This window comes from Archocentrus centrarchus, chromosome 6 (genome assembly GCF_007364275.1).
Source record: "Archocentrus centrarchus isolate MPI-CPG fArcCen1 chromosome 6, fArcCen1, whole genome shotgun sequence".
NCBI lineage: Eukaryota > Metazoa > Chordata > Actinopteri > Cichliformes > Cichlidae > Archocentrus > Archocentrus centrarchus.
Genome location: NC_044351.1, coordinates 26,949,415 through 27,021,503, shown reverse-complemented (window position 1 = coordinate 27,021,503; position 72,089 = coordinate 26,949,415). Strand labels below are relative to the sequence as shown.

The following is a 72,089-nucleotide window of genomic DNA, read 5'->3' as shown; positions in this document are numbered from 1 at the left end:
ACACAACATGATGTCAGCTTCTGACTCCATACCTCTTTTTTGGTGCCAGTGAGCCCACTAATCACAAAACACTGATGGATCCAAGCAAAAGGATTTCATTGTACGGGGCTCCGATCACAACATATATGCCTCAGTACAGTACAGAACTGATGTCTCACGGCAGTTTTTACTAAAGCTAGATGCTGAAGGAAAGGGGTATCTTTGCAATGGCTGTCATGGAATAAACCAAGAGTAATCAAGAAGATTACTTGGCTCTATATTATCTTGGCCGTGCCAGAAGTGTGGCTTTTGTGCTGGTAAATATTTGCTGTGAGTTGAGTAGCATGGCATCGGCACATCAGAGGGACATTTTGTGTTTCCCAAACATCAGGCTGGTGACGTCAGGAGGCCCTAATGATGTTTAACAAGCCCACCCAGTCCAGCATCACCCCATAAACAACCCTGATATACCCTTAGTCCCCTGTCCAACTACTTTGGAGCACAATAGGATCCAACACCCACTTAACCTGGCTAGCCTCCATGTTTTTTAGGGTAACAAAAACTGATGCATGGCTCTTTGCAGCCCCATTTAGACATTCGCACCTTCATCAGTTTGCTAAAGAAAGGCTATTTGGTGTTGATCCATTGAAGGACATGACTTAAGTGTTTTGATGTGGAGAAACCCTGTGTGATAATTAGAAAAGAAAAAAAAATGCCAGACTGGAAAACCCACAACATCACCACTTCAAAGTGAGAAAAAGAGAAAGTGGACACACCTTCAAGAGAGAACCAAGCAGAGAAAAATAGGAAGAAGACGATGAGGATGGAAAAGTGACAGTAAAAAGTCATAATTTGTGACTGATTTGCAACCGTTTCCGATTAAAACAGCAAAGGACAGGAAAACCAGAGGGAGGGAGGGACGAGGTCAGTGGGGTTCATTTCCATCCGGCAAACCTCAAACAGACACATGTGCACAAACACACACACACACACACACACACACACACACACACACACACACACACACACACACACACACACACACACACACACACACACACACACAAACAAGAACTCATATGGAGCAGAGTTTTCCAGCAGGAGCCCAATTTGTGTTTGGGCTCACTTACACTATTATATTGGTCCAGTATGATCTCAGCTCAGACTGAGGCTAAATGTCTCTGTCTGCCTGTTTGTAGGTGGGATTGTGTGTGTGTGTCTGTGTGTAAGTGACTACGCTTTAATTTTTGTGCTTGCAAGCAAAACGTACATTTGCAATATTCGTGTTAACATGCATATATGTTAAGTTGCGTGTGTGTGTGTGTGTGTGTGTGTGTGTTTGTGTGTGTGTGTGTGTGTGTGTGTGTGTGTGTGTGTGTGTGTGTGTGTGTGAGTAAGTGTGTGGGGTTGCCAATACGTCTGACAGGAGAGCAGAGGTCATGCTAAGGTTGGGATGAAGTCAGAATGTAATTATGCTTCAGTGAACCAAAGGGGAAGTAATAAAGACCAGCTGCATGTTGTGCGACTGTAAAGTTCCACTTAAAGCAAGCTGCACATTCTCTCTACTCTCCCGCACTGCACTGAGAAGGGGATATGCAGTATGGGATACAAGGAGAGATTAGAAAAATACACGCGCACACTCACACTCACACACATATTAAAAAGCAGGGTCAGCAGCAAATAAGGAGATAATTTAAAAAAAAAGGGTAAAATATTTCCTTACACATTTTAATGAGGTGGAGTTGCCAAGGTGATCTGGCTTGCAGCCATGAAGATGGTCACTGAGTGCAAATATGGGAGGAAAGGGGTAGAAAGGGAGAGTGACGCACCAGGTGGTTTCACTCAGGTGAGCCAGTCTCGACTACCTGTGTCAAAAAAAGAAAGAGGGGAAAGAAAAAAAAAAACACGAAAACTGGCCTGTGAAAAACAAGAGGGAAAATAAGGGGGAACTTTATCTTCCCCTAAATGAGCCTCCCTCTTTTCTCTCTTCCTCCTATGAGTTTTCCCTCTCTTTTTTCTCCCTGTCTGTTTCACCTCTCTTTCATTCCTGTGAGTTTATTTTTTTCTCCTCTGTCTCATCATCCTATCCTCATCTGTCTCACTTAGATATGTTTTCCAAAGCCTGCCATCCATAGATACGGTATCCACCAACAGTAGCCCACCAGTGCCTAGGGGCAAGCCCCTGGGGATGGTAAAGAGCTGAGGGAAAGCCTGCTGGGTACGAGGTGATATGGTTGATAAAAGGGAAAGGTACTGAGCCCTCTTACAGGATAACCACTGCAGCTCTATCTAAAAATCCATGGAAGGAGAGACACACTGGGCTACGACCAGTATAACAATAGGTTGAATTCATGCGGACGGTATTCAGTTCATCCTGCAATTTTCTCACCTCTCATTCACTGAACTGAGCAAAACACAAGACAAAAATTGAGATTAAAACATAATATAATGATATGTAAGCTATAGAGTTAGCTTTTTTTTATGTAGCTAGTTTATGTATAAGAATTGCCGAATGCACTTTATATTCATTGTGCCTGGTAAATAGCGCTTTTTTTTTATTTCATTGCATAAAATCACTTGACAACAGCTGAACAAAAGCCATTATGTGTGCTAATTTATCTTGAACCCAAAACTCTATAAAGAGTGAAACAGTGGCTTTTAAATTCCCACAAGTTTATGCACATGTTTACGCTGTTGTGTAAAATCTACTTGTAATGTGTGGCTTATGGGATCCCATGAAAGTATTTATGAGTATTGGGAACTTATATGAAGAGAAGTGAGAGGTACAGCTTGGCTCTCACAACTGAGCTTCCTGGGGAAAAAAAAAAAAGCCTGGATTCCTTGAGCTTCCTGGGAAAAACAAGCAGGACTTTATCAGGGAAAGGGTTCTGATGTGGAACTGGAGGCTGCTGTCAGAAGGGAGCTATGTTAACAGATACTCAGCAGTCACTATTCAACCCCAAAACATGTGGTTCCTGTAAAAACAACCCACCAACCCCCCCCACCCCACCCCCACCCTCAGGAACCCCTGCTACCATCCAGTCACACTCTCCAATTGACAGGAATAGAGATATGTTTTTTCCTGAGGGTGTCCCTCTTGGGTATGATGTATGCGTGAGTGTGGCTGTGTAAAACAAGGGGTGTTAAACATTTTGGTGCAAATGTCAGCACTATAGTACAGCAACTGGCACTGATTTATATGAGAGTTAGACAGTGAGTGGTCCTGTTTTACAGATTCTGTATTACTGTGATCACATGGAAAAGCGTAATCATTTTCATTATGGTTTTGCTTTTTGCAGACGTGCTTGTATTGTTCTAGATCCTATATGGAAACAAAGGGATGACTGGAAGTTGGGGAGGGGGGGGGGCAGCACGCATCAAAGGTCCTGCACAACAGACACTTTGCTATAAGATCACGCAGGATGATCACTTAATAAACATTTTTATCTTTGTCTTTTTACTGGTGCTCTAATAAAACAGGGATTTAACTTCATTGAAACTATTGCGAGCAGCATTCTGTACCCCAGTTTGTACCTCACATTTTTTCAACTTACACAGCTGGAAAAATAAATAAATAAATACTGTACCTCAGTATCTTTGAAAAACCACTCAAGGTATTAACAACAACATTTAGCTGTTCTGGTGATACGAATCATTTTGATTAAAACTGTTAAAGTCTGTTACATGATTTAAAAAAAAAAAACTCTAATTTGCTGGCCACAAATTTGATAGAAATTGCATGAATACACATAAAAACAACTAAATATTTTATGAAATCTGACCACAGTCATATTCCTTCTTTTCAGTTTAGGATGACGTTCAAAAAGCCATCCAGAAATATTATGAAAGGACTTCAGTTAAGAGAAGTCAGTGACTGTTATACCGCTTATATTTAGTCACTGAGATGCTGTTCTTAAATGAGCTGTAAGAATTATACATGAGCGCTGTTATTAAGGTTAAATGTTATAATTTTATAGAAAATCACCCCCACTTGCCTAATATTATGTAGGTCTGCCTCAAGCTGCCAAAACAGCACTAATCTGTCAGACACAGATCCCTTGGGTTGTGCAGTGGTTCTGGCACGAGATCATTTGACTCCTGTGATTTGAAATGGTGAGACCTCCGTGGATGTGTTCCAGCACATCTAGTAAAGGGTTCATCAAAATCTGAGTTATGGGGAATATGGAGGCCAGTAACACCTTGGGCTCTGCGTCATGATCCTCGAGATGTTCCTGAGCAGCTTTTGTGGGGAAGACCAGATCATCAGGGAGTGCTATTGTCCTGGTGATGATGGTGCTGGGAGGCGAGGGCTGTTTGGTCTGTTTGAGTAATATGTACATATCTACATGAATACCAAGATTCAGGGTTCAGAGATGGGTGATACTGACTTGACCTATTGGTGTTGTCACTGACCCGTGTACATACAGTACACTGTATATTCTCTTAATACTTCACCTGCTAAAATTGTATTAATTTTAATCTAAAATCTTACTAGATAAACTGTCAAATGACTAGAGATAGGTAATATCCATCCCCCCCAAAAAAACTGGAATGCTGCTGGCATTCTGCATTACTGAGATAAGGATGACGTTTCAGTTTTTGCTTAAAGGCAAGGTGTGACACTAGCACTGCAAACATGTTAAAGGACATTTTATGTGTTAGGGACTCAGGAAGGAGAATATGTCAAGGCTGGGGAAATATGAGCAGGCTGCAGCAAGGAAGAGGACAACAATACCTAAGAGCAGCAATCTTAACTGAGCAACTTTCATGCCTATGATGTTTCCACTGAATCTATGGCACGGTGACATGTCATAAAGTCACACAAATAAATGCCACATACTTGGAAGGGGTGTTTCATTTCATAGCTTTCACTCCATATGTGACAGGCTGGAGTCTTGAACTAGTAATTTTTTTTTTTAAAGGTAAACACCTGTCTTCACTGTAGAGCTTTATTAAAATTTGGATTAAAAGCCAAAATACATAATCCTGATAAATGAATAAAAACAAAAATCCGAAAAAGACATTTCTGAAAAACACATCAAGCTTGTAATAAGGCAGTGGACAAAAATACTTCCTGCCTCATAGTTAAACCTCACTGACCCAGCGGGTGATAAAAGTATATTCCAAATAACAGGCAGGTTTGTGTCAGGGCTGGCATCCTGCAGAGCATGCCCAGGGAGAGAGAAAGGGAGAGAGCGGACACAGCTGGGTTCAAGGTGGGCCTCTAACCCCTGGGCTACATTAAACCAAAGAGATGTCAGCAAAGCGGAAATCCTCTTTAATAAAGTGCATGCAGAAAGAACTCTTTCAGACTGACAAACCCAAAAAAAAGCCCCATGCTTCCTCATTTATTTCAAAGAGACAACTGCATTGGCGTGCCACAGGCAAAAAACACAGTGAAGCAAGGAAACTCATCCTGCTCACCTTTTGACCCATGTAACATCATCAGGTAACATCCTGAATTAGTAAACCAGAAACAAACTGGCAGTGCATGCCTTGTGATAACTTGTAAAAGGCAATTACAAAAATACAAGTGAACACATACTGTACATATGAATCAGGTATATTAAAGGCACCACTGACACATGGCATTCGCAGGGCAAACAGAGCCAAATTCATGAATTTGTAAAAATCTTTATGAACCTAGATGCAAAATGACAAATAAACTAACTATTTTTTATATATCACACAAAGACATTCACTCTCATGCAAATATACAAAAACATATGCTAATAATCCTGCTCCTCACCTAATGGGATACATTAATAAGGATTATCATCTGTGTAAAAGATTCTACCAAATGTTTTTGTCAACTTCTCAATTTATTGCAACCTTGCAACTGAAATGTGCTTTGCTGTGTAGATTAAAAATGCTCTCTGTATAATTTGTTAGTATTCAACTTGATAAATGGAAGCCACAGAGTGGTAGAACACAGCACAATTGAGTGAAGATGAGGATAGAGAGCAACCAAGGTCTAACACCAAACACTAAAACACCCTGAGAGTCCCCCAACTCCACCATAAAACCTGTCAGAGATCTGCGTACATGTTTGTGTGGATGCACATTTTGGAAAAATCTACCAAACACAAATCCATGTAAGGTCAGTGGCCTGCATCGGATGTCTCTGCTTTGTGTCCTAATGGCAACTTCCTAAATACTCAGCTCTTCTCTGTCAGGGCTTCCCAGAACACACACAAACATACTCCGTCTCATGTAGACACACACACACACTAACCATAACTACCAGTTGCCCAAACCTAGCCATACCCAAACTTTATAACATCTTAACCTAAAAATGTAATAGTTTACAGTACAGAGCTTTGCTTGTATCCCAACAGTGAAGACATGCTCCTCTTATGTGACTGTGTAAATAGATTTAGGTCCTAGCCGTCATCAGTAAAACCACAGATTCAAGTTCAAACAGAATACAATCTGGTGCCGTGGTGTGAGAGCCCCAGAGGAGTAGACCTCCAACTGTCATTACTTATGCTACAGTAGCCAGTGTTTCATCATGATTATTTAAGTATTTAAGTTCAGTATTCCATTTGTAGCTACTGAATCAAATGAGCATGTTTATTTTTAAAATCGTCTTTCAACTTGTGAGTCTGTTGTTAACATCAGTGGTACTTTCAGTAGCAATTAATTCAATATCCTGATATAGGACATGGGAGAACAACATAGCTGGTTCTTCAACCAAACTTAATGGTAAATGGACTAGTTCTTATATAGCGCTTTTCTACTAAGTATGAGCACTCAAATATTGGTTGTACAAGCTTTAAAAAGTTTACTTACAGAACTTAAAGATGGTGGGCAGGTGGAATGTGGAACTGGCAATGGTTCTGTCAGGAAAACTCAATCTTACTTGTGAGGATGGACTTGTGAGGATGTGTTCCTGAACTCCTTACAGGAACATGGGAAATAGCTCAGAGGAACTGGCAACAAACTTCAGGCAGGTAACTGGGAAACAGGCAAACAGGAGAGAGGATTACATGCCGGAAAATGCGAGCACAAAGACTAAACTGGGCGAGCCCATTTACCACCATTATGAACAGGATGATCTGGCAAAGACTAGCAGCGCTGCAGGTGCGTGGCTGCCGAGCCCAGGAAAGGATAGCGCCGCCTGTGGGCAGAGGTACGGATGGGACCACCTCTACACCTGAGAATACAGAGAAAGAAGAGAAGAGAAAGGAAAGAGAAAAATGGAAAAACCTCAGACCCTGACAATAATCTGTTTCCTTACACAATATAAAATTTAAAAGTCTATGTGTCTGTCACTTTAAATCTATGAAGCACAATTGATTTATTTTCCATTTATTGTTTGACACAAAATGACTTTATTTGTTTGTTTCTTATACCTACATTTGAGGCTTTGAGACGTACTTCCCTTTGATGTCTACTTGATGCACTGTGTTTGGTATTCAGATGCATTTTCAGCAATAAAGTGACTGATGTTGAGCTTATTCATCTCACCTGTCTCCCAGCATTCCTGAAAACACAGAGGAGACTTTAAAAAAGAAAAAAGAAAAAATACAAGTGTTCGCGCAGTTTTGTTGCTTAAGACAAGAAACTGCTGTTACTAAAACTCAATGTTCACACCTCGGGCTTTTGTCAACTTCAGAGGATTTTTACTGATATAACTCAAACCAGATAACATTTGCATGTACTAAACTTCAGAGGCTGTTTTGGTTTAAAGTATTATTAAGATTTGAACTATACAAGGTCCCTGAGAGGGCGATTATCCTTGATATAGAAAGTCTTCCAGTTAATCCACCGGTCTTAACAGCATACCTATGCAGTGAAACCAAATGGCAAAGTTGTTTTCAAGTGTTGCTGTTTTAAAGCCAGTTCTCCACTCGTCACCTGCAGTGAATTTATTAGACCCCTCCGTGGATGAGGTCAGTGTGTTTAAGGCGAGGGATATGCTGGGTATTTTAGTAATTGAAAAAAGCACACACACACACACACACACACACACACACACACACACACACCGACATTTCTATCTTTGATAGAATCTGATTGATCTGTTGCATTCATCTGCCTCTCTAACCTCAAACCTAAAACAAAGTGTTAAACCTCAAACTCTCCTTTGAAATGTCCCCACTTTCCACACATACCTAAGACTCACATGGGCCCCCACAAAGATAGAACTACACAGTGCACACACAGTATGACTAAGGCCAGCCAAATGTGTTTGCTGCCTGCTCAGCTCTCATCTGGAAACTCCAGACATGAGATAACGTGGATCCTATGCTGACTGTCTGTCTGACCAAAGGAAAACGACCCCCTGGGCCGAGTCCTGTTTCCTACTCCACTGTGCACACACATGTGCGCACATGCATCTGACACAAAAACAGATGCACACAAACAAACCCCAGCCAGCTCCATGGCATACTCCAATGCCTAATCCCCAACCATTACATGAGGCGGTGTGCGGGTGATCTGTTGCATATGGTAGACAGGAAATTTACACACTCTATCCATTCATTTACTTAGCTGTTTATCTATGATTAATCAGGATACTACATCCTGTCACCCGCCTGCAAAACAAGTCATATATCTGCAGGCTAATGGTCTAGCACAGTGTTCTGCAATGTTTAATGTCTACTCTAATGGATGCATAGATAGAGGTTTTAAAACTGAAAGGCAGAAGATACAGATCCCACGAAGTGCACAGGAACCTTAAGCTATGCGTGCAGGAAAATAAAGCAAAGAACAAAAAACTTCTAAATCTACAACACTTAATAAAAAGCTATTTTTTATTAATGTACGAGAGAGCTAGCATGTATGTATGCATAAAGAACTGCTGTAATTGTTCATGGCATAGATTCAGCAAGGTGCTGAAAGTATTCCTCAGAGATTTTGGTCCATATTGACATGATAGTATCACACAGTTGTTGCAGATGTCAGCTACACATCCATGATGCAAATCTCCTATTGCACCACATCCCAAAGGTGCTCCACCAGATTGAGATCTGGTGACTGTGGAGGCCATTTGAGTGCAGTGAACTCATTATCATGTTCCAGAAACCAGTTTAAAATGTTGAGCTTTGTGGAATGGCATGTCATCCTGCTGGAAACAGCCATAAGAAGATGGGTACACTGTGGTCATAAAGTGACAGACAGTTAACAGCAATACTGGGTAAACAATACTCAGTTGGTACTAAGTCTTCAAAAAGGTGCCAAGAATATCTCCAACATTACACCACCACCAGACCGAATCATTGATATGAGGCAGGATGGATCCATGCTTTCATGTCATTTATGTCAAATTCTGATGCTATCATCTGAATGTCACAACAGAAATTGACACTCATCAAATTAGGCAATATTTTTCAAATCTGTCATTATCCAGTTTTGGTGAGCATGTGTGAATTGTAGCTTCAGTTTCCTGTTCTTAGCTGTTTGTTTCTTTGTTTGTTTGTTTGTTTGTATTGCTTAATTGTTTAACTTCTGCAGCGTGTTTTTGTATCTTTTACCCTCTGGCCTGTGTTTGTCTTTTATGTTTGGTGTTATTGTACAGCACTTTGGTCAGCCCTGTTGTTTTTAAAAGTGCTTTATAAATAAAGTAGTATGGTATGGTATGATATGGTACAGTATGGTATGGTACGGCATGGTACGGCATGGTATGGTATGGTACGGTACGGTATGGTTATGTGCTTCAGAGATACTGTTCTGCATACCTTTGTTGTAATCAGTGGTTATTTGAGTCACTGTTGCCTTCAAATCAGCTAGAAGCAGTCTGGTGATTCTCTTTTGACCTCTGATATCAACAAGACATTTATGCTCAGAGAACTGACGCGCACTAGATATTTTTGTTCTGCTTTGTTTTTTGTTTTTGTTTTTGTTTTTGCCCTTGAGATGGCTTTGTGGGAAAATTCACAAACAGCTACAGTACCTTTGATTGGTATTATATGTAATGTTTATTAAATAACCTTTTGTCCCCATTCTGATGCTGGTTGGATGTCCCTTACCAGCCCACATGAGGTCAATGGGAAATTAGGACACAAACATAAATGAGTACACATCATGCAGTTTGTCCCATTTCAGGTACCAAGCTCTACCTCAGAGAATGGCTTCCTGATTTTTGCAATTTTATAGGAAATCACAACACAATCTTTTTGCTTTTATTTTGAACATGACTGCTATTGGTTTATAAGTTGTAAGGAATGCAGCTTCACTGTAAATGCATTGGAACAGACATTTAAGAGGGATGTGAGTTTGCTAGTACCAAAAGATTCATGCAGAATGTAGACTTAGCCATGGACTTCTAAGTATCTATTTCCTGAAGTTAGAGGGAAAGCCGTGTGCTTAGTTAGTGGAGAGCAGATTACAGTTTGAATAACCATTATAAGATTAAACACGCAGAGAAATGCAAGGACTTGACTGATGCAGGGCGGGAATGGACCTGAACCTTTGCTAGGAAAGCTGCGAAAGCAACAAGGGCTTTTTGTTTTTTTTTTTTTTGTTTTTTTTTACCAAGCTTTGCACATCCAGGGATGAAGCAGTCAAGACAAGCTTTGTGATTTCCCACCACACTAATGTGCACTTAAAAAAAGGACCATTTGAGACTGCATCACTCTGCCAGTGAACCGTAACAAGATGGATTGAGGACATTACAGGAAATCTGGTTGAAAAACAAAGTGGACAATTTTGACTTTTTTCTCATTGGCTCTGGAAGAGACCTGTGATGTTCTCGACACAGTCCAGTTACTCATCTTTGCACGTGGGATACAGAAAGAATTTGAGATTACAGAAAATCTGGCAGCAATGTGCTGAATGAAAGGGACTGTGACAGGGAGTGATTTGTTCATAGCGGTAACTGCTTGCTTGGATAATTGTCTCATCTACTCTTACCATCAGCAGTATATATTATATATATATATATATATATATATTATATATATATATATATATATATATATATATATATATATATATATATATATATATATATATATATATATATATATATATATATATATATATATATATATATATATATATATATATATATAGTATAAATAAGTTCAGCTTATTGGTGGGGCCCTCCACAACAGTCCCATTTTCTCATGTGGCCCCTTAGGAAATTTAATTGCCCACCCCTGATATAATGCAAGGCTCATGTATTCCAAAATCATGCACTTATTGTATAAATCCTACCTACCTAGTAAGTATTCCATAACAGATATACTGTATTCATGTTATTTTACCCCCATGCCTCTTTCCAAATACAACACAGTTTGGAAAATCAACATGGATCATTTCCCATCATTGCCATAGTTGCCATTTTCATAGCATTACATTTTTCCAGAGTGGAGAACTTCTGTTTGTTTTTACTGCTACTGTCACACACGCAGCTGCCCTGCAACCTGATTCATACTGCTGAAGCTGACAGAGCTCTTTGTATCATAAAACTGGCACACACACTGTACATAGCATATACGTCTCACACACACATGCGCACGCGCACACACACACACACACCTGCCCCTATGAAAACATACATTGCCATGCAATAATGACAGATAGCAAACACATCTACTCATAGACACATGCATGCACACACACACACACACACACGCGAACACGCACAACTAAAGCGCACACACAGCTGACAGTAAGTAGGTAAGTACGTTCCTTTACATCAGAGTTTCCCCCAGCCTGCCTTGTTGGGAAATAATAAGTAGCATTTAACAGTAAAAGAGAAACAGAGAGAAAGAGAGAGTGAAAGGGAGAAGGAGAGAGGGATAGCAGCCACCGTGTCCACTCACACAAAGAGTGTGTTTGACTGCCAGCGTTGCAGATGGAGAAAGTGAGTGCGCAATAACAAGGCTGATGACTGATATTTCTTTAACACTGGAGCCTAGTCCTCCACATGGAAAAGAGCAGAAGAAGAGGAGGGGTGGTTGGTGGGTGGCTGGAGAGAAAGAAAAAAAACACAACAAAAAACGTTGTATTCACCTGATGCCAGACCATAACATTATGACCCAATCCCTGTTATGTTTACTGGTGGGGAACACTCAGTGGTGCAGGAAGCAGTTATAACATTGTTTTTCCCTCCTGTTAAAAAGTCTGTGTTCTAGTAAAACTTTGGGGGGTTCAAACCCACAGCTCCCCTCATTCTGCTTCCAGGGGGAAAGCTGAGTCACCTGAGCCCTCCTCTGCCCTTTAAATCTCTCAATCTATCTCTTCATCTTTCGTTTTTTTCCTCCATTCTCCCCATCTCTTCTTTTTGCCTTTGGACTTACCATAAAGTAGAAGAAAGTCATCCAAAAAAAAGGAATGAGAACATTTTACTCCAAATGTACTAACTGTAAGAATCTGATTTCACGCACTGCACTGCATTAAGTGGGGATGAGATGTGTACAGTGGATATATATTTATTGAAATACAATCCAGCTCCTAATGTAATTTTGCCTATTTAGTGGTATATGGTAGATGTTTTAAAGGCTTGGAGACTGATGGACAGCGGGTGAAGAAAATAAACACAATAAAGTCCCTCTTTTGTGACTCATTTAGTGGGTCATGGGTTGCCTTCTCAAGATGTCACCAACACAACAGAGAGATCTTTCACAGATACACACAGGGATAAACAAATATTATGTTACAGGAACAACAACTGAGAACAGAAGGGGAAAGGAGGGAAAAAAACAGGCCACGATCATAACAAGGCCAAAGCAAGATGAATATGTTGTTGTCTGGGTGAGGACATCACAGAGCAAACTTTTTAATTACAAATAGATTAAACCACTGTGATGTTGTTGTGTGGTCTTTCTGTAAACTCTCTACTATTTGGATATGGATTCCTTCTCTTCTGTTTGTCTTCAGGAGACCCTGGAATCTCTCTCTATACCAGTGTGTTTGTGCAGGAAAGAGAAAAGGGGGTGGGCTAGCAGTAAGGCCTGAGCACATATGCATTCTAAACTGCTCCACGTTTGAGCAAAACTTGCCAGGATGTTTCACTTACTGTACATTTGAGGCGCCAACAGCAGTTCCAGTCACTCCAGAACTGCATTATGTGTTGGATGGTATCAGCGAAGCACAACATTAACAGCACATCAGTTCTCCCCGGGCCTGCCTCTGACTTGGGTCCAGCTCTCAGAGTTGTGTGCTGATGTTGTTATTGTTGTTTTTCGTGCTGAGAATAGGAATCCCAGCCAAAACATACTCCTGTTACAATAACAAGACCTAGAGGGCCCCTTCTCCGCTCTACACTAGGCTTTGTTGGTACAGGGGAGCACCATCAACAATGTCTGGGCACAATCAACAACCAATTTGCTGAGGGGTGGGATGAGAGATCAGCCAGAGAGTTTTCTTTTTCTTTGTCTTTCCTCAGATGCTGAATTTCTGCAACTGACAGCTAACTTTGTTCACTTCCTTTTGTGTGTCATCTACAACCGCAAGAGGTCATCTGAAGATGTATGTGATTGTCTAACATGAACACAAGAACACTGTGGAGTTCCTCAGTTGCAAAAATAAAAATCTGTATGTGGTGACACAAAGAACAGTCTAAACAGACAAGATACGCACAAAAACTCAACGTGCATACTTAAAGTACCCATGTATTGTACTTTGTACCTGAGAGGTATTTTTTTACTTTTTGCCATCTCAAGCTAGACAGGTGGCATTAACCTCACGTGATTTTCAATGGCAGCTCCCAGAAAAAACCTCGAACTTCTATGAAGAGAGCATACAAACTCAGTTTTTGTTATAAATGGTTCCGCAGTGTGGTGGTTTACACATTTGCCTAAAAAGCTCCCGAGTTCAATTCCGAGAGAAGACTCGGAGGTTGCATCGGGAAGTGCAAAACAATCTAATCTGTGGAGCTGTGGTGAGCAACCGTGAATACGGGAGCATCTGAAAGTAGCTTCATTAGTGTAAATATTTTATATGTATAAAACTTAAAGTAGGTGTACATACAAGCGCATATGACTGCTACCATTTTTCTGTTCTTGTATATGATAACAGCAACACCAGTGGGATCTCTTAACTGTATTGAAGAATTAATAACAAAATACTTTTCCATATTTTTAACTCTGGGTATCCAAACTATACTGTGCCTACGAGTCCTCAGCATGACGTGATGCACTTTAAATGATGCAACGATACATGTATTTTGCACTTATTTAGTAGCTAAGCAGTTAGTAGACCTCCACCAAATGCTTTGACAGATGTCCACCTACACCTCTAAAAGAAGCAAAGATATCAAGCATGTAATTGTTGGTTGTGTACAGCAAAATGGCATTATGTAAACAGATGAGTCCTAGGATAACTAGAATAATACAACTGGCATACTGAAGCAGAGGGTTGGGACTGGGATGGCAGTGGAACCCCACAGTCACTAGGCTCCCACATACTGGGGAAAGCCCATTCATTCTATCAAAACTATTTTCATAACTCCATGGAGAAAATTGGCCTTTAGAAGTTAGCTTTTCCATGCACACCACACAGTAGAAACTCTGTTACAGTAATTGTCCTCTTACACGCGCGGAGTGCATATACAGTACAATATTTAGAGAAAGAAAATAAAGACTGGTGGGATGGTGAGCAGGAGAGAGGAAAAAGGTAGAGAGAGGGAAAGTGAAAGAGAGAGGCGAGAGAAAGAAAACTGCTGATCAGGAAAGAAAGTGGGGTTCCACGGATATTCCCCCAACACAAACACATTCAGTGTTGATTTCTGGCATTTTCTTGGCTCTGTGAAGTACAGTAGTTGGCAGAACAGTAAGCTCGCTGATGGTTTGTACGACTGGCTGTTAGGTCTTAGAGGTGGATTCCTGCTGCCACAGTGTAAGCCCCTTCCATCCCTTACCTCTCTTCTACCTATGGAGTCTACTTTCCGTACCTTGCCTCATTCATTTGTCTATATTTTGTTATGTTCTCTCTCTTCCAAGCTAGTTTTAAAAGAATCAACCTGGATCCATTTGTACTGCCTGCACCTACTGCCCAGCTGGCATCCATTGTTTGCAATTAGTTCCAAGGCATGTGTTTGACAGCTTGCGCAGTTTACGTGCAAACTTGCTTGTACATTTTTTGCAGTCATGGATTTGTGTGTCAAGGTGCAAATGTGCCCACACATCTAAATAAAACACATTTTTTGCTGACAAATTTTATGATCAGCAGAAAATCAGGCAGCCTGAGAAAACCAGGTCTGAGCAGGTCCAATTATTAAGAAAAATCCATCAATATGCAGGCTAAGTCCTGAAGCAGGCTCAGCAAAAAACATGGCAAAAAAAAAAAAGTGAAAGCAGAAAAATGTGGTTCGTACGAAGAGGGAGAGAAAAATCCGTCTTTACAATCCCCCTGTTTCAGCTTGCCAACTTTCTGCTGGCTGTTGGTAGTGCGGAAATGAGAGCGTGCTAGATTCTCCCCTCCCGAGAATAACACAAACCCCTCAAAGCTCAAATCAAACACACAATCCACGTCACAGGAAACCATTTTGAAGCGTAAAACCTCCCAATGGGAGCTCCATTTGAATGCTGCGGGTATGCGCTGCCTTGCTCGCCCCCTGCGCCTCCCACTCTCTCCCCTCCCGCTCTCTCAAGGCTTCAACCACAACCTAACCCGAACCACACAGCCTCTCAGACGACAAGTCTCCCTTTCTCTCACTCCCTGTCCATTTCCCTTTATTCCTTCCTTTTACTTTTGTTGTTCTTCACTGCTTCTCTCAATGGATTGTCAATTGTAACATCATTATCTATCACAACCATAAGCTGATAGATAGATAGATAGATAGATAGATAGATAGATAGATAGATAGATAGATAGATAGATAGATAGATAGATAGATAGATAGATAGATAGATAGATAGATAGATAGATAGATAGATAGATAGATAGATAGATAGATAGATAGATAGATAGATAGATAGAAAAAAGAAAGGGGTCAGAGAAAGTGAGAGAAGGAAATCAGAGATTGTACTTGATGCCTACTTTACCTACTTAACAACATTAATTTTGCATACAAAAATTAATATAGTTTATAGATCTAGATTAAGGGTCCTGAACCAGAATTCTGCTGAATACCCATGTGACCTCTCCCACTACCAACAGCCACCTCAGCTCAAACCTCAATAACAACCTCTCATGTCTCTCTAAACCATCTCTTCCCTTTCCCCTCACCCTTTTCCTTTTCTTTGCCTGGCAATTGAAACACTGAGGTCAGGAGGGCATATGGGAGGCAATCACAGTAGTTTGTTTTGGCTCCCTCTGCCCCACACCAAGTCCTCAGCTGTGCAGAAGCAATGCCGCCACCTTGCCTGCTTGCTGCCTGGGAAACAAACACATCCTCAATCACTCAGAGGCTCTGTATCCACCAAGGCCACACCAGTTGAGCCCTGTCTGACAATTTCAGGCCAGAAAAGTTGGACTCCATCTGATGAACTCAGGCCATACAAGTCAAGCTCTGTCTACTGAACCCAGACCACATTAGTGGCAGCCAGACAGTCAAATCCAGGTCGCTCTAGTTGAGTACCCTTTTTTGAAACAGTGCCAGTGAGGACATCAAACTCATTGGCTACTGAGCCCAAGCAACTGTAATCAGCTCCTGGTGGGCAAACCTGGTAAGTCATACCCTGTTCAGCAAATCCAGGCAAAAAAAAAAAAAATCCACCCCATGCTGGCTGAAATCATGCCATAAGTCACTGATCTATCTTTGGCTGGGTGAGCAGTTCTGTCATTATGTTGTCTAATGTAATGGCTAACAGCGGCATTTTCTGACGTAAGAGCAACGCAGCTGAGAGCTAGAAGTGGAACTATAGTGTAAGAAAGTGAGTGAAGATGTTGTAAATAAGATCAAGTAGCCAACAGTTATTTAGACCAGAGATGTATTACACAAAATGTCTTATGCTATGCATCCCTTCTAATCCCCAAAACCAAGACCAAGAGCTTCTAAACCTCACTCTGTTTTCCTCCTTGTCCATCTGTCTCTCAACAGTTCACCTTCAAAAATATTTTCCTAACCACTCGTTGTAACCACACTTTCACCCTTCTCTCATGTCTCGTGTTTCCCTTGTACATTGTCATGAACAAACTCAAAGTGAATGACCAGGATCAACAAGTAAGTTAACATATTCCTGTCTGAGAATGTGTTTGTGTAACTCTGGTGGTGTGTAAATAATAGGGGTACTAAAATCCAGGTAGTTTTCATGTTGGTCTCCCACCAATGTTGTTTATGAAAGCAATGACAGGGCCTTAAATATTTAAATGGCGTTATACTGTAAAGTAATCGTTCCCAGACCTATAGGTGCTGTAAGAGGATTTTTGACCCCAGTGTGATTGTGAGTCATGGGAAGAGACTCCCGTTAAAGTACATTGGATCTTATTGTCAGTGGAAACAAATTAATCCAATCTCCGTGGCTCATTGTTCCCATGGTTTGTCCTCTCCTCTCCTCGCCTCTAAACTGTGTTTGAGAATCACCTCCAGGCAGGCGCAAAGGAGTGATAGACTCCCTGATCTCCATTCAGCCCACTTGTGCAGCCAGGCAGCAGCTGGAGTCCTGAGCAGTTACATGTAGTGCTGAGACCAGTCAGGACTTCTAGGAAGTTCAGCATCAGGGATCAGGCTATGTTATTGACTTGGCAAAGCCTCCAGCCAATATGATTCCACCAGCTAGGGGGTTCACTGACCAGTGCACATGTGGGTATGTGAGCAGACCAAAGCTCTGTGCTCTGTAGTCCAGATGGGTGGCCAGACCCCAGTTGATTTCTGTTGAACTGAACCTATTTAAACTCTTCTTTTTCTCACTGTTATGATTTTTTGAAACACACATATACCATGTTCATCAAACCAACTCCCTTAACTTCTGTGGCTCTTCTTATGTAGGCATCACTATTATTGAGAAGTTTAAAATCAAAATAAATGTGTTAAACAGCTGGCAGGAACATGGACCACCCAGTCCGTAGAGAAGCAGCAGATAAACTAAAATGGATTATCAGGAGACAGACTTATATAAACTTAGCACAGAAAGAAAGGAAATTTGTGTTTGGTCAATTATTTCTTTGCTGTAACAATGCTTCTTGGCAACAAATCTTATAAAATTGGAAAGCCTGTTCATTTCCCCTTTAATGGTGCCACATTTAAAAGGGAAATGCATTTGTAGGTTGAGCAGCAGAGTTGAGTATGTGAGCTCCGCTCTGGAGAAACTTGCCAGATCTTCTCTGCCGATGTCAAGCACCTTATTCTGCTATTGACTCTTGTTTGGTGTTGTTTATTGGATTGGATGATTGAAGTCTGACGAAACAAGACATATTGGCAATTTAACAATTTATTCATTTAACAAACAAGGGCCTCAGTAGCACGTGGAAGAACCATACACAGCCGCAACAGCCTGGCAGCTCCTCCACCAGCTTGGTCACACACTGCTGTGGAACGGCATCCTATTCTTCAACCAGCAAGTCAGCCAATGCGGTTGCATTGGTCACTCCGGCAAAAACAGCACGCCCAAGCTGATTCCAGTGTTCAATGGAGTTGAGGTCAGGACTGCAGATGGGCCATTCCATCTTCTCCACTCCCAGAATTCTGGAGGTAGTCCCTGATAAAACCCGCTTTGCAGGAGCAAACGTTGTCATCTTGGAGGATAGAGTTCAGTCTCAGACTATGGAGATATAGGCTCGCTACTGACTGCAGAATCTCATCCTTATATCTCTCTGCACTGAGATTGCCTCCAGTGATGACAAGCCTGACTGTCAGCATCTGGGATACCAGGAGCTCCAAACAAGAGTCAGTAGCAGAATAAGCTGTTTGATATTGGCAGAGAAGATCTGGCATGTTTTTCTAAAAGTATGGCAACAAATAAAAAATTCTTATGCAAGTGATACAAAAAAAGAAAAATCTCACATCAGAGATGCTTCTAGGCTAGCAATATCCAGTAAGCAAATAAGTCTAATTACTGATAGACTAGCTAATGCACTCACATTAAATTGCAACTGCATTTCAGTTGAAATAACTACCTCATCTTGTGTTGTAACTTTAATATGACTCTTTTCAAAGTGGCAGGAAAAAAACTATGGAGAAGGCTTTTAACAACTCTGGAGCATACCGCATCACTTGTAAAACACAGTGGAGGCAGTGTGATGCATATTCATGGTTTCCAGTGGTAATGGATCACTCTTGTTTACTGGTGATTTGACAGAAGACAGAAGCAGCCTGATGAACTCTGAAGCTATATTTTCTGCTCAGATTCAGCCAAATGCAGTGTGGTTCATTGGATAGCGCCTCACATTAGCAATAGATAATAACCTGTGAAAGCAAACCAGGAGTTTTTGAAGGTAAAGAAGTAGAATATTCTGCAATGCAAGAGTCAGTGAGTCATATGATCTCAACCTCATCAGACTAAAGTAAAGGTAGGTAGAGAGACCCACAAGCAACTAAAGACAGCTACACTAAAGACCCAGCTTATGGCTTTGGTGATGTCCAGATTTCAAGCAATCATAACTAACTTCATCTTCATTTTATTCATGTCTATGTTAATTATCCAATTACATTTACATGTGGGTAGGAACAGTATTCAACTGCTTCTCATTTATATGACAAACTTAGATTGTGCATTCAAAAGGTATTAAGCAATAAACTTTATGAAATTACATTACAAATAACTCCATGTATTTTTGTGATATTATCAATATTTTTTAAAGTGTGGTATTTTCTTTTTTTAATTAGGAAAAATATCTGAACATTTCCACAACTGTACTTAAGTACCTCAAAAGTCAAAGTTCATCCATCCATAAAATATGGATGGATGAATGAATGAATGAAGATGATTATAGTTTAAAGACTTATTGTTCATAAAACACTGAAAATTGGGCAAAATTCAGTGTGAGCTAAAGAAGCTCATCTGCCAAAACCTCTTAATATGAGAAAATCCGTGTTTAATTCATACTTACTGAATACAATCTAAACAGCAATAAAGAGCCCGTCCATGTTTTCATTTTTTTTTTCTCCTGTGTACTCCTTAAGTTGTTACTTCTGTCTGATGATGTATGTATACACTGAGGGTATATATCAGGGTACATCTTCTGCATGTGAGTGGTTCACAAGGAGCCATGAACACAAGCATCAGGCGCCTACATTGGCTGAGTGTGTCAACGTTCAAACTTTTTTTTTTTTTTTTTAATGTAAGGGTCATATGGTACATTAACTCGCACTGAAACAGATGCGCGCACACACACATAAGCCCACACTAATGGGGTGACAGAGTACACTGGCTGAGCTCAGATGAACCAATGGCAACCTGGGGAAGGAGGAATGTGTATGGCGCTAGTCCAAGAGAGGCCGTCAGAATCCTCAGCAGGCAACCCCGGTTGTCTTAGCGAACACAAGTGTGAGTGTGTGAAAGTCTGTGCATCTGCACAAGAGGGTGGTAGGTGTAGTAATTGTATAACTATATGAGTGTGTGCAATTTTACAGGCAGTTTGCAAGGGATTGTATTTACATATGTGTGAGAAAAAGCTTTCACTGTAAATCATTTATTGTTCTTAGTTTAGACATATTACAGTTCATGTGGAGCTCTTACTCAGCCTCAATCAGTGCATGCAGTCAGGCACAGCCATCTCTTCACAGGACAGCCCCAGTGACAACACACTGACGAGATAAAGTTATCTGCAGTGTTATTGTGGGACGCTTCATCCAAATTCCTTAACAGCTGCAGGATGCAGTGAAGCATCTGCAGGCAAAGATTTCACTTGCAAATGGGCAGTTACTACAACCAGCAAGAAGGAGATCTGCCCCCTAGAGAGGCTACAGAGTCAGGGAAGACACTCACTATACCACCACTCATGCCAAAAATACAACATGATGTCATGCAGATTCCAAATGTGGACTGCAGTAGAAGAAACAGGGTCATGTGTGCACTTGACTAATGCACAACCAAGCAAGAAAAAAGGGAGAGAGGGGTAAGGAGGGAAAGGAGGAGAGCGGTGTGCTGCTTAAAATATTAAATCCCCTGTCCATTAACTAACCACGTAGAGATGGCAATACGACCTGCACTGTACATCTTTTTTTTTTTTTTTTGGAGGGGGGTGGGGGCACCTCTTTTATCCAGTAGCTTTTAAATCCAGCTCAGCATTTTCTTGGTGATGTCATCTCTTTTTCACTCTCACTTCACTTTCTCCTTCACCTCCATCTGCTCTCTCTCACTCCACTGTTACTGAACTTTCTGCGTCTTGCGCACACATGTTCACCTTCCCTTCCTCTGCAATTACACAACGTGAGGTGCATTACAATACATGAAGCACCATGTTCAGCACACAAAAATCCTTATAAATCTGGAGCTGCCAATGGTCATTCTGAGTTCAGATGAACCCAAGTGCAGACATTGCTTGCTCGTTTTTACTGCATGCTTCCATCTTCCCCTTTATAGCCACCTTGCATCATCTGACAGACAAGGAGAACTCCGCCTGACCAAAAAGGTATAACACAGACCGAGCCAGATGGGGCAATGCACGCAGCATTTTATTGGATATGAAGAGAAGAGCAAGGGAGTGGACGAACATGGAAGGAGGGAGGTGGCGGTGGGGTTATACATACGCTGTATCTCAGCAATTTTTTTGTCTGTAATGCAGCAATGTGGGTGTCATGTAGATATTTTATTTCACTTTTTTAATATCTCAAGTTATAGCCTACATGTATCAAATATATTACTAAATACATTACCAACCTATGGGCCAGATTTACTCAGCAAGGGAAAATTGCAATAAGGTTGCAATCAAATAGACATGTGCCAGTGAGACAGGGTAAGCAAAGGTTTTACAAACATGTTTCTCTCCTTAAACAGCATGAATGAGAATCTATGTTTCTGATGTGGAAGAAAACTCTTAAAGTCTTGTTAGAAATTGCTGGGGACTGCGTGGGCAAACGTTTGCGATCTCTGTATGAGTCTGACAGCTCAGGGAGGAGTGCAGGATTCATGCAAAAGAAGGCTGCTTTTTATCAAACTATTCAACCCAAGAAATCTGTCTAACAGCTGACCTGTAAGACGCAGAAGAACATGAAACATTATTTATCGTCAAATCCTGATCCAGCCATGTGTTAGAGGACTTGCTGTGCTTAAATGTGCTCATCGCTTTTACTGTATATAGTATACGTACAGTAAGATCCAGACAATCTAACACAAGTTAGAGATACTAAAGAGACGTTTAAAAAACAAAACAAAGAAAGACCCAGGAAAATACAATAAAGTCACTGTGTGAGCACCACAGAGAAAAGATGCTTTTATATTATGGACCAAACTCTGTGTAGAAAACCCTGAAACACTATAACCCTTTTGTTCACTGCAAAAAATTAAATTGGCTGCTGGTCGGAAATCTTCTTCTTCCTCCGATGCGCCACCTCAAATTCAGTTGTGCTCTGTCTCATCAAAGCATTACTGAGGACCAGAAATATGTGGAACTCACCTCTAAACATGCAGGGTGAGTACTCGGTGATGAGCCAAACTTTGGTGCCTGGCTTATAGCTTTAAGCTATCCATGCACACTAGTTATGCACTTGCTCCAAATAAATGAATACTCCTAGCATCACAGAAAGTTATCAAAAAATACATGCTTTTTTTCAGTGATTAATTTAACGCAATCTGCATTAAACTGCCTACAGAAAATCTTTGTAAATCATATTTTCATGATTCATTTAAATAATCTACTCCCTAAAATTTGCGCTCTGAAATTTAAACCTCAAATAGGTTTACATATGCAGTAAGACCAGCCGGAAAAACAACTGTCAGTAGTTTCAGTGGCAAAATTGACACACCTCTTTAGTAAAAAATTTGTACTGACCCAGAGTACTGGCACTAAAAACATCACTGTGGAATGAGTCTGTTCAGAGAACGTTACATCAGTTACAGCTCCGCTCCTTCCACCTTGTTTTTCCCATCTTTTTCTGTTTATCATTTAATGAGTTGTTCCTGTTTGTCTTTTATAAAGAGCTAAAATGACTCAGATGTGTGTGAGCAAGAGATGAGCTCATTAACTGAGTGTGTCTCAATGTGTTCTCTGCACTAAAAAAAAAAAAAAAAAAAAAAAAGTATCCCTAACACTACATAACCACCACTGTCAGCAGGCCTTAAACAGAGATTTAATGTCAGCAGCCCAATGTCACATTAACAGTTTCTGTTATTGTACCAATGCGTGCATCTGACTTTAGAACAAACAGGGCTTCCCCGTGACAAAGAACAAGAGGATAACAGGAACAGCTAATTGCTTGAAAAACACCACAACTTGATTTCCCAACTTTCATGTGGGGTCTCTTCAGGCCAGAGGGAGAGCGAGAAAAGGAATTTGGACTCCCTCTCAGTTGGTTAAGCAGCTGTTTCTCTGGAGGTTCAGTCTGGGCAACAAGGGAGAGCAGCAAAGAAAGAAGAAAAGAAAAAGTGAAAACATGAGAACAAGAGAAAGAAATCGAGTGGCTGTGTAACTGGAGTCTTGTTTCATTCCAAATCAGATTTCTTTACAGCAACACAGGGGGTGAGTGGTTCCAGGCAGCAGACAAAGGGCCAACAGGATCAATATTGACATTCTCCTTAGTGATAGATGAGTTGGCTGGGTGAGGTCAGGGACTGGACCTTTGTTAGCCAGCAAGCATTAGTGGTCACAGCTGGGGGACACTTACTGTAACCTTGGGCTCTCAGTATAATGGAGGGTCTGAGAGTGCCCAAGAGAAGTCCCTCCTCTTTATGGGCTTTATTATCGTAAGAGAGCTCAGTCCTCCACCGGCCCAATTCAAACACATATTACTTTGTCAAAACAGCTACCAGACCACACTGGCACTTGCACAGGCCAACCTGTGCAGCAAACAGCATCTTAAAGCGGCAGTTTTTCAACACAGCATTAGAAATGAAGAAAGGACAACACAGGAAAAAGCAGAGCACTTTTGAACAAGTGACTGTTTATTAGGTCTTATTCCAAGAGCATTTACAATTAGATTCACTGGCAAGTCCTGCATGGTAGGCAAAGATACACACAGTGAATAAAATCTTTTTCCAGAGTAAAAGTAAGACAGGCTACCACAAAATGCTGCAATATAACCCTCCTGCAATTTCCATGTGCTCGCTTTGCTGAAACATTTTAATTGTTGTTTACCTTAAGTGGTCAATTAATCCAAGGCAAACTCATAAAAGAGGAAACTCTGTGGGCTGCCCAGGTAGTCAGATCCAACTAGCTTAGAGTCACGGCTACTAGGGATACAAGAGTCACTGGTGTGGCAGTAGAAGATCATAGGAGTGGGATGAGCAAAACAGGGACAACAGAGTGGGGGCACAAGGGGAAACCCTCTGAGAAAAAACAAAGAGAGGAGGTACAGAGATACTGCTGCCACAGAGATGGTGGTAAAGGGCAAAGGAAGTGGGTAAGTGGAGTGTGAGGAGGAAGAGAAGAGGTCATCTGAGGTGATCGAGATTCGGTGGGTTGGATTCATCAAAGATGGAGCCTGGCCACTCTCCTCCTCCTCGGATTCTGCTCTGGCTCGGGTTACTGAATTGAAGCCTCGCAAACACACACACAAAACACATGTCTGCAGTCTCCCAAACACGATTGTTCTTCTTTATTACACACTTGTAAATGTTTCTCACAGAAATAGAGGTGATGACAAAACATTTTAAATCAATACATGCCGATACCGATAAACACACACACACACACAGAGTCTGTTTCAGAGTCCAAACCACTCGGTGACCCCTCCTCTCCTGGGGTCGGGTTTCTGCCTCTGCTTTTCATCCTCCATGAATTTCTCCTGCATCTCCTCCATAGAGCCCTCCGCCGGTGCCCGCTCCTTTTCTGGGAAGATGTCAGGAAAGGTAAACACCTGGCCATGCGCCTGATAAGGAGGCAAAGACAGAAAGCATAGAGATTAAAAATTAGCTTTAAAGAAAAACGTGTTCTTATTTAATGAGAGAAATTAGTTGTTTAACACTCAAAATCCTTACATAAACCATTTTCTGTGCAACAAATACCCTGTCAAACTTGCACAATTTTCATTTCTTTGCAAAGATGAAGAAAACTGTGACACCATTCTTTCTGTAGATTCTTCTTCAAATTAGGCACTCACTCACTCACCCACTCTGGCCTTCAGTTTCTCCAACTTTCTCTCACATTTTCTCCCTCCTCTGCCCATTTCTCTGGTCTTGATTTATTCAGAGGGAAAGGATGGTATCCATTATTTATTCCATACCAACCCATTTCTAGCCATAACTAATACATCTCTGGCCAAACTGTAGCCCGTGCCATGTTGCCATAGAGTACAGTACAGGCAGCACACACTCATGCATGCATGCATGCTTGCGCACATGCATGCATACACACACACACACACACACACACACACACACACACACACACACACACACACACACAAAGACAAGTCAGGCATGCACACATATCTACAGCCTGTCCCTGTGAGCCTCTCCCACAAACACCTGGCAACAAGAATTCATTGTTATCAGTCTCACCTGGAGTCAAAGGATCCCCATCACATAGTGCCTGATAATAACTTTTAATCATGGAAAATGCACATACATGTGTCATTTTTATCACTATACATTTGCATTTTATTACTCAGTAGTTTGGGGATTTTGTTGAGCAATCTCTGAGATAAAGGTAAAACCCACTCCTCAATTTGCCAATACATCTAAAATACAAAAAAAAAAGAAAGAGAGAAGGAAAAATAAAAGGAAAAAGAAAGAAAACATAACACAGGATCAACTCTCTCATAGAATCACATTACAGTGAATCACATTAGAGAAAATAACTTCCACCCACAAGAGTGATATATCTGTGTTGAGTTACATCTGGAACCCATTCTTAACTCATCTCAGTTTAAACCAGACACCTCAGGCTAAGGCCACACCGCTACTGCCATTCCTATAACTACAATTATTACACAGTAATTAAAATCTACAGAAAAAGGTGCCTTTCACTCACCTCAAACAGTGGGTACAAACTTAAATTGCAGGCTAGAACATGACTATGGTAGATACAAGCTGAGTGGTCGACCTGAGTGATGCGCTGCCCTCACTGCAGAAGAGCTCAAAAGACTAAAAGGCTGGTATCACTGCTGTCAGCAAAGTCTGCCTTTCAGATGAAGACAGCATTAAAGAACACAATGCTAGTTATACCTGAGAAAACCTGAGATGGATAGATGCCATGAAAGTAAAACAGTGCAACACAACACAGCAGTGACAGTTTAGCTGGATCTGGTTTACAATTTTTTTTAGCAGTTATATATATACTACCACCATACACTGATGTATTATTATGCTATTGCATTGTCCATTATTAAAATAATCTATTTTATATGTGTACTATTATATTACTTGTCTATATTTGCTCTTTTAACACCATGAAAACATGATGAACATCATGTAATTAGACAGACTTTGTCGTCCCTCCTTTACAAATGCTTATTTGTAGACGACCACACACACCACACACAGTCCCAGAGTTCATGCACACTTGTAAATGTTTATACTCAGATTATTCTGTAAATCTTGCGTATCTATGCTATGTCCTGTTTTGTGTTTCCAAAAAATGATAAAAAAAAAAAGAGGGGGAGGGGTCATTAAAACAGCAGTTTACACCAAGAGCTTCCACTTCATAATGAAAACCACTTACATGTCATTATGTGACTCTCAAACTTATCAATTATTATATCTGTAGGCCTACTACTATAAAAATAAATTGCTTCAATGAACACGATTGTCAATCAACTAAATATGTGAAGTATTTTGTATGGGTTCAGTGTGTAGGCGTTAAGGAATGGTCTGGCTCTGATGTGAGTGTTACTTTGTCTCCAACCCCCAAAATACCAAGAGAAACATGCATATAATTGCTGCAAAGCATAGTTTAATTCCCAGAGGCAGAGACAACATGAAGCTGAAGATGCAGAATGGATCTGACTGTGTCTACTATAAAAATAGCAGTGAATGGACAGCCTATAAAGCGAGCCTTGGGTATTATCATTTTTGCAGGCTATAGTTGGGCAAGATGTTAATATTTTGCGTAGTCCAGAGCTGGCGACTGCCTATACATTTGCAGAGTTTGCATGGTGGTGTGAAAAGCTCTGGTAAGCTTATTAGTTCATAATTCTGGGGGGCACGAGAATAGACCCTCCACAATGGTCTTTGTCCTGCAGCACTCAACTTCAACTATACAATTAGAGTTCTCCATGGCACTACGTGCACTAGTCCTGGATAAGAAAAAATTCCTTCAGCATCAGAGTACAACTCGCCACATTTACTTAACAAGTAAAGAATCACCACCAATTGTGTTTTTTAAATTATTGTTTTAACGAGCTGAACTCTCAAGGAGGCAGACCACTAAAATGGAGAAATTAAAAGCTTAAAGCTGGACATTCAAAATAATCCTTTTTTTTTTTTTTTTAATTTGTGCATCTTGAGTTTGCAGTGATCATGTTATGTGTAAATATAGTTGAAACAGCAACAGTGCAGCGATTGTCTTTCCCAGCGATTTGTCTTTTTAGCACTGAAGCAACCAAAGCCCAGAAAACGGTATTTGGAAAAACCTAACTAACTACATCCAACCATCCAAAACACAACTATTATGGAACCTGCTATTTTAGTATGATACTACACACAGGCCTGAATTCATGTTACTCCCAACATGTGGCCATTTGGGTCTGAACTCTGATACCAGATTTGATGAGTGGCTGGAGCAAAACATGCACAACCTTCAATCAAAAGCTACTCAATCTGTTTTCATCTTGCGGCAATGCTTGCATTTCAAACTACAGGTGGTTTTCTAATGAGTGCAGTATTCCAGAAAAGTGACAACTGTGCAAAATAAGACAGGCACAGGCAGAGAACTGCCAAACACCAGAGAAACACCTGGAAAACACCAGTACAGCCAAGGTCTTCATTGTCTTTCTGCACTCTCACACACTGCCATCGAGGAATCCAGAATCCAGAACACAAACACTGGATGAGGCCAAAGGAAGTCTTTATTTTTTATTTTTTTTGCAGGAGTAAGAGAAGGAGTAAGGAGAAGGAGGTCACAGAGAAAAAATGGGGATAGAGGATGTGAGGAAGTGCCTGTGACAGGAGAAAGACCAAAGTAGGGGGTGGCAAAGGAAGGGGTCTATCCCAGCGCTATAAACACAAGAGCTTACAACAAAATGAACAATGAAGCAATGAATGAAACAAGACTTCACCCAACCTGAACCAAACATTGTCGCATGACAATTTCCAGTTATACAGAGCGGTTCTGGACACCTTATGTATACAGACAGTGAAGATTAATTCCAGCCTCGGAGAGCGCGATTCACAAAAACAACAAAGCCCCGAGACTGAAATCAACAAAGAGCTGAGACTTGTTAAACAAGTCTTATTGTTGGCAGCAGGCCGCGCCCTGTGTGTGCGTGTGTGTGCGCATGTATGTCAAACGTCTGCTGGACACATTTCCGCAGTGAGAGAAAGTGCTGGCAGAGAGCATTCATATTTTTGTTTGAAATGTATACATCGCACCACAGCAGAGGCAAAACTCCAGTCCTATCCATCTCCATGTGCTCTGAGCAAAAACAACCTTTCCTGTGTGTCTGTCTGCCTTACACTCTGTATCTGAGTGAGAGAGGGAGAGTGTGCATGACTGCATATTGAGTGATTTATGGTGATGACCTAGTCTTGGCCAAAAAGGACAAAAGTGTAGAAAGAGGCAATATTATTATGGATATTACTCTTCCATATTTGCTCATCCAAGGGTTTTCTTTCTGTTACTCACTTTGGTTCCTAGATGACAAAGTGAAGGAGGCATATTTTCCCTTCTCTCTGCATCTCTGTCATCTTCAGCGTGCTCCCAAGTGACTCGAGCTGCCATCCAGGAATATTGGGAAGAGGTCCCACACTGCTGTGCAATGTAAACATACTCCTCTTACGCACATGAACAATCCATTACACCCACAGTTTTCCTCTCAATGGGAAAAGAAAGAAATGGGGGCGGGGTAAATGTTGTCACTGACTCATTACCAAACCGTTTCACTTTTCCCATTTGTATGTATGTGTATGTTTCTATATTAAGCTCTAATTGAGCGCCTTGTTTTGCTCCAGGAACTGTGCATTTATACTGTCGGTCTGGCCTGTCTCACATCTGAGAACCAGTGTCAGACTTTTAACCAGCTGATGGGGGCAACTGTCAAATTAGGAAAAACAACTGGTGTCAACATGTTTTCTTAACTGCTACACTCAGCGGGAACTGAACTGCGTGCATGTAGTTCGTGTAAGCCTCCCGGGCAACACTGTACTTGAGTGAAATGACCCCATATGAAACTTGAGTTTGTTGAATCCACAGGTGCAATTATGCCCATACACAAAGTCATACACATGACCTAAGTAACCCTGTCTGCAGCCCCGCAGGGAGAAAAGGAAAAGAGAAGACCAGGAAAGAGATGGAAAGAAACACACAAAAGGACTATTCAATATGACTGACCTTTCCTACTGATCTGTGACAAACTGAGTACGCAGTCATAACCTAAAAACAGCTCTAAGAAAAAAGTCATTGTGGGTGCATTTTTTTTAAAAAGAAGTGTAATAAGCATCCTTTAAGAAAAAGAAAAACTAATCAGAAATCAAGAAAAAAGGAAAGAGATGATTTTTATTATACAAAACCTTATATTTAAGCATGAAATATGAAAGCCAGAGTTGCTCTGGACTGATGTGTTCAAATGTCTGATGAAAACAAGCGAAGTGTAAGTGCACTGAGCTTTACTGACCTGGAGCTGAATAGAACATTATGGCACAGTCACAAGCTGAGCACACAGAAGGCTAATTCAACCTGCTACTCTGGATTGTGACCATGATGTGACAGATGACATATTAGGATCTTGAGCCCTCTGACTGAGCTGGATGCTACGGACAGGATAAGAACTATACCACAAAAAAAAAAAAAAAAAAAAAAGGTTTGATTAATAAACTCCATTGAGGTAGGTTTGACTTTATTTTCCAGTATCCCCAATCCACAAAATAGCCTTTATGGTATCACATTTTATGTCCTCTGAAATAAAAGAAGCATAGAGCAACATTTTATTACTTTAAAGACCGTTTAACAGCTGTAAAACTACTCTCCAGGTCAAATAGTGACTTCCATTCAGATAATCTCAATAAAATCCATGTGAAAAGACATTCTAACCACTCTTTTACAGCCTGAGATCAGCATTTCTTTTGTGCTCTCTCAAAACATCAAGCACCAAGAGTTATTATGGAGCTAAATAAGTTGTGACTGAGAGGTGTGGGTCAAGTACATCGACTTCTTGGATGACCACACTTGACCGAATTAAAGAAAAAAGGAGTTCTTCAGTTGTTTATACAGCCTCAGAGGGCTTTAAATGGTCTGAAAAAGTGAAACAGAGCCATAACGCCAGCTCTTACATACTGCCAGACAAACAAAAAAAAATCCCCTGATTTGATGAGGGACATGAAGATATACCGATAAGCTACAAAATCACTTACAAGTGAAAAGAATAACACGGATCATCTCATTACAATGCAATCTACTGCTGGGAAACACTAGACCAGGGCACACAAATTGCCACGTACCACTGATGTGATTTAACATTGCAGCTTAATGATATCGAGCTAATCAAAAATCAAGCAGATGTAGACAAATGTAAATAAAGTGGAGAGAAAACTAGGCCACACATAGAGATGGAGAGGTGTTGACAACACGGTGAGAGGCAGTGGCTAATGTGGCTGAAGGGGCAATGTGGTGGTGTGGTGGGGTAAAGCATTGCATTTTTGGGAAAGCCCATTTTGTACATACTACCCAAACAGGCTGACAGTGATTTTAAAGGTGGAATTACAGAGTTGTGAGCCTGTTTTCTTTCATCTCAAATAGAAATGAAAAAGTTCCCACTGCACAATAACAAGTAAACAGGGGGCTTTTAAACAAAAGTCAGACTCTCTCACAAGTCGGGGTGGGCGATACAGCCTCAAAATTATATTTCAAGAAAAATCACAATAATAATATATCTGATGATAAAGAGGAAAAAAATACTGAACAATGTTTTATCAGTGATTGGAGCTTACATGCAGTAGAATTTATAAGTGTAAGTACATGAAGGGCATATTCCAGCCTTCTTTTCCAATCAGCCACTATTACTGGTGACAGAAGTGTGAATCTACTGCAACAAGGTGCCAGCAGCATTATGGTGCAATAGTAATGGCACAGCAATATATACAGTCACAGAGCATTAATCAAATGTAAGCACAAAAGTAGCCTGGATAGTATTATGAAATTTTATGTAAACATGTAACATGACTGCTCAACACTTAATTTTAAGAATAACTAAAGTAACTTAACTCTTCGGGAAATAACCCTTTTGTAAATATTTTTATATCAAAGAACCACACTATCAGGTTGTAACAAAAGATGCACACTTTGAACAGAATTTCATGTGTGAAAAACCAACACTAATGACACCCACTCTGAAAGGCTTCAAAACAAATGCCTTGAAACCTTGGTTCCTATTTAAATATATAGGATAAATATGAAAACCCTCTAAACATTTATAAAGTTCCATCAAATCCCTCCAAACATCTTGGCATCTTACACCTGAACCCTGTGCCCATATATAGCTGGCATCTAGTCTTTAATTTGCCTAATAATGTATTATCTAAGTATGTTTTCCCACATACACTGTATCCCTTCAACTTTTCAAGACATTACCTGATGAAGCTGCATGTCAGAATAATAAAGTTCAATTCAGTCGCATGGATTCAATGATCATTCACATATTAGCTTTTTGTGCAAAGTCTGTGTAATGTACAATTCTGCTGATCTGAAAATAGTACAGGTAAATATCCGATGGATTCATAGTGAATAAGTGGGAGTCCTATGTCTGGCCTCATGCACCCCTTACCCAGACAGTGTTCTTAGCTAAACCAGATGGAGTATTTCCAGTAGTGAGAACAAGGGATGTAACCAGAACGGATATTTAGGATAGCTCCAAAAGAGTAGTTCTTTGTCTTTTTTCTTTTAGTACCATAGGTACTGCAGGCAACATACAGGGGTTGGATAATGAAACTGAAACACCTGGTTTTAGACCACAATAATTTATTAGTATGGTGTAGGGCCTCCTTTTGCGGCCAATACAGCGTCAATTCGTCTTGGGAATGACATATACAAGTCCTGCACAGTGGTCAGAGGGATTTTAAGCCATTCTTCTTGCAGGATGGAGGAAAACGTTTTCTGACTCGCTCCTCCAAAACACCCCAAAGTGGCTCAATAATATTTAGATCTGGTGACTGTGCACGCCATGGGAGATGTTCAACTTCACTTTCATGTTCATCAAACCAATCTTTCACCAGTCTTGCTGTGTGTATTGGTGCATTGTCATCCAGATACACGGCACTGCCTTCAGGATACAATGTTTGAACCATTGGATGCACATGTCCTCCAGAATGGTTCGGTAGTCCTTGGCAGTGACGCGCCCATCTAGCACAAGTATTGGGCCAAGGGAATGCCATGATATGGCAGCCCAAACCATCACTGATCCACCCCCATGCTTCACTCTGGGCATGCAACAGTCTGGGTGGTACGCTTCTTTGGGGCTTCTCCACACCGTAACTCTCCCGGATGTGGGGGAAAACAGTAAAGGTGGACTCATCAGAGAACAATACATGTTTCACATTGTCCACAGCCCAAGATTTGCGCTCCTTGCACCATTGAAACCGACGTTTGGCATTGGCACGAGTGACCAAAGGTTTGGCTATAGCAGCCCGGCCGTGTATATTGACCCTGTGGAGCTCCCGACGGACAGTTTTGGTGGAAACAGGAGAGTTGAGGTGCACATTTAATTCTGCCGTGATTTGGGCAGCCATGGTTTTATGTTTTTTGGATACAATCCGGGTTAGCACCCGAACATCCCTTTCAGACAGCTTCCTCTTGCGTCCACAGTTAATCCTGTTGGATGTGGTTCGTCCTTCTTGGTGGTATGCTGACATTACCCTGGATACCGTGGCTCTTGATACATCACAAAGACTTGCTGTCTTGGTCACAGATGCGCCAGCAAGATGTGCACCAACAATTTGTCCTCTTTTGAACTCTGGTATGTCACCCATAATGTTGTGTGCATTGCAATATTTTGAGCAAAACTGTGCTCTTACCCTGCTAACTGAACCTTCACACTCTGCTCTTACTGGTGTAATGTGCAATTAATGAAGATTGGCCACCAGGCTGGTCCAATTTAGCCATGAAACCTTCCACACTAAAATGACCGGTGTTTCAGTTTTATTGTCCAACTCCTGTATGTACTGAGGCTACAGTTCTTCTGGAACTGATAGGAGCGGCATATGCCTCTAGTATTTTTGACGATTCTTACATGGTAAAGAAGGACGTCCACAGGAAAAATTATACATGGAAGATGGGGGCTAGGGCAGCTGCTGACTTGCTGATTAAGAAAAGCAGTAAGAGTATAGAAGTACTTTGCTTTGTTAACCTGAAATGTACATTAATATAGTTTTTGAGACAGCTGACATTGTAATAGTGAAATCAGCTATGTTCCAAAGACTAAAATGTTTAGGTCAAATTAGGTAAAATTTAGGTCAGGCGAGCTTGGGGGCTAGTCAGTGGTATCAGTTCCTTCATCCTATAGAAACTGCCTGCAGATAAGGAGGCTGGGCATTACTGTGCACCAGGAGAAACCCAGGACCCACTGCTACAGCGTAGAGTCTGACAATCGGTCCAAGGATTTCATCCTAATACATATTGGCAGTTAGGATGCTGTTGCCTACCCTGTAGAGGTCTGTGCATCACTCCAAGGATATGCCTCCCCAGACCATCTCTGACACCGCACCAAACCAATCATATTGAACAATGTTACAGGAAGCATAACATTCTCCACAGCTTCTCCAGACCCTTTCACATCTGTCACATGTGCTCAGGGTGAGCCTGCTCTCATTTGTGAAAAGCACAGTGGTGAACCTGCCAAATCTGGTATCCTATGGCAAATGGCAGTCGGACTCCATGGCACTGTGAGCACGGGGTCTACTAGAGTAGCGGTCCCCAACCTTTTTTGAGCCATGGACCGGTTCAGCGTTAGACAATATTTCCACCAACCGCCCTTTAAGGTGTGGCGGACAAATATGCCACAATGCTCTCTGGTCTCCATGGTAATGTTTAAACACGCCTTCAAAATAGACACTGCAAAAACAAATACAGTAGAAATCTCCTAAGTCGGATTCAAATGGCCCATGGAATTTCATCCGACTTGTAAAAGATCCATCATCAGTTTAAGTTGGATAAAATCCGATTCTTCAAAATATCCGAGAGTTTGGGGTCTAATATCAAATTGCTTCTGCTTCATCTCTGGATTTGCTTCCGCAAATTTTATAGTCTCATATTTTTGCTCGTAAGTGTGAGTTTGTAGCTTACGCTTACGTCCTGCGCTTGCCATAATTGTCTCTGTTGAAACGAACTGATACAGACACTAAAGCGATCTCCAGACATTGTTAGTGTGTGTAATTGTGCATGAACGAGTCAATGCATGGAAGTGGGCTGATGGGAGCTGAGGAGGGCTTTAGCGCTAAACTCATCCGACTTATGTGATTACATTTAATTGGAAATGTATTACAATGGGACCAGATTTTTCATCCGAGGTAGGCGAAAATCCGACTTGTATGATCAGATTTAGGTGATGGTTTTATTGGAATTAACATTAGGAAAAATCGGGACCTGCAGATGCCATCTGACTAGAGTGAAAATCCCAATTTGTGCAACTTCAACTTAGGCAATTTTTACTGTATAAAGCACATGAAAAATACAACTCACCATAATGCTGAATCAGTCTGAGCCCTGAGCTTGTTTCTCTGCAACTCATTTTTACTAGCTTGTGGGTTGGCTGGCTTCGGCCTCGCGTATCCCGGCACACACCAATACACTGTCAGAATCCCTACAGTACACAGGAAGCTTTGATTTCACATGGAGAGTGACTGTAGAGCCGCTGTGTCGAGCACTGGAGAGCATCAGCTTAAGCTTGGCTGGGTCCACATCACTGCTATCCTCGGTGCTGCTAAATATAACTGGTAAATGGACTAGTTCTTATATAGCGCTTTTCTACTCTTGTTGAGCACTCAAATATTTAAGCGAGCGTTATGTAGGTCAACCAACCTAATTCGTTAGATAGGCATGGGAACCAGTAAAGCTTGTGGGTTTAATTTTAAGCGGTGACATATCACATGACCGAGAAAAGCGTCTTGACACATCAAGAGGGAGTCATAGACAGAAGCAACGGAGAGAATCCACTCGTTTTTCAGAATAAAACATTGTTTAGACTCAGACAATAAGTAAAACAAAAATAATCGAAGTTATTTATTCTTTAAGTACGGCCCAGTACCAAATGACCCACGGACCAGTTTCGGTCCGCGGCCCGGGGGTTGGGAACCTCTGTACTAGAGGATGTCAGGCCCTCATGCCACCCTCGTGAAGTCTGTTTCTGATTGTTTGGTCAGAGACATTCACATTAGCGGCCTGCTGGAGGTCATTTTGTAGGGCTCCTCCTTGCACAAAGGAGCAGATTCCAGTTCTGCTGATGGGTTAAGAACATTCAATGCCCTGTCCAGCTCTTCTAGACTAAATTCCTATCTTGGAATCCCCTTCATGCTCCTCCAGACTGTGCTGGGAGACATAGCAAAACTTCCAGCAATAGCACATATCGATGGGCCATCCTGGAGAAGTTGGACTACCTGTGCAACCTCTGTAGGGTCCAGGTATTGTCTCATGCTCCAGGTATTGTCTCATGCTCCGTGACCCCTAGCTAGCTAACTAGTGAAAAAACAGCCAGAAAAGATGAGGAGGAAAAAAAAATGTCTGGCTTCTACATGTAAAATCACTGGGTTGTCTCATTGTTGCCCCTCTAGTGCACCTGTTGTTAATGTCATTAACACCAAAGTAGCTGAACTGACCAATATCCCAGAAGTTCAACTTCCTTGATATTATACTTATAATAAAAAGTGTTCCTTTTTTGAGCAGCATACTTAAGCACCTGTAATGTAACATTATAGCTTGTAGTAACAGTGTGCTATTCTGCAACCATACTAAGACTTTCTGCTATAATGTTAACATTTTAAATAAATAGTCTTCCAACACTGTGTCAGTGATTTAAAATGAGTTTAAATACATGAGGTAATCTTATAATTCTACTAGTATTGGTACTGACTACTAAATTTCTTGTACTGTGACATCCCTACTGAGAACACAGCTAAAGCAGACCCATTTCCTTTTGAGATCTACAAGTAAGAAATGACAGCTTCAGACAATTCGGACATAATTCTCCTGACAATTTCCACAGTTCATGTGTAAAACACAACATGAATGGTGCCTCTTTATCTGCAATTACAGAGAATTAACTGGTCAAAGCAAACTAGGCGAGGCAGGAAAGGCAATGGAAGACGGCAGGAGAAGAGATGTAGCCAGATGATTGCAAATAGCTCCTGCCAGGCTTCTGGGTGTGCCATACATTCACTCTCACTTTATCTCTCTCTCTCTCACACACACACACACACACACGCACGCACGCACGCACGCACGCACGCACGCACGCACGCACAAACACAAACAACAACTCTTCTGTCCCATCATGCTTCCGTCCAAATCTCTTGGCAAAAAGCTGTTGCAGGAACAGGAAAACTGACAGGCAGAATGAGGAGAATGGTGGGTTAAAGGAAGTAGGTATTAAATGACAAATTAAAATCTTGAGTCAGCTAAAAGGGGGTCTGAACAAGACCCATCACTGGTAGGCATATCCTCCCATAATTAATGAAAATCTAAAATAAATGTACAAGTCAGGATAACCTTACAGTCCCATTTCATAACAGAAAACCCTTCATCAGACATCTTATTACCTTCCACAAAGCTATTGCCCGAATTTGGAAGTCTTGCCCTAAACTTTTATCCAAATACTTTTAGTCACCCCCAAAAGGTAGTAAAGATATAATACATTCCAGCAAAAATATGTTTTCAATATTAACAATACTCATTAAATCAATTTAATTTTAAGCATGCTGTGATTGATATTCTGTGATTATCCTTAACATTTCTACAAATACTTTTTGGTAACCACATTCTAGAACAGACAAAAAATTTCCATCAATCCATTCCTCTTCTTATCCTGGGCCGGGTTGCAGGGGCAGGAGCCTAAGCAGAGAAGCCCAGACCTCCCTCTCCCCAGCCACCACTTCCCACTTATCCGAGAGAACACAGAGGTGTTCCCAGGCCAGCCAAGAGATATAATCTCTCCAGCGTGTCCTGGTCTGCCTCGGGGCTCCTCCCAATAGCACATGCCCACAACACCTCACCCAAGAGGCGCCAGGAGCCATTCTAAGGGAGAGGCCAGCCACCCTTCGAAGGAAGCTCCTTTCTGCTGCTTGCATCCACGATCTCATTCTTTCGGTCGCTGCCCAGAGTTCGTGACCATATGTGATGGTAGGGCTGTAGATCAACAGGTAAATTGACAGCTTTGCTTTTACACTCATCTCTCTGTCTTCACCATTACTGTCCAGTACAGTCTCTGCATCACTGCAGCTGTCACCCCAATCCATCTGTCAATCTCCCACTCTCCTTTCCACTCACTTGTGAACAAGATCCTGTGATACGTAAATTTGTCCACTTGGGACTGCAACTCGTCCCTGACTGGGAGTATGCACTCTACCCTTTTCCAGCTGAGGACCATGGCCTCAGACTTGGAGGTGCTAATTCTCATTCCCGCCGATTTGCTCGGCTGCAAACCATTCCAGTGCAAGCCGGAGGCCACCGCCTGATGAAGCCAAAAGGACCACATCATCCGCAAAGCCAGAGACAAAAGTCTGAGGTTAACAAAGCAGAAGTTTTCTGCCACTTGGTTATGCCTAGAAATTCTGTCCATAAAGATTATGAACAGAATTGGTGGAGCCCTGGCGGAGTCCAACACCCACCGGAAATGAGTCTGACTTATTACTGGCCATGCGCACCGAGCTCTAGCTGCAGTTGTACAGGGACTGAATGGCCCCTAACAATATGCCAGACACCCTGTTACTGTGTTACTACAAATAGACTGGCTCACTACCTAGAAATTTAGGATTCCCAATCCCCGCTTTCTCCATTTCAGTCAATAATGGTCAAGTAGATATAGCCAATTACATAGCACAATATGATCACATGATTAGGCTAAGCCAGTGAGGCTTGAAGAAAGAGGCTGCATATCATTAGCATATATTATCATAGGATTAGCAGCCTGAAGTCCTCCATGTTGTTTACTCTCCACGTCAGATAAATACAACCAAAGTGTACAAAGGGTACCTAAAAATCCAGGAATATGAATATCATGTTGCACAACTTTGAGGAGTAGAGAACACATACGCCAAATGTCATGGCTCAACTCCTTGTGGTTTTGTAGTCTGACTGGAAAGGTAAAACCTCACAGGCAGACATGCGTACGGACGGTATGACGACAATATCCCCCTGCTTTATTTTGCACGGGTGGATAAAAAACTGGTGACAAAGTCTAACAAAGAAATCTGACATAATAACGGCTAAGCATGAGAGAGAAAGCAAAATGAAATTATCTCTGATAAATCAGATGAACTGTTTGAAGCAAGAGCACTTTGCTATGGCTTTAGTTAGGGTCATGACCCTTCATCTTCATCTAATTACAAAGACATCTCCACAGCCCAGTAACTTGGACATACTAGCAGTAGTATGTGTCTGTACGTGCCTTGGTGTCATTCCTACTAATATTGCGCCCAACCTCTATTGTCATTTTCAATTATTCATTGAACACACACGCACACACACAAAAAAAAAAAATCCATTTGTTAAATAAGAAGAGATCCGAAACCCTTGTGTATCCATGGCTTTGTGGACCAGGAGTAAAGAACACTGGTGAATATCGCCTCTAGTGTCCAACTGAAAATAATTCAAGATTTATCGCAGAAACCCTCTGACATACTAGTGCAGGGCATCAAGTGATACATAAGCACATACTTCTGCCCAGAGACAAATGGAGGGTGTTAGTGAGAAAGAGCATGCGTGCACGTGCGCATGCATGATAGTTTTCATGCCTGGGCATGTCTGCTCCCAGCCTGCTACTGGAGACATTGGAGCCTGGTAACAGAGCTCTCAGGAAAATATCATCACCACCTAAATACACATCCAGCCACCCACAAAGACACTCACATCCATCTGGTCTCAAACTGGACACTTGGAGGATAATAACAGCAGCAGCCCCCTCGTCCCATATTAGCAATAATAACCAACAAAGAATGCCATCAGTTTTGCTACTCAATCTTCATCATACCTTAAAGCCATATTACACCTAAACCTTGCCCATCTCTACTGTCGACCCCCATTATAGACATGCAGAGGCATATACATAAACAGCTGTTCGCCATCATTATCCCCTCCATGTATGTCATTCACCCCCACAACCCCCTACAATGTACCCCATTTCAATTGCCAACACTTGTAAACAACCCCACCACACACACACATACCCCCACCCCTTTTCAAGCATCCTCTCCACCTACTCCACACCCTCCAGCCCCAGACCAAACTATCTGGGCTACCAAATGCAAACACAGTTAGACCCTTGCACAAAAACCAACACACTCACCCCTACATGCACATGAACATAAACATCCCAGCGATGGCCCTGCCCCCTCCCTGACTCTGAGGAATGCGGGGACCAGCTGGTGGAGAAAATAAAAAATGAAGAAGCATACCAAAACAGGAAATACATCAGCAGGGGCCTATCAGAGCGTTTTATCAAGCCAGTGGCAGCACCGCTGAGAACATGGGTGGCGCCGCGTGCTGATTGGCTGATCAAAGCGGTAGCTGTGTCATCGCAGGTCTAGAGGTCAGGGGTAATCAAGAAAAGGTTACGAGCATGTGCGCTTGTGTATGGGTTGGGATGTATGTCTGTGTTACCATGGCTATCAAAATAAGGGGAAACTGAAGGGAAGGTGGAAGGAAATGAGGGTGAGGAGAGAAGATGCTGCTGAGGGAGATAAAGCAAAAGTAAATACAAAACAAAAAAAAAGGGAAGACAGAGTAGAGACAGAGCGGCAGTAAGACCCCTGAAGGCCCTTCATAAAGCTCAACTGAGCTGCTCATTCGTTGTTACATTACACCAAATTTCTATAACATTGTGCTTTTGAGACAGTTGTGCTGTCTCCACTTTGCTCTCTTAATAATAATCAAACATGTCCTTTGTAAATGCATCTACGTCACAGTTACTGCATTAACACTTCTAACATCTGAATTGAACTGGACACAGAGTCAAACACGTGAAGGCACAACTAAGAGCCTCCACTGAAGCCATTCAAAATAAATAAATAAATAAATAATAGGTTTGCGTGTGAGATTCCAAACCGGATGGTTAAGACCTGCGCTGTTCTCTATAATTCATGTTCTCTCCACTGAGCTCTTATGAAACTTGCACGCACACACACACAAACACTCGCAGACAACCACACACGCTCACACAAGATTTTACTTAGGAGTGAATTTTCCAAATCAGGAGACATACAGAGATGGAGGGGCCTTACAGAGAAGCTTGATTGCCAGGAAAAGCTTCTGCTTTCATAAGGCTCACCACCAACATACACACGTCTGTGCACACACATAATATATATATATATATATATATATATATATATATGTGTGTGTGTGTGTGTGTGTGTGTGTGTGTGTGTGTGTGTGTGTGTGTGTGTGTGTGTGTGTGTGTGTATAAACACACTAATTAGTGGATTAGCCTATGCCTTCCTTTAGATTTATGTGCCTACAATGCTGACAGATAGTTACTGCACTTACGCAGAAGCAAGGATGCAAGACTGTAGATAAATAGAAAATCCCTTAATCACATTTGTTTTTAATTCTTAGAATAAACATTAAACAAAAATGTTGCCTCTGTTAGCTCAACTGTTTGTCATATCACAGTGCACTCATGTCATACATTCAAAATCGTGGTATACTATTTTGTATACAATAAACTAAATATATTTGAGATTCTCTATTCTATTTTCCGGTAAAGTTTACTTGCAATTGATTACTTCATGATTTTAATATTTTAATATTTAATTGGGCAGACCTGTACCTTGTATGTAAGACCATGACAAAAGTCATATGGGCACTGGGTATGACTAACTGTGAGCTTAAAATTTAAAGCTTCAACTGATGATCCCATTCTAACTAAATCTTGACAAATCTTGGCCCTTATTTCAGCTGTAAGCTTTTTTCTTTGCTTGGTTTTTTTAACAGGTCTTTCTTTCCAGAAAGATTTGGTAAGAAATGATAATGCAATGTAAGTATAGCACTTAAGGTGCTGACAGAATTAAAATTGTATTTTTGATAAATCATCCCACCCAAAATGGAAGATGAGACAGTCTCAGAGGGGAAAAGAGAGGGAACAGTGCAGAAGTTAAAAATGTTAATTGGCGTGATAAGCGAGGGTGAGGCTGCACAGAAAAGGGAAGGAAGCAAAGTGGCAGAAGGGCAAGGCTGTGTGAGGAAAGCCTGTGTTTGCGTGACAAGGTGAAAAGGAGGAAGAGGGAGGGAAGGAGAACAGGAGCCATCATGATCCAAATAGTTGAAAATAATAAAATTCCACACAGATAAGCAAGATTTCCCTCAACTTCACTGCCTGATTCAGCACCTCCAGTTCCACAGAACAGGGCTTCACTGAGAACGGAGAACAGGAGGGGAGGGGCTAGGGTTCACAGGGGTTTGTAGCACCTCATCCTGTACCCCCTTCCATCACCACCCCTCAGCCTAACTATGTACACACAAATGCACATATACGCACAACTATAATATGTCTATTATTAAGCAACAAAGAGTCAATAACAGATAGGAAAAGAAGGGAGACAAGTAAGAGAAGCTATACAGCAAAACGTTGCCATCTAGTGTCAGTCAAACAGAGAAGAGAGCCAGACTTGGCCACGGCTTCCCTCGCATAATCACTCTGAATGCAGCTGTTTCTCCTCTTCTCCTCTCATTCCCTTTTTTTTCAACTGTGTCACAACTCCTCCATGGTTGCTACTCAGTCTCTAACTCAGTTTGTTTGTGTCTCTCCCTGCGCTCTTTCACTTTGAGAGATGCGTTCCCTGTGGATTGAGCGGGGGTGGAGAAAGCGACTGAAAGAAATATGGGAAATGAGCAATTTCAATTTCAAGGAAGCTACCACTTACTCTACAAGTGCTGGTCCAACCCTGTATCTTGTTTTGTTCTGTGGTCGTCGGGTCGAGACAATGTTTTGGGGGACAGCGTGAATGTGACTGGGGCATCTGGTTTTCTGCACTGCTGTCACTGACTGGGGCCATGGAGAGAAACACTGACACCTTATTTACTACTTTAAGGAAATCTTGGCCAGCATTAAGATAAACAATAGTAGAGACCTTTAACTTGTTAAATGAGCTGACTGTATGAGTTAAAGAGATCTGCTTTAAATATATACACAATGTGTATATGTGTAAGTGGATCCTTCAGGTGGAAAACTACACTGACAATACTATGCTAACAGTGAAATCACTGGCTATGTGTAAACAAAACAAGCTGCTCATTTCATGACGACTAAAGGTCGAGATCGTGAGAATACCTTGGACCATCTGTGTTCCTGCTCTCCCTTCTGCTGCAAAGTTTTTGCTCATCTCCTACTTTCACTACTTTCAGCCTTATGCAGATTCTCTCTCTGACTGCATGAAGTGAGCTTTTGTCTACAGATAAACTCTGAGCTTGAGTGGGATTTGCACAATCATGCCCAACAAAAACATGGACTTGCATCAATGCTTACAGACTACGAATGAGTCTGGATGACTGGTAATGCACATGGACATGTCATCTTTGATTACATTAGGTCTATAATGACTGTCAAACAGCAGTTGTCTTGTGGAGATCTCTATAACTCACTGTTTCAAGCATCCTTTTATGTGCTTCTTCATGCCATGAGGTGGACACAAATACCTGCTGCTCCCTTATAAACTCTTATTAAATCTTGTGGCAATTGTCTTAAGTTCCCTTGTTTACACTGATTATTGTGTAAATCCTTGAAAATGATGGAAGACTTTCTCTAATCAACTAACATACTGCCCCTGTTCAGTCTGAATATTACTGTTTAAATATAAGAGATGCAACCACAGAACTTCAATCAACTTTTTTTCCTTAAAATCTCTGTAAGCAGCATAAATACATCATGTTTTGTATTTTACATTTACCACACAATGTGGTACTAAACTGAAATGCTGAGACTGGTCAGATATCCCATTCATATATTCCCAGCTTCACCCCCATTGAGCTTTCACCATCCACTCTGAGCACTTAGCCAACCAAATTGCTACTGCAGCTGGCACCAGTCAGCAAAGCAATGTCATTCTTAGAAAAGAAAACAAGTCCTCCTCCAGCAAAACTTACCACAGCCTTTTATATGCCAGGCAGAAGTACCTTATCATAAATGTTTGGCTGAAAATAATTTTCAGGGATTGACTTTAAGGCTAGTCTGCGTGTCTGGGACAAGCAATTTTTTTTTTTTATTGGACAAGAGGATAAGAGAGAAGTTTTAAAAAAATCCTTAACAAATAAAAAACAAAGCACAGGGCACTTTTCAAACACAAAATGAAGTTCACCTTCTTTGAAAAAGATTAACAGTAAAGTCTGCACATTATTGAGCCTACATGATTCGTCGAAGTGAAATACAATCATTTTTGTTCACATTTCCCATCAACTTCTACCTTTGGCATCCAGAAAGAGTGAAGCAATGTAGAGAGATACTAAGAAACTGAAACAGTATTACTAGTAAAAGACCACACTCACAGGCTGAGTGCACTTGCAGGGCTCCGTGGTACCATCTGTGCCACACGTAGTATAATAGCACTGTAGCAGATTGCAACCCACTCTTGCCCCTTAGGACAGTAACAGCCAGCAGGGTTAGTGACTTTTTTTGAAGCAAACTCTGCCCTTCTAAACCCACAAAACACAACAAATACACTGCTGCGATCGCATCATCCTCCATCTTTTTATGGATGTAGTTATTGCTAGCCTACGGCCATGTGGCCATTACACCATATTAGTATTCCTAATGTCAGTGCATATGCATAAAGAAAAACCAGCAGTTGAAGTTTTGTGGTTTGGGGGGGTGGGGGGGTGGGGGGGGGGATCCAACTGTGAATGCCTCGATTGGCAGTTTAGGTGATAAAAGTATACAGCAGACTAGGAATGTCAGCAATTTTGACATTTAGCCTCAATTGCAGCATTTCTTTCAGTCTCCACTGTGCAGCCAAGCACCATGTAAAGAGGAACTCTTTACATGGTGCTACACACATGCCGTGAACTTACACACATGCCGTGAACTTTTCTAAGACTTGTGCTAATAGTCAGGTATCTTTACTGCCAGTAAGTGGGCATTATGTATGCTGCCTCCTGCATGCTCTAACCAGGCAAGACCTAAAGAACATGGAGTATGTCCAGTAGTCCGGACACATCTAAAGTGGAGTATTTCCTGCTGTGTGCCACTTGTAAGAAAGGTAAAGTGTGGAAATTATCCCAACCCGATTCCTCCAAAATCATCCTAAGTTCATATGTGAAAATGGTTTAATTTACACGCACTGTACAAGTTGATTACAAGAATAAAAAGTTCCTAAAAATCAGGCAAGATTAATGTGACAGGATGCATTCAGAGCAACGGCAAATTTTCTTCAATTGCATAACAAGAAAGTGACTTGAACAGCTGAGCTATTTACTAGAACACTACGTATGTCACTATAACTACAATGTTAATGAAACGCCAGCTCAGTGATCTGAGTCAGCAGCATTAACATAAAAAATATACTTGAAACATGGCATTGGTGTTAAAAACACCACCATTAAAATCAACATCTGTTTTATAAATCTTAATTATTGTGGAAATAACATGTTTTTATTTCCATTCGCATAATTATCCATAAACAGATGTATAAACTCTTACAGACAACTGTTAAGCAAAGCATTCACACCACTGGCACCAGTAATTCTTCACATGTACCTATAAACTGCTATCAGCATAATATCTAAATCATCATTATTAAATGTCAGAAGGATGACTGATGGTTAAGCTATAGATCAAGTATAGAAACAGACTTCACAAAGTGACTTGCAATCCAGTGGTGTCATGCCTCAAATGCAAGTAAAAAAAATGATAATATTCATCACTAAATCACTAAACACCCCCCAAAGAAAAATTTTACAGAACGCCATTTATACTGCAAAATAATACCAAATGAATTATGGCAGTGGTTACAGTGACTTTGCTGTCTGGGTAAGTGAAATGGCAAATTTTGCATGCTTATATCAAGCTCTGATGTTCCTGAATAATAACTGAAAAAAAGTGAAAAAACAAATAAAATAAAAATAGTAAAGACACTGTAATTTAGGAAGTTTAGTGTGTTCTCTTTTACAAAAAGAGATCACCTAAGAGAATGTACTGAGGGCAATCCATCCACTGTGAAAGAAAAAAAAAAATCTTGTCTACCAGACACAACCTAATCTTATTACATGTCTATTTTGAAAAGAGTTTTTCTACAATGCTAGTTTGCCTGATAATAAAGGACCTGTGACTCTCTTAGTAAATAACATATTCTTAAAAATCTGAGGAAAATGTTACTATGTTACTACACAGTTATTGCGAACCAGACAAGAAATCAAATTACACCTACTATATATGAAGTAATGTCTACAAGACAGGTCAAAAAGGGCAATCCAGAATCACATTTTCCAGCATCAGCCCTTTACAGCATCAAACACATGGAGCAATATGAGTTGACTGCGAAAATCTGAAACAAGTGTTACCCTGAGCACATGGGCTTGAGCTAGCCCTCGACTGGGCCAAGCGGCGCATAAAAGCAGTCTGAGTTTAAACACATTAGTCCCACTGAAAGCCAGTCAGGCCTAAAAGCAATCTGATTGACTGAAGATTTGTACTACTGTTTTTGTCACCTCACCACCAGCACCACCACCCAGTTTCTCTCACTCACACACACACACACACACACACACACACACACACACACACACACACACACACATACACAAACTTTCCCCTCCCCCTGATTTCTCTGCCCCATCCGTGGACCTCCCTGCTCTGGCATGGCTCCATCATGGCCTTGGTCACCTCCCCAGCTCACCCTCTAAGCCCCTCAGACTCATACTCACTTTCCCACACACAATGCACATTTCACACATGAAGACTGTCTTTCCCCCCCGATACTGGGGTTCCCCCTAAGCCTGAGGAAAATGGCCGTCACGGAACCCTGCTAACGGGAGACCTCCCCTCAACCACAAGCCTAGAGTAAGGAATGAGAGAGAGGGGGCAAATGTATTACTGCTGCATTATTAGCTGACGGAGGGTGCAGGGAGAGAGGAGGGGGAGGCAAAGATGAGGGTAGTAGAACGGGGGTACCACAGTGTGAGCATCTACCCACAGAACACTCTCCCACATGTGGAGTCAATTAGGAACAATCTTGTTTTCTACCAACCGCTGCAAAAGAAACGAGGGTTTTCTGTGTATGTGTGTGTGTGTGTGTATACACGTGTATATTTAAGAAAGTGAGGTGCTGTAGGAAAGGGTGAGGAGAGAGCATGTTTTTCACAAAAATCTACCAAAGAAATAGGCCAGAGATTTGGTTTTATAGCCATTTTAGTATCAAAGAGCCTGCAACTCACCATTTCTGCACACGGTTCACGATTAAATGTGCACGACTTGAGAAACTTACAACATGAATGTGACTAGGGAACAAATGACACTCAAAGAAAAACATCCATCCTCTAGGGTTCATTATGCATGAATGACGCACATGTCACAGGTGTGTGTGTGCAATGTTCTGCATCCTCATACCTACACATGCATTTCTGGTGAGACAGAAGCATCACTACTAACTGTGCTGGGAATTCCTGCCACACACAAAATCACAAGCCACTGCTTTAGTGTCAGAAGTCTCCCCTTTAAAACATTCATAGCTGCTTCAATTATGTATCCTCTTTTTCATCCTCTTTTGTCGTGTTTAGACAGTTTTCATTATTCATCCATTTCAAGATTGATGGCTCCCAGTTGGGTGGGCAGTACAGCATATACAAGTGTCTAGCCCACTGTTGATTTATCTGGGAAAGATCAAAACAGCAGTCACAAAACAAAAATTGCACAAAACTTGCTTTTCATATAGATCAAAGGGGCATTAATAAAGTGACTTTAGTGATATTTACTTTTGTAAGTGGTGGATGAGGGGGTGTTCAAAGACTATTATCAGACGTTAGTAAAATTTTCAACAATCCTCACTTAAAGGTCAGAAGGCAACAGCCATGATAGTCAGTGCACGATTGTTCGCATTCAAAGAAACCATATCTCAATATTTGCTCTAAAAGGTCTTGTATGAAACCAAAGACAGCTTCTCGTGCTTAAGCAAAAATCCTTTTTCCAAGAGCGCTACCAGAGCATGTGAGCAGTAGGGATGGGTGGTGTAGCCTCAAAATGATACAACGATAATGAAAGAAATTTGTGATGATATTTCTGATATTTATTATACGTGTTTTATCTATGATGGCAGCTTGCAGACAGCAGCATTTATTAGTGCAAACAAAATCAAGGTCACGTTCCATCCTTTCCATCCATCCATCATCTTCCACTTAACCAAAGCCAGGTTGCAGTGACATGACAGCATCAATCAAATGTAAGCACAAAAATAATAATAATGTTTTTTTCTTAAATTTTTTTTAAAATAAAAATATAACTGCTTAACACTTAGGTTAACATTAACTAAAGTAACATAACTTTCTAGGTCTTTAGGAACCTGCACAATACTATCACATAAAAAATTTTTTAACAAGGTGCTTAAAGCCCTCCTTTTCCACCATGTGACAGCATCAGTAATTTCCATTCACTGCTTGCTTTTCCTGTCATATGGAGCACAATCCTGCAATGTTCATTGAGTCATTTATTTACTTCTATGAAGCGCATTACTAGCTGCTAGTATCGCCTCCTCACATATCATAGCTTGGTTGTACTGAACAGAGTGTTTTTGCCTCAAGAGTTAACACGTTTATTGTTTCCACCTTTAAGCAGGGACAGTTTTCTTGTTGGAGGCCTGATCTCCTGCAGCCAAAGTACTTCTATACTATTCAAGTAGCTCCCTTTTTTAGGTAGTAAATTGTCATCAGAAGCTGACATGCTGCTCTCGCTCTCAGACATGTCTTGGCTTGTGCCATGAGCACTAGGGAATATAAATGCATGGTATAGCTTTATCATTGATATCATGAGATGACATTTTTAATATATTTTTTTAATTGATTCCAGTATTATCACGGACAGCATCATATGGCACAATCCTAGTGAGCTACACAAGAAAAGGATGTAAAATATGAGATGGGTGTGTCGTTTATTCTCCAGAACTGGAAAAGAATGGCAGGTAAAGCAATTTTACTTTTCAGGTATGTAAGTAAGGAAGAGTGAGTTTGAGATGTGACCTTTAAAGCCAACTGCAAAGGGGATTGGGGGGGGAATACATCAACATACCCATCTTACTTTCCTTACCCAATGAGTCCCTTAAGTCCCTTAGAAAGCTTACAAGACAAAAGATGGAAGTTCAATGCCCCCAAAATGCCCCCACAAACACACACACACACACACACACACACACACACACACACACACACACACACACACACACACACACACACAGAGTGAGCTGGACGTGAAAGAGAAAGAGTGTTATTGTGGTGAGGTCTCCGCCTTGCACTGTGTACTGGACAGGAATTTGTGAGCTAATGCTAGTCACACAACACACTAACCAGAAGAGATGGGAGTAGAAGGATGACTGTGTGTGTTTTTGTTTTCTCACCAACTGAACGTAGGCCACTTTATAGTCTGGTTGCTTAACCTTCTGGTTTAGATGATTTCTTTTCTTGTTGGACCCTGAAAAGAGACAGAATTGCAGGTATTATTTTTGTAGGTAAACTGGAAGGACAAAACAGAGGGGCAAAGTGATGATATTTATAAATATGGTGAGAGCAGGATTACCCAAAATGATAGTATAAAGGTTAAGAAAATGGTCTGGCTTATCTGTTACAGACTTACAGTCTCTAATGAGGTAGCTTGCCCCTTAAAATCTCTAGTTGTATTAAATCTCTGTGGGTAATGTTGCAACTTTTTTAGCTGTACTACAAGTCAGTCAACAAAACGTGTAAAGCACTAATTATCTGCCCAGAAATTACAACAGTGTGCTCCATTCCTTTCTGAACAACAGTACTTTAGTACATTTTGTTTCCCCGTAGAAGAGAGAGTAGTCAGTTATAGCAAAAATAACCATATTTTGGTCAATACTGAGATTATGATTGATACAATTATTCATTTGCTTTTGAAACATCAAGTATTTATTAAAAAGAATCTGTCGTAACAGTGGATTTCTCTTTAACTTAAAATATAACTTAAGAAGGGAGTCAGGACCAATCTAGGGGGTGTTTTTGAGCAAGAAGCCCTGACTGCAGCAAACACCATGGTACGTGCACAGGGTGACAAGAAGCCCAGGCAGCAGTACGTTTATGCATAATTTGTGGTACCACAAATATGTCAGTTTGCATATGCCTTTCCCTATGGACAGTGTTCAGAGAGAGGTATTCAACCAAAGAAACGTGCCCCCATGCAGTCCTCCAAAATCCCAGCTGCACATCGCTAGACGTGGATGACACTGTGCGTCCTTGAATGCTGATTGGTTAACAAGTGGGCTGGAACAGGGAAGGAAGCAACAGTGAAGTTCACCAGGAAAAGTGCAAAATAAATAAATAATATAAAAAGGTTTTAAAAATACAGTATGAAAAGTGGAGACTTTTCATTGTTTTTAATTCTCAGTTTCTGACTGACTAACAACAACACAACCAGGAGTAGTCCACAGACCAGTTGTACCTCATATTCTGCACACTGCCTTCATCAACAACAGATGCTCTCTACATGTAGATGAGCGATCCATGGACTGTCAGTGGACTGCCATTGTTGAACCATAATTTCACCATTACACACTTAGAAGTCCTGCACAGAAGTCATAGAAAGATCGATAGATGGCTAAGCTCTGCACATTCTTTTAATTTCTCTAGATGGATCTTTGATATCCAAAGGTTCCCTTTCTGTAATCCTGACTAGGGAGGAACTACAGTAGTTGGTTTGAGCTTTTAGAAAGAGGTGAAAGTGAACAATTGCAAAAGTGAATGCGCAGTTATCTTGTTTTCATAATTGCTGAAAGCCAAAACTGTAATTGAAAATGTGTGGATAAGCGCGAACCAATCTTGTTTACCATGTAATGCTGGTTAACCTCACAACTGCAGGTGATGATGAGATCATCCTCATTCCTGTCAGACCTCTCTGGGTTTGAGCATCAGGGAGCCGGGGAACTGCTGAGTGTGTGCATGTGCAGGGCTACCATGTGTGTGGAAGCAGGCTAGGGACTTAACTTAAAAAAAAAAATCAAAGATTTATTTCCCTTCATACAGGTATCTACATCTTTACATTACAACAAAAACTCCTATGATGATGGATGCTAACCAAAGCATCAAATGGTCCATCTCTGCCGGTGAACTCTAATCTCAATAAGACCCCAGTGGTCAAGTCAACAGGCCCTCTGAGCAACTGCCATTGCCATGGGAACGGTTTATGACATGAAAAACAAGGGAAACATTCCCCTGTAGTGAGTCATTCATGAATGTGTGTCCATGCCTATGTGTGTGTGGTACGTGCTAGTGTAGCTAGTAATCACTAGCCAGGCAGCCCACTGCTCAGGGAAAGCCCTGAGCAGGGTTGTAATACACACCCCACCACCAACACCACCCTGGCTAAGTGGAGGCCCCTAAGTGGGTGGGAGATGGAGGTAAAAAAAAAAAGTGTGTGTATGTTTGTGATTAGGTTGCTGAGGAAATCCACAGGAAAATGCTACAACCTTTGAAATAGGAAGGTACGACCCCGATCCGTCTTCTCATAAAAGTCTGAGGCCTGCAAACAAGTGCATGATACCTCAAAAAGATACAGAGTATATTTATCTTAGTTTCCTATCCTAACATATACAGACACACAGACAGACCTTTCATACAACACTCACAAACGCAAGCACAATTCCTCCCTCTTCGAGATTGCGGTTTGGCAGGCAGCTATCACGTTACAAATCCCAGACCAGAAGGGTAACCATGGCAACTCCTTCCAAAATACCCCTGCCACATATGGTGGGAAGAAAGGGTTGTTTTGCACCCCTTACTCTCCTCAGCTTGCTCCCGTCTTTACACTACAAATGGAGTGGAACCCCTGACGCAGACAGGAATACCTTCTCTGACGTACCTTGGGATAACCGGGGCCCTCAGCTAGTCTTACCTCTCTGTCCGATTATCCCCCAAATTCTCACTTCTTTCCTTCCTCTCTCATATATATATATATATATATATATATATATATATATATATATATATATATATATATATATATATATATATACACACACACACACACACACACACACACACACACACACACCAAGGGGCTTTTCTCCTAGCTTCTAATTATACAACTCTAATAAACTGTCTTAATTGGTTCCCCAAACCAGGCAAAGCTTGGCACCTCTCTCCTCTTTACCCCTCATTATCTTTCTCAGTGTTTCTCCTCCAGAAGTAGAGGGGGACTCCTTTTGGCCCTTCAGGGTCAGCAACGAGTCTCAGCATCTCCCCATCTTCACGCAACCCAGTTCTCCTAGCTCTCTGTTCTGTCGTGAACTTGCAAATTCCTAGAATTATAAGGAGCCCCCAAATAAAAACTTAAGCCATTAACTCACCCATAAAAAGTCAATAGGATTACTAAATCAATGATATAACACTGGTTTTGGCTCCACAATTATCCCTGACAGGGGCGAAGGAACAGGGATTTGGGGTTGGGATGAGAAGGGGACGAAGCAGCAAGTTTATGTGAAAAGCATGCCTTTATGTGGAAGGAGCATGGGGTGTCCTGGGACAGCTGGAGTGCTGCAGCAGCAGATTCTCAGATAAGCAGCTGTGTGTTAAGGAGCAAGGAGAGCCAGGCACGCTAACCACCACCGCAACTAGCCGCTGGAAAACACTCCCGCTGCTGCATGTCAGTGGAAGACCGTCTACATTGTAAGCTTAAATTGCTAATCGCTGCTAACCACCACTGACAGTCTCCAAGAAAGAATCAATTAGACTTTATGCTTCCAAAAACCCTGCTTCTGTGAACCTCAATATTATATAAAAAAAACAATTCTCACAAAAGAGAATTACATTAGGTATTAAATTTAGGATTATCACAGGAAAAAAAGAACAGTAACAATACAACCTCATGTTTACAAATCATTTCCAATAAAGCCAACTTCTGTCAGAAATGGTTTTAAAATATATGTATTATGGTTTTTATTGCTTCTGAAAAGGTTTGAAGTTTTTATTACAACACACTGAGTGGGCGCCAATGCTCAGTTATTTTGGACTCGTAATTGGGGGGGTCAAGGTGGTGTTATAGTAAAGATGTGTGTGTGTGAAGTTTGATGGGTCTAGCTTGAACAGAATGCATCTATGGTGTGAATTTGAACATCCTAGGTGAGATCGTTCTGGAGTTATGGCCACTGTGATTTTTTGTGGGGGTTTTTTATGGAACTTGACCTCTGACCTTTAACTTCAGGTCAAGGTCGCTGAGATTCTCAGTAGATGCATCTAAGCTCACATCTTTCTCGAGTTATGGCCAATGTTAAAGTTTTGTGAAAATAATGCCGACACCAAGGCTATGACAACAGCTCAACTTTTTATTCAAAACAGCCAAGCAAAAAATAAACAAAAATTTGCCAATTTAAATTTAAGGATGTTCATTGAGTTAATACAAAAATGTTTAAATAGTTTATGGAACAATTATTCTTCTGCCCTGTAGGATGTCATTGGCTTATACCATTGGACCACTAAAGTGTGTCGTGTTCTGAGATCAGATGTTATGTCCTGTCAACAGTTCTTTGGTGAATTCCTTATAAATATAAATGGATAAACAAATGAAAATGAGGTCTAGTGTAAGCCCAGCCAGGTAAAGCTAGCATGTCACAAGTCTGCTACAAATATGCTCAGTCATTTGAGTAGTTTGGGTCAAGGGTGATGTCTGAAGAATAGTTCAAATAGCACAAATCAAAGTATTTTTTTCTGAAATGCTCACCCCTATTAAAAAATATGTAATTACATTATTAATTTAGCAATGGTGTAACAATAAGCAGTAAACCAGAATACTAAATATAGGGTTATATTCAGAGGTGGGAAGTAACAAAGTACAAATACTTTGTTACTGTACTTAAGTACATTTTTCAGGTATCTCTACTTTACTTGAGTATTTATTTTTCTGACTGCTTTTTACTTTTACTCCCTACATTTTTTACACAAGTATCTGTACTTTCTACTTCATACATTTTCAAACAGACTCGTTACTTTAGGTTTAACACATCTGAGAAAAGTGAGCATTTCCGTCAAACATCAAACCAATCTGAGCCTAAACGGAGGAATAATAACATATTAGAGACAATCGTACTGGCGTATCCTCCATCACCAAGGGCTTATCGCGTACAAAGGGATTAAATACACAAACCCATATAATTAATCTATCATTTATAGCGCTATAATCAGGGGTTACAGTGGGCCGGACTGAGTTCGTAAGTTGTGCTCGCGGGAAATAAACAGCTTAGCTAGCGCTACTAAAGAGGAGCGAGCATAAAGGGAGTAACATGTGGCAGGTAAATGCAACGTTTCTAAATGCTCAACAAATATCAGCAAACACACAAAGCGTCTGCAGTTTGTCACACAGTGTGTCTGGTAGCTAAAAGCAGAGCTGCTGTATTTCGAGGGAGAGGTTACAGTTAAGGTAAAGACTGCAAAACAAACTGAGGTATGCTGACTTTGTTATTCAAAGATTGTATGAAAATACTGCAGTTTAGTATGTAATAAACAGGTCAGCTTGTTGTACTGTATTTACAGTAAAGCTCTGTGTTGGTGCACAGAGGCTGTGTTCATGGTCAGAGTTACAGGTTAAATCAGTGCAGCAGAGATGAGTCTGAATCAAAGCTGTTGATGCTGAGATTCATTCACTGAATTCAACATTTATACAGCCTGTATGCTGTCAGTGTAGAGGATGGAAGTCAGCTAAGATAGCTGTGAAATACTGGGTTACGTCTTTGTGAATTCAGTTCATCCACACAGAGCAGTAAACCTCAGAGGAGCAGCAGCAGCAGCAGGTCAGGTGATCACAGCCTGCACACCAGCATCATTTACTGGAGCTCACAATAGAAAGTTGTGATTCTTCTCCCCATGCAGAGCCACTACAGCTGATCTTAGGGTTCCTCCACCTTCTGAATCCCACTGTAACCCCTGAGTATCCTAATGTTTGTGTTTAGGTGTGGACGCACAGTCACCCTCCACTATGGAGGACACAGAGAACAGAGCTGTGTTTAAATTCCCTTTCACAGTTTGTGTCCTACATAACAGATTCAAGCTGAGTGCATTCATTAGAATTTAAATTTAGATTGGAATAACATTTGTGTTCTCATGTATTATTTTATATTATTACACTAATATATAAAATGAGGTTCAGTTAGCTTTACAGAAAAATAGCAGGTAGAAACGTCCTCCAAAGAGCTACTTTTACTTTCTTGCTTTGAGTACATTTCAGAGCCTATACTTTTTTACTTTTACTTAAGTCAGTGCTTCTCAATTATTTTCTGTTACGCCCCCCCTAGCAAGAAGAAAACTATTCGCGCCCCCCACTCCCCACTGTGACTATCCATCTCTGCATAACATTTTATCCTTATTTGTTGCAGACTTAAAACACGATTTAATAAAGTCGTGTTTTAAGTCTGCAACAGAAAAGATTTTAAGTGCATCATTGCCTGAAATTAAAAATAAATAAATCCTTGTTTAAACTGTAAACATGTTTGACCAACTAGACACAGCAAACACACCGGTCTTTCCTCTTCTCCAACTGTAGTGACAGTGAAGCCAAGCGCTAAATACGCTTCGTCGTATTTCCTCGTCTTAGCTTTCGGGTGACTTTCTTTTGTCTCATTATCTTTGTCTCTCTCCGCTTTTCTTTTCATCCCTGTTAAAAACTTTTTCATGTTGGGGGTTGTTATGTTGAATAACGGAGGCTATAGGCAGAACGCAGTCGGAGCTTTCTGTTGACTCAACACTGCTAACCAAGGCAAACCTGTTGTCTTGTAAGTCGTAAAATGTTGCACTGTCGCAAACGTGACAGAAGTAACAATGACAGCGCCACTGCCGCCTACTGTAGTGGATGCGCAATTACACTTTATACTAGTACGGCCCCCCAAAAAAAAGCCTGTTCCCCAGGGTCACACGCGCCCCCCCAGGTATTGCACCGTGCCCCCCAAAGGGGGCGCGCCCCACTATTTGAGAACCACTGACTTAAGTAAAGAAGTTGAACCAGTACTTCGACTTTTACCAAAGTATTTTTTAACACAAGTACTTGTACTTCTATTAAGTATAGAATGTCAGTACTTTTGCCACCTCTGGTTATATAGATGGAATACACAGGAGTAAGTTTTGCAAGCTTCGATCAATGATTTGGGGAAACGTGCTACTTACAGACATTTTTCAAGCCTTATTTCAGTAAATATTTTGGTACATTTTCACTATAATGCTGAACAGTAATAATGTATAGTGTGTAATAAGAGTAGTGTAGTGAGTTGTGCATCAGTAGAAAACCATTTCATATCAAATTTCCACACAAGCCATCACTTACATGTACATGTTTTGTGTTGTACTTAATTATTGCATTAGGTTTAAATAAAAATTAAGCATTTCTACTATGAGTACGTGTGTGCGTGAGTGTGTGTGTGTGTGTGTGTGTGTGTGTGTGTGTGTGTGTGTGTGTGTGTGTGTGTGTGTGTGTGTGTGTGTGTGTGTGTGTGTGTGTACACAAGTGAGTGCACCCCACTGACTCACAACAGCTGCAGTACAACTTTAGGATTTTAATTTGGATGAAATATTTGTGGCTTGGTATTGCATACCAGGAATCAAGTGTTTTCACCACCCTCTCCCAACAGTTTGGACTGACTGAATCTTGAGACAGATGCAAAGTCATGATGTTTGTATGTTTTTCCACCACTGGCATTAACTGTGTTGGTGTTGCCCATACAACATTGTTACTCTAGTCCCATAGTGGCAACTGATTAAAATGCCATAGCTTTGCCATTTTGAGGGGAAAAAAGCCAATACTTAAATTCAGCCCAAAAGAATGGGAAATTACTGAGTTACAGCAGCCAGCACTTGAAAAACAACTTAGCTCAATAAAATAAATACAATATCACAGAACAAAAGAGCTCAGAATGGTAAAGGTGTTAATGCAAGTATAAAATGGGTCCATGCAATAACAATGTTCTGCTGGGTGTTCATGTGCTGTGTGAAAAGAAAAGTAATTTTGTATTACTTTAACACCAAGTAATACTCTACTCATACTTTCATGAACTACATATAAAGAAGTTGCCATTGTGCTTTAAATGCTCCTCAGACATGAAACTTGAAGAAAGGAATTAGGGGAATACCAATATACCATTTTAAGAAGCTGCCATGGTCTCCATTGTCAGAAGAAAAAAGAAGGAGATAACAATGAAGATGAAACAAAGAAAAAGTAGAAACAGAATGGAAGCTTTGCAGCTTGTACACTTCCATCACAACATGATGATGATAATATTTCGTGCAGTGCAACCACTGCAAATTCTGACAATGTTAATGGCCCTCTGTGCTTGAGTGCAGACCAATGAGAAGACTCACCAAACTGTATCCTGGTGCGGACAGCTCCAACAGGGACATTATAGATCTTCTCCAAGTAGTTCTTTACATCATACTTGGTCATTCTGTCCAGATACACCCAGAAAAAGATAAAAAGAGAGAACAGAACAGGGGTTACGGAGGCTTCCAAGCATCAGGGTTTGCATGTGATAAGGAGTAATCTGAACGTGTTTGAAGACATAACAGACCAAGGGAAAATGTCTGCGTTTGCAGTCCAGCACTTGCAGGGTTACATACTGGATCACTGTTGATCACATAATGCCACATTCACTTAACTGACACCTACATAGAAATGATGCAGCCCATTTCCACATTATATTATCCACTGTAACGGACAGGACACTCCCGTACAAACCCATATTCAGCTTTTATTCTATGGACCATAAAGTGGAGTGGAGAAACGTGAGTGTCAGTGTTCATCCAATTAGCTGTCTGCGAGTATTGATCGCGTCCTGTGAAACCCTACACAGGAAGTGGGCCTGGCACCAACTGATCCGGCAGGCCGGCCTAGCTAAAACTAGCCTGCTGGGCAGCATTTGAAGCAGATTCCTCTGACTAGGGAAAGAAAGGCTTTTAACTGCTAATCAATCAAGCCAATTGGATTAGCCTGGTAGAAAGCACTTCCCAAATGCGTCTGACAAAGTGCTTAATAGCGACGCTGTGGTCTGACATGAGTGCCTCGGATATGGCGTCTTCTACCACCTCATACGTTTCTTTAATAGAACAGGATAATGTAATATTCACTGTTTTTTCCAAGGTGACAGCACAATACCTTGAGTTGTTGTAATATTAGGTGAGGCAAACATTTGCCTCAGAAAATCCCATCTGTGAACACAAAGACTCTTTGTACCTAAGAGTGATGTAACATATGTTCCCATGCTGTACAAACAATTGCCTCTTCCCCTACAATAGGTTAAACTTTGGCAAAACTGACACTGGTGCAGAACTAAAACATTTCTCTATGTCTAACATTTGTGTATTGCTCTTTTTTGATACTTGGTTAAATTTTTCCACCATTACACCAAAAAATATGGTTTAATATGGTGAACATCACACAGCTTCTACTAAACATCCACTTCAGACAGATGCCCTGCTAAGAAAAGTGAGAACCAACTTGTCAGTTATTTTTCCCCCCTCCTAACGCCCACTCGTGGTCCAGGACCACTAGGGGCATTAGCGTGAAGGGGTTTCTGCTTCACTGTGTGAAGAAAGGATCTTGTTGAGAGTACTTTTAGACGCATTTGTCTCCACTGTCAAGAGGAAAGAGATGTGGCATGCAAACGCGTCTTCTGCTCCATTTACACCCCCCCACCCCCACCCCCGCCCACACATAATCTCAGTGTGTGTGCCAGAGGGCAGTGAAGCAGAGCGAGGTGACCATGGGTACATCAGATCAAGAAGAGAAGAAAGAGTGATTATACAGGGACCAGTATTCCTAGAAAGCAGTTGCAAGGAACTGAGAGAGAGGAAAGTGGCTTAGGGGGGCGCCGAGGTCTTTTCTGGATCATTAGCACAATGATCCTGATTAATGAGGAGAATATTTTCTAAATCCCAAATGCTTTAACAACTCAAATTATCCAGCCACCACAAACAAAGCTGGTATCCATCACAGAAAAAAAGTCATATTACCTGGTTATATAAATTTCTTTTTGGGGGCGTGGGGGTAAAGTTTCTACAACTGCTGGACACAACATTTGTCCTAAAGTCAACTTCCAGTGTAGGTGCATGTGTATGTTAAATATTAGAAAACCCTAAAACCCTATTTCCAAAAAACTTGCAATGCTATGTAAAATGAAAATATAGGCAGTATAGTTGCCCCTGTGTTGCATTGCCTCTTACTAATAATAAGCATTTGAAGACCAACTGCTGTCTTGATAATGGATTTCAGCTAGTCACGTGTTTGGGGCCTCTATTATTTTTTTTTCTGTGTTTGCTTCTTAATGCCCAAAATGTTTTAACTGGCCAGGTTGGAAAACAGCAAATGAATAGTCAAATAACACATACGCTGTACCAAAATCATTTGCTGAAACAAAAACAGGGTGTCAAACAGCCACACAAAAATGATAAGGGTGCTTGAAAACACAAAAACTGAAGGCAGCGCACCTGGTTCTCTAATATGTTAGCTTACTTGCCAGGGGACAGGGAAGCATGGTGGAAGATCCTGGCAATACTGGACCTGAATTTCTTCTAATAGAGCTGGGGATTTAGTCAAAATGAGCAGTCAATTCAGCCAGGTGCTGCTAGAGGAGAGAGTCATTTAATGAGCCAAAAAACAAAACAAAACAAAAAAAAAACCTTATAAACGCTTGTTGGCTTAACATGCTTGACAAGCATCTTAAAAAAATCTGTACTACTGCGCCTTTTGATGTTTTAACCACAAAGAGTCAAGAATAACAGAGATTAGTTAGTGGGCTTGTTCTGTTTACTGCATACTGTATGAAGTTAAGTGATAAATAAAATCACTTCATGGCATTATTTGTGTGTTTAAGTGCCTTACACTTTTGTACAGTACTCTATATTCATAGACTAAATACCTGCGCATGCATGCGCACACACACATTCACACAATACAGGGGTTACATGAGATAGCTGTTTTCTCTGTGACCCGAGTCAATACATAACTCCCATTTCAGCTACAAACCAGAATCCAATCTGAAAGAAAGCCTTGGGCTGAAAGCTGAGGAGAAAATGTCAAGTTAAGTGTGCACATAAACAAGGCTAAACTTAGACAAAGGGCGTGGTGTCTCCAGCAGTGATGCAGGCAGCATCTGATCATCATCCCAGTATAAACACCCATCTGACTCCACAAGCTAACCTTTCACACTTCTGCCTCTCAGGAAGAATGAAAACCTGTCTCCAGCAACTGCTAAGGCTAAAGGCACCGTTCCTCAGCAACTGGTATATATTTATAAGCAAACACTCATGCTACAAAGATTCCTCAGCCAAGATGATGAAAGAACTCCAAACACAAAACCTAGAAGGGCATCAGATGACGCAGACGATGGATTAGGTTCAATTATGGTCCGTTGTTGCCAAGCAGGTTTAATTCAGGAACACTAGCTTCATTGTCAGAAAACAGTTTAAAAAGTTATATTGTTCTGAATTGTTAAGGGGGGGTATAAGAGAGACAAGAGACCTTGATCTAATATCATGCAGTGTTAAAGAAAGAAGGGCTAGAAGCATGATGACATAAACGGTGTAAACTTGATGCCTTTGCTGTGCCTTGCCATGACACAGTTGTCTGTGTGTGACAATAAAGAAGATTCGTCAATCTGCAGATTAACCTACTTACCTCTGTCAGTTGCTTTTAAATGTAATCCTTCACTTGCAAAGGATCTGCATGCTTCTGGACAGTTCCTATTCTTAAATGTGGGCTAACTCACACTGAGCCAAGAAGATCACGAGTATCACTTCCATCAGTTTTAGGTGGTCCATTTACACCTGTGCTCCGAAAGCACGAGACAAGGCAGGAGAAAGGACAAATTTGGAAAAGTGCAAGAGAGGACAGAGGCAACTTTGATAGTGTATGACAATAGCATATCCAGAATGTTCTGAGACTAGTGCATGCCACTACCAGCTAAATGGCTGGTGTCTATGATGTACATAAAAGAAGGCCTTTATAGCCACACACTAGCAATGAATTTAAACTGATCAGTTCTAGAAGCTGAAACATTCTTTCTAAATGATGCAAAAAACAAACTAATATGTCCAAGAGTTATAAGAAGTGTACTATGAAACCATGACACTCCCAGTGCAATACCAGCTGAGGAATGAATGTCCGTCATCTCCATATAAAGATCCTAGGCCTGACTTGCCCTCCCAATGCCGCAGTTATGTGTCATGTCACATGCTTTACGGCAGAACGAATGCCATATTTAAAGTTTCATTCAATAAAAAACTCCCAAGAGAACAGTTATCTTTAATGTGTCAACAAAATGTGCGTGTGTGTGTGTGTGTGTGTGTGTGTGTGTAAACACATTAGTGCAATACACTACACTCCATGTACACCTCAGTGGCTATAAGCCTGAGCCAAAATTACCCATAGACTGGTGAGACAAACTGATACAGAGCCTTTATATGGTTATAAAACAATTTGTTTAGCACCTACAAAGTGAGCAAGTGAATGAATGCTCTGTAATAAATTATGCTAATCTAAATTCAACTTTTATTCAATTGTATTTATTTAGCACCAATTCACAACAACAGTCGCCTCAAGCTATTTTATATTGAAGGGCCATGATGATTCATATTCCAAGTATCAAGTTCTACTACACTACTGTGCAAAAATCATAAGCCAGCCCCATTTCTTTACATTCACTTTCCAAGGAGCCACTTAACACTGATCTATGAATCATTCTACCACAAAAAAAGGCACCCAACTCAAGGGATGAACCAGTGTTGCCCACACGTAACAGACAACTTAGTAAAGGACTGAGTTTAAATTGTATTTTTAGGCACTTTGTTACTAGCAGCCTGTCATTTCTAGTAACACATAATTTGTTCCCATTTCTTTAGTTGACTCCATGAAAAATGCCAAATATAGCACAGTTTGCCAGGCATAAAAGAGCATTTTTGCACCAACAAGGTGATTCTCAACACCATGGTGTGCAGTGTGTCCTTAAAAAGAAAATATAGGAAACTGGACAAGTGGAAGAGAAAAGAAGTGGCAAGCCTTAAAAAAAAACAAACTATCTACAGCAGATGAACAGTATCTGAAAGTCATTTCCTTAAGAAGTATGGGGGAAAAATCCAGCAAACACCTGACACAGGAGCTGAGAGATTAATCTTGCCCTTCAGTTGTTCCATCTAGTGTTTGCTGAAGCATCATCAGAAATGGTCTCAGTGGAAAAATGGGTGTCAAGAAGCCATTCTTAAGGAAAGAAAACAGGGAGAAAAGGTATGCCAAATTACACAAGAACTGGACTGAAAATCAGTGGCAACAGGTCGTATGGAGTTATGAATCCAAATTCAAAATTTGCAGTTCAAATGATCGTCTACAGTGAGTATCTGCAGCCATCTTTAAACCATGGTAGAGGTTCAGACTGGGAGATATATTGTGTTTTTAAGAAATACCGATATATTTTCATACGAGATATAAGATGAGACAATATCATTTATATCAATGAAGTTTATGTCATATTACAATCATACTTGTAGATCCACCAGTTTACCTTTCTCTTCTCCCAATTTGTCTTTGCACAACTTCACACTGCCCCACCTCCCTCCCGCACCGCTTCACCCATAAATCATGCAGGAAGGGACAGCATGGAGAAGTAAAGAGACACGAAGTTACTGAAGAGGAGCTGGTTAGCATAAAGAAAAACAATGCTCAGTTATTTGGAGATCGTTCGTATGCAAAGTGTGGGATGAGCAGCAGAATAATGTATTCTGTAGAGAATGCCGAAAACAAGTCCAGACAAAAGGTTCGAGCACTACTAATCTTTTCCACTATGCGTAGCGATGCTAATGGCCACGTCACTGCCTAAGTGTTACTTCTCAGAAGTCCTCAGCCCGGCGCGATGGCACCTCAGCATGGCGCAGCTGGCTAAAATCCTGCTGACTGAAGGATGGAATTTTGTTCATTCAGTTTACATGTTTTGTTATTTGTACAGAGTACTAGATGTACAGGAGTACATCTAGTACAGGAGGAAGAACATTGGTGAAGTCTACTTCCCTGTAGACTGGCTTTACAAAGAATAAGTCAGCCTTTCGCTATTTTTGCTCTGTATCTTTTCTGTTTACATTTTAATACCACAGCTGAGAGTCTTTTGTTATGGAGGAAAAAAGCACCAATTTATTTGAGGAGCATTATTATTTACACTATCATTTAAATATGCCAATAGTTTATTTTTGAGCAATTTCTCATGTACATCTATAGCTGAATGTTAAAAGAAAAATAAAAGAAAAAATATCAAGATATATACCGTATATCGCCATTCAGATAAAAAATATCAAGATATTATTTTTGGTCTATATCACCCAGCCCTAGTAGAAGTCCTATTATGGTTTGGGGATCATGTCAAAATTGATTGAATTAGGAATGTAGAAAAGTACAATCAGATTTTAATCCACTGTGCAATACCATCTGGAAACAGCAGCTTCATTTTTCAGCATGACAATGATCCAAACACACCGCCAATGCAATAAAGGCATACCTGGATAGAAAAAATAAACACACACACACACACACACACACACACACACACACACACACACACACACACACGCGCGAACAACATCAGTCATGGACTGGCCTCTCAAGAGCCCAGATCTCAAAATTATTGAAGGAGTGTGGGATCATCTTGACAGAGAACGGAACAAAAGGCAGCCAACATTTAAAACAGTTCTGAATGTCCTTCAAGATGTCTGGAGAACTATTCCTGAAGACTACTTAAAGAAATTAGAAGAAAGCTTCCCTAAGAGAGTTCAGGTTGCACTGAAGAATAACCTTAATGGAATTTTTTGGTCTTCTTTACTGAACATCCATATGTTTGCAAATGTTCCAATAAATCTCTACATCTGTTTCCCATTTTTCTACCAAAATACAAGAATTAATATAAGAAAGAATATAAAAATGATGGGTGGCTTGAGACTTAAACTAAACTCTCCGCTATATAAATGGAATTCCACTCAAAAAACATCTGATCTCAAGAACAGGTCATTGCTCTTGGCTCAGGAGATAGAGCAGGTCGGTGGGTCAATCCCTGCTCCTCCATTGGGCAAGATGATGAACCCAAATTTCTGAGAATAAAGCACTGTATGAAGGGTTGAATGTGTCTTTGGTTCTAAAAAACAAAACAAAACAAAAAACATGCTGATAGCTCAGTTGGAGTAGAAAATTACATTGTACCAGGCTTTTTGCCACTTCCTTTCTTAAAGCTTGATTTTATTGCCACAACCTTAGAAAGGTTGCTTGGTTTAGAAACTACTAGAAGGGTTTTAATGTGGCTCCTTGTTTGATTGAAATAAAAAAATTAATTAAAAAAAAAAAAAAAAGGCTGCATCAAACTTTTGGCTGTTTATAAGTGTCTTACTGGTTGACAGCTTGAGTATGAGCAATACAAGAGATACAGCAACACATAGATGTGATGCAGGACTGCAGGTGACGGGCACACACTGCAGTTTGAAAAACTACACCTCCCTTATGATCAGAAATAAGCTTATTATGATCATATAGAACCCTTTTCCACCAATATGGCACCCAGTCTAGAACAGTTCCATTTATTTCAGCTAAAAAAAAAATTAAAATACTTGTGCCAGCACAAACAAAGCTACCAAGGGCATGGCACCATGTAATGAGGGGGTTGTTAATTGCAAAAAACCTCTGATAGTAAAACCATTAAATGTTCAGTTTTCAACCTTTTCGAAATGTGGGATGGTTCTCAAAAGGGATTGAGGGAGAACTGGTTCTGCACCACCAGCAGCAGAACCAGGTAGAAAGACGCATTGGAGAGCAAGTCAGTACCTAACAAATTTTCTTTCTGGACAGTGCAGTCATTATTATTAATCTCTGGCTCTCTTCCACAGGGTCTTTTGTCTTGTCTCTCTCCCCTCACCCCCAACCATTCGCGGCAGATGGCTGCCCCTCCCTGAGCCTGGTTCTGCCGGAGGTTTCTTCCTGTTAAAACTGAGTTTTTCCTTCCCGCTGTCCCTAAGTGCTTGCTCATAGGTCATCAACTGTTGGGGTGTTCTCTGTGTTACTGTAGATCCTTTAACTTACAATATAAAGCACCTTGGAGGCAACTGTTGTTGTGATTTGGCACCATATAAATAAAACTGAACTGAACTGCAATTGAACTCGGCAAGAGTTATGATTGGGACAGATGTGCTCAGACCTTGCTCTCTCTGGTCATTACAGGTGACTTTAAAAAAAAAAACTCTTAAAGTGAACAAAATGTTGCTAAATCTAATAATGAAGTTGCTACAATGCCAACAATGAGGTAAACAGATGGGTCAGGTATTTCCACAAAATATATCCACATAGCTAGACTGAAAAGTGAAAGTCTGGGTCCACTTCTAAGTTACACATATTAACTTACTGTCACAATTGCTCTGTTTGAATTGCTCTTGGATCTTCTGTGAATCTAACAGTACAAGTAGAAAATATGAAATAAAAATTTTAAAAAATAATACATGTAACTCTGAAGAAAAATGCATTAGGAAAGACAAATGGCACACTTTTACCATCCCAGACTAACAGACAGGACAGCATTAAACTAGAAACTCTGGTTTCAAAAGATCAGGAGCCCTCCTCAAAAATGGACATCTGAAATTCCCTTTGGCATGCTATGTGTTTTAATAAGGCTTGCAGACTTTGTGTGTAACCTTTATATACACACAATAGTGTAAACATCGAAGGTACACCAAACAGCCAATACATACTCATACATGCACGCACGCAACATCAAAGTACATTGCGTCAAAGTGGCTTTGCGGCAAGAATGAAACAAGAGAGTCGTCTTCTCCGCAGATGAAAGGCAAATGAAAGCTGTTCCACATTGTTGGCCTGCCCATTGTCAGCTTTAGGTTGAGATACGCACAGTCACTGCTTTAACCCTCCCATCCTCAGAGACAATACATGCACATAAGGTGCTCAACACTAAGTATCAAGATCATAGTAGCTGACTTTGTTTGGGGGAAAAGCCACTGGGGAGAGAAGAGACAGTTGAGAAGTTGAGAATATAAAAGCAGCGTGTGAAGGATTAGTTTTTGTTTTTTTGTTTGGTCAGGCTGCTGCCTGACAATGGAACAGAAATGGATCAAAGAGCAGGTCACTGAAAGTCACAAACAGAAATAGGTCAGTAGAGTTAGTATCACTCATCTGCTGGAGGGCTAAATGACCTAATATGACATTAACTGAGGTTAACAAGCATAAAGAAAGTGGCACATTTTCAACTATGTTTATTAAGTGGAACATGTGACCAGATATAGTGATTGCCATGGCGAATCTAACACTGTTAGATCCAAGGACTGAACAGTTGGCAAAAGAAATTGTAAGCTGCAGTATAACAGGGTCAGTCTGCTCAAGTCTGATTACAGTGAGAAACCGCAGCATGGTCTGGTTTCATAGTTATTAGTCTGCATAGCATGAAATGTGACTGAGTAGCAGACTGAACTGAAAATTCAATGGTGTGCTCTTTTCTTTGTGTGTGTGTGTGTACTGGCCTCTACCCATGCCAGGTGAGGTACAAGAAGGTGTGCGTGGGTGTAAACCTAGAAATTTGATGATGTTCTAGAACAGAGGGGAAATACTTAGATAGCACAAAAGGTTTGAGAACAATCAAAAAGACCAACAAATACTTCCCTCTGGCAGGTAGAAAGAGAATAACCAGAAAACACAGCCCAGGTGTCTCAAACAAAACGTGCCAAAGAAGGATTGATTTTGGACACATAGCAAAGTGCTTAAGAAAACCACAATAAACAGCAGGCCCAGGGTGGGACAGAGGGAAAGGATGGAGAAAGACATGCCAGAAAGTGAGTGATACTCCCAACAAGTACAAAAACTAGAGAAAAGCAAAAGAGATCAAGACAAACAACTATGGATATCTAGCTCCCAGGTGTCAGCCAGATAAAGGCCACCTTGTGTTATTCCCTTGAGAACGCCAACAGTTACCAGTTCTCATTAACAGCTGCTCGCTCTACAATTTACCCACGCTTACACCACCCACACTTGAGAATCATAACTACAACAGCTTTCACTGCCATAATGACTCAGACTTATCAATAAGCTGGGAGTGGGAGTGACATTTGTTTTGTCATTGTCTCTCCATGTAGGTCCATTTAGTACATTGTTGGTAAAAAAAAGTAAAAATAACAGTGTTTCCAAGCACACACTGAGGCCCCAGCGGCATATCAATCAGCCGTGCACCTCTTACAGGCATCAAAGACTGTGAGAGAAAAAAACAGAACACCTTACACACCCTTATAAACACACACGCACCCTGCACTTACCCAGTTTTGTGCATATATACACAAAAACACACACCATTCTCACAAACTGACTCACTCTCACTTACAAGTATATACAGAAAACACACACACACACACACACACACACACACAATTACATAAGTACCCTAGGAGTTTGGCAGGGAAGAGGCAAGAATCAGAGTGGGAGGCCAGGCACCTGGATGAACAGATTATGGTCTAAACCCCACCAGAGACACATAGATAATCTGCCTCAAACTTCAATTTTTCTCCCCAGTGTGGGTTCTGGCCTTCTCAATGCCTCAGGAGAGCTGGTAACCCCAGTGACCTTGGCTTGCAGAGGTAGTCAGAATCAGCTCATCACTACTAAGTGCTGACTGGATGTCCTGTTGCGTTTTATGACGCAGTAAATACCGTTCAAGCTAACCAAAATAAGAACATCATATCTACACTGACAAGATTAGTTTTGCCTTCATTTTCTGTCTCAATGTTGACGCTGCTCCTCTGAAAGACTAATGTTTGAAGTCTCAATGTGTACAAACTGACTTAAATCCCCAGTTCAAAGCCAAATAAAAGCACTTTTGACCTCAGCTCAGGCATCACTCTCCATGACGGCCTTTCACAAGTCATTGTTGCATCTAAGCTCATTAGAAGGTAGACATAAGGCACAAACTGTCTACACTGTGGAAGGCTGAGGCCTCCGTTTTCTGTTCTTGAGCCTGTCACACCACCTGCTGGCCATGGCATTCAACACCAGGTACATACTGCTGGTCCATCAAGACCATTACAGTGCCAGTAAAAATAAATTATTGCAGCCGAAAATGTGAAACATATGTTCACTGTATCATAGCTTCAACTGAGACTACTATAGTCTAACTAAAGACAACCTGAAATACATTTACGGCCCATACAGCTTGATGTTTTTGTTGTTTGTTTTCAGTGAGGTTTTGTTTTCTTTTTAGATACTCACTTGAACACTGTTGCTCATCCTTATCATTCACTTGTGGAGGAAAAAAAAAGCAAAAAAACAAAAAAACAAAAAACAAGATGTTTAATCCAAGGAAATCTGCTCTAGGGCTGAACAGCTTGTACTTTAACAGAGAGACAGAGTGACTGCTAATAAAGGGCCAGTACGTACAAGCATTTGCCGTTTTTGATTAATGTGTGTACAAATTTACAACTGGAACAATACGCAGACTTCAAACGATAAGCACCTACATTTATGGGCAGCAAAAGTCTGAGAGGAACAAATAAATGGACTAGTATGTAATGTATGGCTACCTGAAAAAGACAGAAAAACACTGTGAAAAACTATAACAAGAAAAATACTCCACTGTTGGGGCTGAGACACTGTAGTGCAAGTACAGTGCAATGTAATTTATGCTTTCCTATTCAAAGAATAGCACAATCCACTTACCTGAGAATGGTGCAGTAATTTAAGATGTACAGTTAGAGTGGAGCACATACCAGTACAGTACTACACTTATACCCATTACAATGACAGTGAACATGTGTAAGTGAAGACTTACACCATTGGGATGCGAAACTGGACAGTGTCTGGAGGCTGCTCTTTTCCCGGCCTCACCAGAGTCAGAAACCAGTTGGGTCTGAAGATCCTCAGCTGGGGATTACCCAGCTGGTAGAGGGGGTATCTGAGGAGACACGCATAGGCTGGCTCTTATCATCCTTAGTATCATTCCCATAAATCCTATATTATTTACTAAAAATCCCAATAATGGCCACCCAGATAATCAAGTAAAATTATGTCTTTAATCTTTGTTTCATTTGAGAAATTGAGGGCAGTCCAGCACCGAGCAGGTTCCTTTTCCACCAAAAATATATGGAACCATTCTTCAAACTTCAAGTTCAAATGCATAGAATGAAATGTTTTGAGATTTTACTGACTGCCATAAAAGCAAAAATTGGAAAGAAAAACAATAACACAAAACATTTCTTTTAAGACATTGCAGAGGTGTAGTGGTATACCTTGCAAGAGAGGAGTTAGATGTATCTATCTGCACACTCACTACTGCAACAACTGCTATTACTAAAAAAAAAAAAAAAAAAAAATGAACTGCCAAAATTACAGATACCCACTTTACATTTTATCTACATGTAGCAGTTACTTAATGTCCTTGTGACAACTACTTGTATGGCTGAACAAACATCTAATTATTCACATCCAAAATAATCCAAGGTCCACAGAGTTCCTGAAAGAAATGCAGCATTTATTTTATATAATAAACAGTAACCAGAAATTCACACAAAACTGAAAATAAGGACTGAAAAGATTAACACATGACTGTCTGAAATCAAGAGCAGTTCCTGTACAGGCCTAGACCTGAGGATGTGAGCTCAAAGACTGTCTTCCTGCTCCAGCCACACCCTCCAGGTAGCATCACCTGCCTTTATGTCCTTTGCACACTAATTTTATGCTATAAATAATGATCATTGTCTTCTACACTCAAAATGAAACACTTTTAAATTATGTGGTTCAACTGTTTGCTTATTTATTGCCAGTTTCTTGTTTTGTTTTGCACTGTCATGCTTTACAGCAACTTCTCCCTGAAACTTGAGAAAAGGGCATAAATTCAACAGTCTCCAAACATGAAGGATCGAAAATGATCAATGCAGACATTTTAATAGAACGTGCTTAAGCAACAAGTTATGTTTATGTTGTTTATGAATTTGAGGTGGGCCCCCATTAAACAAGATCATTTTTATCTACATATCCCAGCAATGTACATTTCACGTGTAATATGTACAATGCACTGCACAGAGCAGCATGTATTCTTAACCATGGGTTAAACCCCCTCGTAAACAGTTACATTATGGCTCCAGTGCTTTAATACTGACGCAGAAGAGTTGCTGCAGTGTCACTAACCTACAGAGTGCCTGTACAACGACTCTAACATCGTTATCTGCAATTTGTTTTTAGCATAGCAGGCTAAAGCCAGCCAAGTTCTTGTTGCTTAAAAGTTATCTGAAATTCACAGTGAGGACATAAGTCGCAACCTAAAATGCGCTGACATATTACAAAATAACTGACAACAACGTTAGCTATGATAGCTACGTCCAGGGTAGGCTGCATACAGTACAGCTGGGAGCCTGATACATGCTAGCAATAGCTGGGTTTGTTAGGTTAAATTGCCAGAAACGCTGATTAACAATGTATTCATGAGTAACTGAGATTTCGTATTTAAACAAAACACTTGACACTTACAACATTCGCGTTACTGGCATCACTGGAAAGGTCTGCTACAAGAGATAAGCTGATTGTTACTTTGTAGTTTTTCCAAGGTTGTCAAATGCTACACGTGCATGGATGTGCTTCCGGGAACATTTACACGGCGCAGGCGTATTGGACATGCTCCGCGCCTGTAAAGATAAGTCGGCTACCTGTGCTGCTTATCTTTCCTTAACGTGAACTGCAATCTAAAAGATCTAAAAGATGTTATACTGGACCTTTATGCAGCTTTCATAATCTTATAAATCAACACTGCAAAGATGTAAATTGCTGATTTTGAGAATGCCCTTTTTGTGAGTATATTTTGAAATGAGTATATCAGGAGTAACAGCTCAGGTTGAGCGGTTTGGAGACAAAGTTAGAGAGGCAAGGCTAATATGATTTGGATATGTGTAGAGAAGAGATACATTGGACAAATCATGGAGCTTCCAGGCAGGAGGAAAAGAAGAAGACCAAAGATGAGGTTCATGATGTGGTGAAGGAGGGCTGGTGTGACAGAGGAGGATGCTAGACATAGGCTGAGATGAAGGCAGATGATCCACAGTGGCGACCCCTAAAGAGAGCAGCTGAAAGAAGAAGAAGATTGCTGTGAGTATATTCTCAGGACATATATGATAAGGCAGCAGCAGAGGGAGACCTCCTCCCACCTCAGCTTCAGACCCTCCGCCTGACGTCTGACCTCACAGCACAACACGATGCGCCTGGACCAAGGGTAAGGATGATTGAAGACCCCCTGAGTGGAACATGAGTCCCTGGCTCAGCTAGTTCAGAACTGGCAGGCAATGGAGCACACTGACAACCCACACTGTGCTTGGGAGGGGAGTTTCCATCGGTTAAGATGCCATGGAGTGGGTGCATGTGTGTGTGGAGGGTGTTGGAGGGGTTTTTGTTATTATAGAGTTGTGTCAGTGTATAAAGCCTTTTGTCATACTATATCAGTGTGTCCTGCAATGCCTACAGTTGTCAACTTGTGTTTTTATTTATTTTTTTAAGAAAAATAAATATTCACTGCTACTGAGTTCATTGGTTGTTTACTTGTTTGCTTCTTTGGAACTGATTCCTCTGACAGGTGATATGAGGGTGTACTTGGGAGCCATTATGCTGGTGAGCCAGACGTGTGAAGGTTGCTTTAAAAATATAATCTGTAACAAATTAATAAACACTGGTCAAGGCTTATTATGCATAAAAACACTGGATTGTTCAATAAATAAGTTAAACTGAATGCTGTTAGCTCTAAAATCCATGATTCATACAATAATAGATTTATACATTCACACAGAGTTATCAGAGTGCAGACAGTAAATTCCGTTAGTAATTGTTTAATCATTTATGCACAGCAGTATTTCTGTTGAAAGGAAAAAAAAGAAGATTATTTCAAACTCAACACACTCAAACTCAGTTGATTTGTACTTCCAAAGAAACAAACAGGTGATAGACATTAACCATGAAAAGAACTATTCACCAATCAGCCACACCATATCACTGAACATGCATGCCAAGCTCTTACCTGGTCACGGGACCTCTGGGATGTCCTGTGGTGTCTGACATCTGGATGTTAGCAACCCATCCTTTGGTTCTTTGATCCTTGTTGTGCAACAATGTTTAGGCGGGTGGAACAGATCAAAGTGGCATCCATATGAATCCCAGATCCCAAGATTAGCTGAACATTGCATTGTGACAAGATAAGCAGTGTTATTCACAACACTCATCAGTGTAAATTTAATGCAAAGCTTGAATATCAGCTGGACAGTTACTTCTAATGCCATGTGATAACTCTTTTCAATGAATATATGTTAATTTTATCATCCATGTTAATACACCTGGGACACAGAATACTATTGAATATTACTGAATTGTAAAGAATGTGGTGCAGGTTATGGTTATTTTATCTGAGATACCACGAGTGTTCTTTATTCTTTTTTTGTGGGTGTTTGTATATTATACCTCGTGTTGTATATCCTGCATTTTTTTCAGCATATCTCTTGTAAAAGAGACTTGATTTCAGTGGGACTTTCTGGTAAAATAAAGATAAATAAAATAAAATAAATTATTCTTAACAAATATGCATACAGTGATTCCTGCATTTTTGTGTTTTTTCTGCTAATAATAAATAGCTGACAGCAGAGGAAATTTCACTGTCACGGGC

At 40.8% G+C, this 72,089-nt stretch overlaps 1 protein-coding gene across 1 annotated transcript; it reads right to left on the bottom strand.

The window, feature by feature from the left end:
* Positions 1-23,837: 23,837 nt before the first annotated feature.
* Positions 23,838-70,050, bottom strand: mrpl23 (mitochondrial ribosomal protein L23). The gene is made up of 5 exons (XM_030731730.1): positions 69,920-70,050; positions 68,226-68,348; positions 56,752-56,834; positions 48,798-48,871; positions 23,838-24,781 (listed from the first exon to the last, which is right to left on the bottom strand). Exons 1-5 carry the CDS (start codon positions 69,937-69,939, stop codon positions 24,617-24,619), a joined length of 465 nt encoding a protein of 154 aa, XP_030587590.1. The 5' UTR covers positions 69,940-70,050; the 3' UTR covers positions 23,838-24,616.
* Between the last annotated feature and the right edge of the window lie 2,039 nt (positions 70,051-72,089).

What these genes read in the sequence shown, in the direction of transcription:
- mrpl23 (XM_030731730.1), bottom strand. Translation starts at nt 69,939, where the DNA reads ATGCCAGTAACGCGAATGTT. An exon ending in ATGCCAGTAACGCGAATGTT is followed by an intron (nt 68,349 to 69,919) that starts GTAAGTGTCAAG and finishes GTGTCTCCTCAG; the next exon opens with ATACCCCCTCTACCAGCTGG. An exon ending in AAGTGGCCTACGTTCAGTTG is followed by an intron (nt 24,782 to 48,797) that starts GTGAGAAAACAA and finishes CCTCCTTATCAG; the next exon opens with GCGCATGGCCAGGTGTTTAC.